At 40.6% G+C, this 58,101-nt stretch overlaps 2 protein-coding genes across 19 annotated transcripts in view; one reads left to right on the top strand and one right to left on the bottom strand.

The window, feature by feature from the left end:
* Nucleotides 1–456: 456 nt before the first annotated feature.
* ECHDC1 (ethylmalonyl-CoA decarboxylase 1) lies at nt 457–50,186 on the top strand. 14 transcript variants are annotated; one of them, XM_054061239.1, is made up of 7 exons: nt 4,925–5,056; nt 5,141–5,262; nt 13,302–13,523; nt 19,237–19,379; nt 25,898–25,950; nt 27,428–27,508; nt 45,862–50,175. In XM_054061239.1, the coding sequence occupies exons 2-7, from the start codon at nt 5,193–5,195 to the stop codon at nt 46,265–46,267; spliced, it is 975 nt and encodes a 324-aa protein (XP_053917214.1). In that variant the 5' UTR covers nt 4,925–5,056; nt 5,141–5,192; the 3' UTR covers nt 46,268–50,175. The 14 variants fall into 14 exon arrangements, with proteins under 14 accessions (XP_053917219.1, XP_053917220.1, XP_053917218.1 ...); XM_054061238.1 differs by having other exon boundaries at nt 5,141–5,267; nt 13,291–13,523; XM_054061235.1 differs by having other exon boundaries at nt 5,141–5,300; nt 13,291–13,523.
* An 861-nt stretch (nt 50,187–51,047) lies between these two features.
* The window catches only part of RNF146 (ring finger protein 146), an 11,135-nt gene continuing 4,081 nt past the window's right edge, over nt 51,048–58,101 (bottom strand). For 3 of the 5 annotated variants that reach the window (XM_054061249.1, XM_054061251.1, XM_054061247.1), the window contains exon 2: nt 51,048–52,811. In XM_054061249.1, the coding sequence (XP_053917224.1) occupies nt 51,752–52,810 (1,059 nt within the window). In that variant the 5' untranslated portion in view covers nt 52,811 and the 3' untranslated portion in view covers nt 51,048–51,751. Of the gene's footprint in view, nt 52,812–56,381; nt 56,534–58,101 lie in introns of all 5 variants that reach the window. The other 2 variants (XM_054061248.1, XM_054061250.1) reach the window with 1 other exon arrangement.

Here is a 58,101-nt window from a genome sequence, read left to right as displayed (position 1 = left end):
GTATGGAGCAGCCTGGGAAGAGCTGAGCCATTTGTAGGCATGTCCAATGACCGAATCTTGTGTGGGAAATAATGCCAGTTTCACATGCTGGCAGTTTTGATTCGTGAGACAGACGGGCTGACATATGCGTGCCTGATAAGGAAGCAGTCCTGAGGTACGTACGGTGACTGTCCAGTCCCCAGCCAGCCCCTGACTGACAAAATCAACCCAAATTTAACTTGGCATGTGGGGCTGAATTTAGAAAGCTGTGGCAGCTCAGGGGTATTCCAGATATCTGTTGCAGGGCCAGGAGAGACAGCTGGGGTGGTAGCCTTGTTAGCTAGCCTGATATAAATTGCCTCTTCCCGTGAATCACAGCTGCCAGGCATCAACAGGATTTGGGAGCCTCTAAGGTTTGGCAATGGGGAGAAATTGAATATCAGGATTTTGGAACCAGAAATCTAACTTTTAGAAATATTTCAGAAATTTAGAAATAGAATGTAAGTATCCATGTATTTTTTGTGGATCTAGTCTTTGGAGTATGCATTAGGCTATCCTTTTAGCTTGTTATGCTTCCACACAGAGTTGATGACATTTGCCTCCTAAAAATTACAGTCAAGGGACGTTTTATGAACTCACTGCGGGGTTATGTGAGTAATAGGTTAGTATCCAATAATTCCTGAGATTTAAGCCCGAATCTGTCATCATTTTGTTACACGGCTCTGAAAGGAGTTAGCAAAAATAGCACCAGGAAGCTCTGTATCTATTGGAATTCAATATTTCTGTCTGGTAGCCTTGCATGCAAGAGTGAGGCTTTGCTCTTTTAACCAGTACAATGTCACTAGCTTCTGGGTCAATGGTGGGTAATGGGAACATACTAAATAATTCAGATAGTGACCTGACTCTTCTAGGGCAGTACCGCTTTAGCAATGCAAGGAGAAAATCCTGTAGAAAACAGTGAGATTATTTGCAAAAATAAGAATGAGAAGCTTTGTGGGGTTGTGCATGTGTTTGGGGTTTTTTTTTGTTTGTTTCCCCCCCCCCCCCCCTTCTTATTGTATTGTCAAACATGCAGTGTCTAGTGTCACCATCTTTTTAGGGAAGTTACAACCCACATGGGGTCTTCAGTGTCTGTTTTCAAAGAGGATTCCACTCCTCTGTTCATTTTCCTATAGTCCTCATTCTGCATTCTTAGTATTGCCTATTCTAATCGTCATGACATATAGGATAAAATGCAATAAAAGCAGAAGTGAGGCAAACTTGTTTATGGAACTAGAAGTCAGGTTTGTGCTACTTTCGCTAAGTGCTGCTAGGTGGCAATATGTTACTTAGAAAACTACAAGCTTCGGACAACCATCACTATTCTCTGCTTCCGACCTTGCTAGGATGTGTCTGGGCATTGCTTCACTTCAAAGCAGACAAGGCCTGAGAGCAGGACCTGGTGAGAGATGCTTCACTCACAGAGATTTCTGATGCAGTACTGTGGTTTTCCAGAAACAAATGCAAGACTGAAAGCTACTGGAAACCACTGTTAACCCAAGAGAAAAAATAAGAGACAAGCCCACCTGTTGCAATATTTCTTTTTATACTTGGAGCATTGTAGTAAGGGAATGAGTTCTTCTGTTGTATAAAGATATTGCCACCTGGAACTAGACTATTTCATATTCTCACAGAATTCTCTTAACAATAGAAAACTGAAAATAACTGTTCAGAGTGCAAAGCTTTTGTTTCTCCAAATGTACGGTTAGTTGAAATCCTCTACGTGTTCAATCATAATACTTAACCAACTAGACCAACTTCAGGACATTTGTATTGGCAGTTAGGTTGAAAAACATCTTTAATATAGGCGGAGTGAACGTATTTCCAAATATAATACATCTTTCAGCCATGCTACAAATACTTAAAAGTGAGTCTTCTTATGTATGTGTGTTAGCAAGGACTTAGTAATAAATACTCTCTTGTATTTGCACACTGCTTTGAATACACAGAACAATCTGCATTGAAAGAGGCATTTATTTCCCTTGATGTGGCTTTCGGTGTGTCAGCATGTGTTCTTCCAGGAGGGGAAACCAACGGCCAGGGGAAGGGCAGAGAGGGTGGGGCTGTGTGTGATGATGCCATTTTATGCTAGCTGTACACTTATGCAAAATTACAGTTTAAAGATTACTCCCTTTTGATGCAGGGATGGTTTGAAGCTGGCTTGGCACTTTGGCCAAGCTGCCAGAGCACAGGTGCAGCCAAATGGCACCTGAAGCTGAGGAGGCAGTAGCCAGGAGCACACCTGCCTGAAAAAGGACTCATACTTGGGCTGGCAGCTAAAACAGATACATGTGAACAGGGGGAACCTCTCTTGTGGCAGCATGGATAGGGCATTAATGCTTCTCCTTCTGATAGTGCAGCACTGGGAAGAGCAAGTGTGACAGGAGGGCAGTGGGCAGCAATTCAGCTTCAGGCTGAATCCTCCTGGCAGTGGTGCATATGTGAACTTCGGCAACCTGAGGTGAGATATTGTTCTGGAATGGTGCAGAAAAGACTGTCTTTAATTAGAGTACTTTGGGTAGAAATGCTGGGCTTGGATTTGAGTGATGTAGGCTTCAGAGCAGGAAGCAGAAAAAATGACCTGCGTATATGCCATGGAGCAACCTTGGAGCTAACAAGCATCTTCTACAGCAAAACTGCTTAAATTTAGGCTGGGTTTTAGGTGCCTGGGGCCACCCACAAGTGGATGTAGAACTGAGCAAAGGACGCCGCTTCCCCACTGTGGCTCAGGCTGCCCAGCTGCTGGGTTCGTAGGGGCTCAATATTCTCTTTAACCACCTTTGCTCTGTCCCAGAGGCTCCCCATGGTGAGGCTGCAGCCCCAGCCTCCCTGCGGTGTGGAGCCAGGCCCCACCATCTTGTCAAATCAAGACACTGAGGTGCTGGAGTGTGTCCAGAGAAGAGCAACGAAGCTGGTGAAGGGGCTGGAGAACAAGTCTTTCGAGGAGCAGCTGAGGGAACTGGGGTTGTTTAGCCTGGAGAAAAGGAGGCTGAGGTGGCACCTTATCGCTGTCTAGAACTGCCTGAAAGGAGGTTGTAGTGAGGTGGGTGTTGGTCTTTTGTTCCAAGTGATAGGTGATAGTGTCACTGAAATTGGGAAAAGAAACTTGTTAACACTGGGGTCTTGAGAAGCAGGCATTTTTTTAATTTAGTACCGGATATATGGAGGGACTGATCCTCCTACCGATGACTGCAAGTAGCAAGTTTTTTATACACTGAATTTACACATGTATTATAGTTCTTGTAAAAATCATGCATATTAATCACATTTCCCAATACTAATTATAATAGGAGGCCCCCTCTTGTGCATGCTCCCCACAGTCCTTTATTGAGTCAGAGGTCTGCAAAGCAGCCCTCTACCCTATTTCATTGGCATCTGGCCCCCTTTGAAGCTTCCATATAATGTCCAAAATAAGAGTTGTCTTGACCTCCCATCTTTTTTGGCTTTTGAAGTTCTGGACAGATGCTGGTCTTCTGCAGTCTTCATTGCTCTTATTCCTCAAATATCACAAAAGCAGAGGACTGTACTCTTTATTAACTTCCATGACTAGATTAGGAATCAGTGCGGACACTGTATACTACATAGCAGCTCATATTGGTTTGATCAGCAGTACAATAGGACGAGGGGGAACAGCCTCAAGTTGTGTCAGGGGACGTTCAGATTGAACATCAGGAAAAAATTTTTCACTTAAAGGGTCATCAGGCACTCGAACTTCCCAGGGAGGTGATGGAGTCACAACCCCTAGAGGGATTTGAAAGATGAGTGGATGAGGTACTTAAGGATATGGTTTAGTGGCAGATAGGAATGGTTGGACTGGATGATCTCAGAGTGATCCTATGAAAGGGTTATGGGGCACAGGCAGAGGCCGCCCAGAGAGGTGGTTGAGTCACCATCCCTGAAGGGATTTAAAAGATGGATGCATGAGGCGCTCAGGGACATGGTTTAGTGATGGACAGGTATAGTTGGACTCGATGACCATAGAATCATAGAATAGTGTGGGTTGGAAGGGAACTTAAAGATCATCTAGTTCCAACCACCCTGCCATGGGCAGGGACACCTCCCACTAGATCAAGGCTGCCCAAGGCCCCATCCAACCTGGCCTTGAACACCTCCAGGAATGGGGCATCCACAGCTTCCCTGGGCAACCTGTGCCATGGCCTCACCACTCTCATGGTGAAGAAATTCTTCCTTATGTCTAGTCTAAATCTGCCCTTCTCCAGTTTATACCCATTGACCCTCGTCCTATCACTATAAGCCTTTGTAAACAGTCCCTCCCCAGCTTTCCTGTAGCCCCTTCAGGTACTGGAAGGTCACTATAAGGTCTCCTCAGAGCCTTCTGTTCTCCAGCCTGAACAAGTCCCTGTAGGGAAGGTGTTCCAGCCCTCCGATCATCTTTGCAGCCCTCCTCTGGACCCATTCCAACAGCTCCATATCCTTCTTATGTTGAGGATTCCAAAACTGGACACAGTACTCCAGATGAGGTCTCACAAGAGAGGAATAGAGGGGCAGAATCCCCTCCCTCGACCTGCTGACCACGCTTCTTTTGATGCAGCCCAGGATACGATTGGCCTTCTGGGCTGCGAGCACACATTGCCACCTCATGTTGAGCTTCTCATTGACCAGCACCCCAAGTCCTTCTCTGCAGGGCTGCTCTCAAGCACGTCATCCTCCAATGTGTACTGAAAATGGAGATTGCTCCGACCCAGGTGCAGGGCCTTACACTTGGCCTCGTTGACCCTCATGAGGTCCACACAGCCCCACTTCTCCAGGTCCCTCTGGATAACATCCCACCCCAAAGACCTTTCCCAACGGAACGACTCCCCGCGGCAGCGGTTCCCGGCGGGAAGGCTTTTCGTGGCGCACCGCGCAGTGCCGGAGGGGGAAGGTCAGTCAGTGCCCGCGGCCCCGGGCCGGGCTGTGCGCTGCCTGGCGTGGCGGCTCGGGGGCCTGCGGAGGGGAAGGGCCGGGTCTGCAGCGGGGTCTGGTGCGAGAAGCGGTTCCTATTGCAAGAAGTGGAATATTTTTGATTTAAGCTAAAGTAGAGTGAAGTTTCATCTAAGTAATTTCGTTCTGTGAAAGTTAGACAGAATGTCGCTCTGACAGCGTGTTTTCTGTCAGACAGGGTTTTTCCAGACGCTGTTGATTCTTTGGAGTTGATAACGTCTTGTGTGAATATGATCTATGCTGCACAGATGTCTCTTCTTCTGCAGTCACCTCTGTTTGCTGCCTTTCTCCGTCTCAAAGGCAAGGTCAGGCAGAGCTGGCTCCAAAGCGCCAAATTAGTAAGAGTTTTGGCTGTTGATACTGTTCCCTGTTTGGCTCTTAATACTGTTCATAACAGTATTAAAATGAGTCTTGGAAAGTAATAGAATATGCATAAGATTTTTTTGGAAAATTTATCCATATGCATGTAAGTAGGAAATATATTCTGTTCCCTGCTCTTGTGTCGCTGCATACGTTTGATGGAGATTGCTCCCTCATGTTGCCCAGGCCTGATAAAGGATGCTTGCTTTCTAAAACTAGTCTTGGAGAGCGACTTTCCAATACTTGAAGGGGCTACAATAAAACTGGGGAGGGACTGTTTACAAAGGCTTGTAGTGATAGGACTAGGGGCAATGAGTATAAACTGAAGAGGGGCAGATTTAGACTAGACATAAGGAAGAATTTCTTCACCATGAGAGTGGTGAGGCCGTGGCACAGGTTGCCCAGGGAAGCTGTGGATGCCCCATCCCTGGAGGTGTTCAAGGCCAGGTTGGATGGGGCCTTGGGCAGCCTGATCTAGTGGGAGGTGTCCCTGCCCATGGCAGGGGAGTGGGAACTGAATGATCTTTAAGGTCCCTTCCAGCCCCAAGTATTCTATAATTCTGTTTGCTGGCATTTCCAGTATTAGGTCCCCGTGGGGCCTCTGGGACAAAGGCAAGGCAGCCTTGCTGGTGTCAGAGTGGCTGGTGGTGTCCCTGCTGAAAATGTTTTGCATTTGCTCAGCTTCAGCCCAGAGACCTTGGGTCTTATTTGGAAGCAGCTAGTGACTGCCACCTTCAGCCCTGCTAGACACAGAGGCCCTCCATTGCCTATTGATTTGAAATACAAAAGTAAATAAAAAGTAGTCCATGGCAGGAAAGCTTGCCTAGGTCAGACCAAGTGCTACAGTGTACTTGGCGGGATTTTGGCCTTGCACAAGGTCAGAAACATGAAACCTCTGCTGGGGACAGAGCTTCCCCACCACTCCCTCTTGAGTTGTAGCTTCCTTCCCAGGGTTATGCCATGCGTGATGCCATTGGTTCTCGAAATTCAGTGTATAGAGCCAAGGACCCACACTGTCTTGGTGTTCCTCTGCTAGTTCCCAGCGCCTTGACAGGTGAGCAGGAGATACACCCCTGAGAGTTGTGCCGTGTGACCCGTTCTGACATCAGAATGCTGTGTTGCTGTCAGCAAGGGCATTTGCTGATGGTGGTGGTGGTGGTAAGGAGAGCGATAATGAATGTACTGAGATTCAAAGCACTGCTTGACTACAAAACTTTTTACAGTTTTTAAGGTGTATTAATCCTTGGAAAAGCATCAGTATTTGCAGTTGCAGATAAATGATTTCATCCATACACTTTTTATAGTTTACTATTTGGTGACTGAAAAGCGAATGGTGAGTTGGTTGTGGTCATTTCTATTCCTACATCTGTTTGTTTTAAAGGCATCTAAAATACATCTAGCGGACAGTGAGCTTTATGTGAAATCAGAAGTGTTTTCTGCCACTGTTATAGTCTTCTGCTGACAGAGGCAAAGAGAACCTCTTTAGATCAAAGCATTAGAAAATAAAGGGCCTGTGTGCTTATTGCAGAAGGTAATGGATTATTGCTCTCACCTTCTGCTGTGAAACTCAAGATCTTGTACTTGCCATGTGACCAAACCCAAGTGTTTCCAGGTAATTTCATGTATATTTATGGAAAGACTTCTTTTGTCAGCTGTTTTGCATCCTTGAATGCTATTATTTTTCACTGGACATAGATATGTCTCTTTGTGATTTGTTTACTAGGTCTTCAAAATAATTAAAATGTGATTAAAAGAGTGTATAATTGGTTAGGAACAGAGAGATAATTCACATCTAAACCTTAGCCTGCAGGGACCACTAAAAATACAAAAATAAACAAAGAACAAATAATTTGGAAAACACATAGCTTGCTATCCCTGGATCTGAGCTGCTCAGAAACAATGAAAAAAAAAATAAAAGAAAAAAGAGAAGTAAAAGAAAAAAAGAGCTGTAAAGGGCAGTCCAGCTTAAAACTGAAACCACAGACAGAGGGGATTTTTCCATTTTTTTTTTTAATTATAATTTTACATGTGCATTATTTTAAGCCTTGTCAGTTAGTTAATTTGGACATCTTCTTGTGTCTTGTTCTCTCAGCTTCTGGACAGGTAAACGTTGTTTCTAATGCTGACATCTAGAAACTCCAAACTTTTTGTTCTCTTCCCAACCGTGTTATAGGGGCTTAAAAACCTGTGCTTTTTAATACCAGTTAATTCTACAGCCTGTTTTTAGAGGAGTCGCAAAGCTCTTTATCTTTACAGTGAACTGGAGGGACTTGATGCCACCCAATTTGTCTACAGTGCAGGTACTGGAGACAATGTGCTGAATATTTGAACAGGGCTGAGCAAGTTTGAGAGCCGTGGAATCTTGAGAAACGCTTGAGCTTGAGGTGGCTTCTGTTGGAACTTGGTAGGAGTTCTGCTTTGTGTAGAGATGCCATAAAGAGAGAAATTTTCCTTTTTGGGGAAGCAGAATTTCTCAAGCTTTGTTTAGTTTTCTATATTTGTAAATTACATTTTGTCAGTAGGTGTTCTGCTGCCAGTCCCTTAGCTGAAGACATGCTCCTGGCTTTCTCCCAGCTGAATGAAAGCCAGCTGGAGAGGTGGCTGCCCTCAGCTTGCCTGAGATGGTAATTATGAGAGTGGGACGAACCTGTCAGGCAAGGTGTTTAAGTTAACCTAACCCACACATTACTGAAGGAAAGAAGAGACATACATAAGTAGATGAGGTAGATGGAGTGCTCTGTAACCGTCAGGTGATGAGTGGTGACAAAGTAGCTGGCAACAGTGGCCTGTTGAGCCACTGTCGGGGAGGAATCTTGCAGGTGAGACATCACCGCTGCAACTTTCTTGCGTCTGAAGGCAGGGGTATGAGACCTGTGCTCTTGTTTTGATTTGCATCCAGGCTGTCACCCTTTGATCTTGCTGTTCCTGAATTCCTTTTCTCTGCCCAACACTGGAATTTATTTCCAGTCTCACCCCTGCCTCTGCTCCAATCACATGCCAGAGTCCCCCTGTCCCAAGTTCCAGTCAGTTGGTGTTAATGATTTTCAGCTGTTTTCAACCTACTTTTTTTTTTTTTGTGTACAGGTGGACTGTTTTCACTCTTTGATTATAATTTCCCTTTCACTCTCTGCCCTGTCATCTGCTTTCACATTATAGGGTCAGTTCTGCCAGTCCTCGGCACTGGGTCACCACTTGCAGTCAGTCACTGCAGGAACCTGGTGAAGCATCCAGCAGTCATGGGCGCTGCTCTCTAGTACAGATGAATGCCTTCCACAGTGACTGCTAAGACACGCCTAGGGTTGATCTATGAATCATGTCATCATCATCTTCAGTTCACATCATCTGTCCTTTTCTCCATGTCCTGTCTTAGCAATTCTATGCTTGTCACTGAAACTGCAGCTGCTTAAGGTCTTCATGAAGTCAGGTTCTCCTGTGCTTCTTGAGCTGTCAGCTGCCTTTGATGCCTTTGGCAATGTCACAGAAGTGCCTCTTTATAATTGTTTTTTTGTTATGTCATTTGAACATTTTCTCCTCCCTCAGACTTCTTTTCTGGATTTTTTTGAGTGTTGGATCCCTTTATTTCTGCTACCCTTTATCTCAGAATACCTTTATCCAGAACCAGAAATTCATCTCGTGTTTTTTTGCAGGTGACTCACAAGACTGTATCTGCACACCACGCCTGTCACTTCCCGCCCCTCTTTGAAAGGGCATGCTTATTTCCCTGATGGATTGAATACACACATTCTTGCATCTCTTCTCCCCATTTTCTTTTTCTCTGACTTGGGTCAGTAATTCAGGTGCTATCTTTGAGTGGGAATTTTTCCAGCTTGTGTGCTTGCTGATTATTTCTGTATAGCTGCTTTGTAGTGCAGCCTTTCTTGTTTGTGCGTGCAGCCCAAATGCACGTTTGGGCTCCTAACAGCCAGTTCTCTGGTTTGTCTTAGTTACTCTGCCCAGATGGGAGATTGCTACATATATCCCTTACCCATTTTTCTGGCATATCTTTATGTGCTGTAGCAATTGCAGCTGGCAATACTGCCTGAAGCTTGATGCAATGTGTTTTAAGAGAGAAAATGGAGTTGCAACAGAGTAGTTGTGCATGGCAAAGGCAAATATGCCTGTTCAGGAGTTGAGGTTTATGAGTTTCCTAAAGAATCTGAGCAATTAGAGAAGGAATATTGATTATTGCTGGTGTTTTCCCTGTTTTTTTTTAATTTTTTAGGGTTTGGTGTTTTTTTTCAATTAACATTGTGAGCTGAATTTTAAGCAGACAGTTGCCAGAGGCTTTCAGAAGTCCTCTGTTACATGTATTGTATGTGAGTGTCTGCTTGTAGATACATATATTGCTCTTGCACAATGTGTATCATTCCTTTGATACTGAAGTGTTGACATTCCATAGGTGTTCATATTAACCCACAGTCTGCTAGCCCATAGGCAAGGGTGTTATGAAATTACTTGAGTGCAAATGGGATTTAAACTGTTTTATGTAAGAGGTACAATAACTGGTTACGGATATATCTGTGGAATGAGCAGCTTTTGATATCCCTACTATTGGCTTATCTCTTAGTTGTCACCAGTGATATGTAAAGATGTAGCACTTCTTAAAGCATTTGAAAGACGCTAATTACCCACACGGTTTGTTATTCCTTTTTTTCACTATAAAAACTGTACATAAACTGTGTGTGCTACAGATGTGAATGGGTATAGCATATCTGACTTCTTAAAATTAGACTAAGACTTAATTTCTGTGTTTCTAAATAGACGTAATTGTATTAAACTGAAAGTCTGAATGTTGTAGTGACCTCTTGACCTGCCCAGCAGCATTTTGCAGGTTGCTGCAACATCTCTGCCCTGCACTGCTTTCACTTGCAGTAGAAAAAAATCAGTCTCAGTCTTGTGTGGATTGTGAGTGCTCCACACTGATTAAAATTTTGGATTATGTTTTTCAGAGATCAGCAGAAATCCCTTTAGTTTGAGAGTGCTGTAGTTTAAATATCGTACTTTTCCAGAGTGGTTAGCTTTCTCAGGCTGAGCTGTTAAAATAATCTCATTTGTACTAAAAAAGTACTGGGTACTGACTGGTACTGTAAGAGGTGGTTTTAAAGAAAATAATTCCATGATAATACTTTGCATGAGTCATTAATCATGAGTCATGATCAGCAGGCAGTGGTGTCCAATTTGTTTTCTAATCCTGCACTTGTGGATGCTCTTTATTACCATAGTGATAATATTAAAGAGCTGTTAATGCATATAACCACGCAGCTGAAAATGACAGAATCTTTTCCTGGTGGAATAAAATTTCCATATCTTAAGTATGTTTTGCTCTGTACACTTTTTGATATGAGAAATTTAGGTAGTATAAAGGTGATCAAACAATTATAATTTGGCAGGGAGTTAGGTTAACAGAATACTAGATATAAAAAAGAAATGTTTTACTGTGAGGGTGGTGAGGCACTGGCACAAGTTGCCCAGAGAAGTCATGGGAGCTCTATCCCTGGACGTGTTCAAGGACAGGCTGGATGAGGCTTTGGGCAACCTGATGTAGTGGGAGGGTCCCTGCCCGTAGCAGGGGGATTGGAACTGGATGATCTTTGAGGTCCCTTCCAACCCAAGCCAATCAATGCTTCTATGATAATAGACTTTTTTTATTTTCCTCCTTTGCTTGCAAGTCAATCATTATGGCTTCCTAGAAAATTAAGTCTAGTCTGTCGATTTGGGAAGTTTTATATTCGTTAAAAACTGGGTTCTAATTGTTTAAGCTACAGTTTGCAACAAGAACCTGCATTATCCATGTTTTAGTGTTTGTTCCCTCCTGGGCAAAAACTAGTAGCTGGGTGGAAAGTTTTATTGCATGAAAGTATGTTGGGGAATGACTACTGAAGTTTTAGGGAAAATGGAAGGCTGTTTCTCTTCTGAGAGCCTGAACATAAAAATAGTCACTTAGCTGAGAAATGAGCTTTGGAAACCTGTTTCTGCTCTTAAATAAAATTTTACCAAGTGAAGCCATTTCAAAAGCTCTGAAATGCAATGGCTGAAATGTTGCAGACAATATTAGAATGTGCATAGATGGAAAGTGTTGACGTTCAGCAGCAGTTGGATGATGTTATATATGAAGTAATAAATCATGTCTTCAATCAGATTTTAACTTGATTAAATTTTAATTAGTTTTATTAGTTTACACTTGAATGTAGAAAAGTTGTTTGTAACAGATTAAAACTTTGGATTTAGTAAGGAACTTGGAAGACCCTTTGAAGTGTCTCACCAGATGTTAAAAAAAAATGACCCCTTTGTCTGCTCCAGTGGACATGACCTTGTAATGCATAGATTCACATGGGTCTTACTAGTTACAAGTGTTGAACTTGTGAACTAGTGCTGTATTGGCGCATGTAATGCGGCAGGACAGGTATAAATCTACTGGCATAGGCAGTTCTCTTTGAAAATGCCTGGCACCTTGTCTACTCCTTCGTGTGCCATAACATGGTTGCTGTGCAAACTCTGCCTCTGTTTCACTGAGGATTATACCTGTCCCAACAGAAGCATTTTCTGCTTCAGTGTGGGGTGGTGCAGCTAGAGGCAAGGTAAGTGTGCACCTATCGGGATTGTTTTCTTCTTTCATGAGAAACTAATTGTGTGTGTTTTTTCAATGTGTGTTTGCTTGTTCACGTGGATATAATAAATGTTTTAAAAATTTTGAGTCTGGAAGCTCAGATGTCCTGAACACAACATAAAATATAGCTCTTGCCAAATTCTGTCTCAGTGAATATGTTTGTGTTCTGAGTTCACCTTAGAAAAACTTTCCAGGAGAGTCTTGCCAATTTTGAAAGAATATTGTTTCTGCCAAATATGGTTAAGAAACAAAAATGGTCTTTTCCCAGTTCTCCAAAAAGTGAGCATCTACCATGTCTTCTGAACATCTGTATCTATTGAAAAGGGGGTTTTGTCAAAGCTAGGACTAATCTAGCAAAATGCAAGATTTAAATATAGCAAAACTTTGTTGATTCTCTTGATTCCCACTCTGAGTGGCTTCTAAGATGACGACTTTTTCAGATGTCTAGTTCCAGTTCAGACTTTAGCCAATTTCTTTCAAATCACTTGTCAACCCCTTTCTCCAGTAGACCTTTTTCCAAAGTAAATAAAATCAAGCAGAGCCACAGACCAAGAATAATATTTGATAATGACTTCCTTGTTATTTCCTGCTATACATGCATACAGTGTAAAGTGGAAATAGCAGAGGAATAAGCCATTGGTGTACTGCACAGTTTCTGGTGCTCTGTGTCCAAGCAAGATAAATTCAAAGTGGAATAAGAGCTACTGGAACAATGAGGGGAAAAAACATCTAGCTATCTGAGGCTAGGAAGTCTAAATAGTGTTAAGATGGAGTGTGATAAATGTGTTAATGGAATTAGGCGACAGGGAACAGACCTCAATATAGGAATGACCTTAGGTTCTTAATTTTTGTGTTCCTTGAGTATTTCTCTTGGAAAGATCTTGCAGTGTAATAATTGCTTATAGAAAAGCAGGTGATCTAGATCCTGAAAACTAGGGCTTTGATTTCTCCTCCAACACAAGTATGGGGGTTTTGTGTTTTTTTGGGGGTGGTGAGGTATTTTGGTGGATGGGAGAGAATTTGGAAGATCTTCCAGTGTACAGAGTAAGTTGGTCTAATGGAATATATAAGTGTCTTACTACAGTTTTTGAGCCTGTTTGATGTTCTGCACCCAAATATTTTTGGGTCATTTCTGGACAAAAAGATTTTAAAATATGCTAATTTGTGGTTTAGCTACTAAAATCACGTCATAAAATTTCCTTCTATTAACTTTGTCGGAGCAGATTCAAACTGAGAATTTTGTAGACACAGTCTGCAGTGATTTTCTGCATCACCTTTGTATTAGTTTCTTCTGTCCAGCTTCCCTCTCTGTCAGGACTGAGGTAGATCTCAAAGGAAGTTTACTGATGTTTTTTTCTCAGTTTCTTTCCAGAAATGGCAGCTTCTCTGTGGAATAACTTAATTCAGACTACAAAGGAGAGAATACTACAACAGCAAAGGGCACCACTATATAACAGTGCCCATGGTTATGAGGAAGAAGTGGTAAAGAAGAAACTTCAGCAGTTTGCTGGTGGATCCATCAGCCTCTCCAAAGAAGACAATGGCATCGGGCTACTTACTTTGAACAACCCGAAGCTACTGAATGCCTTTACAGGTATTAATTAGTTAATGGGATTGCTAGGGTTTTGAGGTTTTTTTCTCCTTCAGTTACCCATTTGAGCATTTTGCCTAAACAAAGAGTTGTGCCTTACTGTTCTTTTGTTAAAAGAAGTAATGTTTAAACGTTATTCAGATGTGCAGAAAATGCCCACTGCTCTGCTTAGTAGCTTTGGCATAAACATCATGAGAATATAAAAAAATTCTCAATGACACAGGGACTGTCTGGCAGAAGATGCCTTTTTTCCCCCTTTTTTTCAGTCAGCACAATTCTGCTACTGTGCTCTTTCCTGTATCTTGCTTTGTCTCTGCTGCTCTGGAGACATATGGGATACTTCTATGGGGGTAAGAAGATACTCTCTTTGTTTTGTAGGTGGTGTAGAAAGAGTGAGTTTACTACTTTGTTCTTTATCTAAAGAATTTCCTGTAGATTAGATGAGCTGAATATTCTCAGCTGCTGCAGATTAGGAACCTATTTCATATGCTTTTATACTGGACAATACTTAGCTACCAAAGTCAAGAGTCCTATGTTAATCTTGCGTTGTGGAGGCTTTTGATATCTAAGATAGGTATATTTGCTGTCTCTCCTTAACTATCTAGAACATTCCAATTTATGCCATTCTCTTCAGGCAGAAGTGGCTCAGAATCAGGGTCTGCATCTGCCTGAGCTTGAGCTATGCATAAGCTTTCACTGCAAGAATGCTTTTGTCTCTTAATATTTTGAAATGGATACATTGGTGTCATCTTGTTAATTTCTTTTTTTGCTGTTCTATTTTCCTGCTCAGTTCTCACTGTTCCTTTGCTGTCAGCAGATATGTTTGCAGCCCACTAGCAAAGCAGAGAATGTCAGTCTAATCCTTCCACTAATAATTTTAAGCTGAAAGGCAGGGAACCCAAAAGAACAACAGAATTAGTGGTAACGCACCTAACTATGTCTGCAGTTTCTCTTTTGTTTCGCTTCAAAAATGCGTGTATAAAATCATTGCTTAACTTTAGAAGTTGTAGCTAAAAAGTGGTAGCATGGAGACTGTTTAATAATATGTATGCTAAGAGGGAGTTATTCAGAAGGACAGTCATAATTAAGTTGTTGTTTCCTCTGTTTCTACAGGTTGATTTTTATTTGTGGCTCAAAATAAAGCTGTGCAAGGTACAGCTTGTGGACTATGTGTTCTTAGCTTATCTGTTGTGGAAGTTGAGAGGTGCATGAAAAATTACATGTAATAGCAGAAGCAGAAAGGGCAAGTAAAGCCCAGTCTGCTATGGAAATCAGATGTAACACAAGTTAAATTGCTTAAACTAAACTCTCATAGATACTTACAACTATATTCACCGTTTTTGGGGTGAACTCATTTGTCAAAGTGCTGAGTAGTCACAGCTGATATTTAGGCCACTGGTAGCTGCCCTTCGACTATACAAAGTGCTACGTAGTATACTGAAATCATATTACACATCAGAAGTTGAGTACCCAAAATTGGCAGATATTTTTATCTCTGGCTTAGTTAGTGGTCTGTAAAATAATCTCCTCTCCTTCTAGAACTGCTGTGTAAATAAATTAGTGTGTGTGAATTAGATGCTCTTATAGCAAAGAGGAACAACAAAAACTTTTTTGCTACAAAAACATTTTGCTAGGTAATAGTCACAAAAATTTGCTCTGAAAAATCTTACTTTGGCAGTTCAAAAGATTACTGCTTCTTTCTGCTCTACACCTCTGCCAGAGATTTCTGTTGTTGCAGGAGGAAAGAGTAGAAGCTAAATCATACTGGCCTCTTGACTAGTGCAGTGGATGGTATGGCATATTTATTTATACTGATCTTTATTTCATTTTAACATTGCTGTCTGTAAACTGTAGTTGCTGAGGAACTAGCAAGCACCTGATCCCTTTCCGTTTGTGGTATATCAAGTAATATCCTTCAGGAGAAGTAGGAAGGAGAGATGGGATTCTCAACTCTTAAATTGCCCCAGCAAGATCTGGTTTACTTTGTCAGCCAGAGCCTGTAGATAACCCCCTTCAAAGAAATTCTGTTGATTATGTGTCTCAAAGCTTCTGGATAGTGGCAGATGTGAATTTATATAAATGTGTACGCTTCCTTTAGAAAGCTGCAAAACATCATTAAACTGTTGAGAGAAATCCTGTTTGCCAGGCATTTACTTTACACAGCAGCTTTTTTATCTCAAAGGAATTATGTTTATTCTAAGCTTGAGCAACTCATGGAACCACAAGCAGAACAAAATTGTTGGCATATTGCTAATGGGCAATGTGGAGGTTGTTATGCCTTTTTTCTCTTCTTAATTGGAATCTGATAGCCACCTGTTTGAAGTAGTCTCTTTGGAAACAAATGCTAATAATGTCACTTCAAGCCTTGTGGAACCAATTTCAGCAGCCTAACCTCTTGCTGAACTAAACCAATTTAATTTAAAAGAGAACGAAGCCATCCTGCAGGAATCGAATAATAATGGTGATAATTTTATTTTCCAGAATATACTTTAAAACATATATTCTCAGATCATAAATAAGATGCAAAGAAATTATTATTCCAAGTAGATTTAGTTATGTGAAGAGCATGAACTCAAATAATGGTATCGTTATTTGGTATCAAATAATGTAGGACCAAGACTGGCAGAACGAGAATTTGCTTTAGTATTGTGTCTTCCTCATTACATCAAGCATCATGGACTACATCTGTCGGTAAAATAGTAATTCAGTGTTGCCAGTAATGGAAGGGATACTCTTTCAGGAGGATGGGAGAGGCTCTGGCCAGTGTGTCTTGTCCCCTGCTGTTGCAGCTAAACTGGCTCATATGTTTCCTTTTTCTAAACACTGTATTTTTGGCTCATAATACCCTATGGAAAGAGTCTTCAGTACCTTAGTGGTTTGACTATTAAAAGCACCACAAACATTGATTGTGCATCTTGACTGGTAAAGCTTGGATGCCAGCCCAAATACCTTTCTCATAAGGAAACTTGGTAAATATGCAAAAAGTGAAATCAATGAGGTTGATGCAAAGATATTTAAACAGCAGCATTTGCAGTTGTTGAGTGTACTGTCAGTCTGGGAAAACATTTCAAGTGAAGACCCACAAAACTGTAATCTAGACCTAGTTCTGCTCAATATTTTCATTTATGGCTGGGATGAGGGAATAGAAGGTGAACTGCTGAAATTGTCAGGTGACCCCCAAATTGGGAAAGCTTGCAAGAAGATTATTATTTGGAGCGTAGGAGTGCAATTCAAACTGATCTTGATTAACTGGTACAAAGAGCTCAAGATCAACAAAGTGAAATTCAGTGAAAGCAAATGTAATGTGCAACACACAAAAAGCATGACCAAATCATAAATACAGAAGGGAAAGGAGCTAGTAAAAGTGCTGCGGAGGGGCTTGTTAGAGGATCATAGTCTGGACCTAACAGTGGGGAAACCAAACAACCCGATGTAATTCTGGTATATAATATTTAATGCCCCCTGAATTATTGCTCTGCTTGGGAACATTATCAAAATGTGCTATTTCAGTGGCTCTGAACTGGTGCTGGGAAGCTTACTTCATACGGAACTGCAAGAAAAGCAGGAAGAAAAAAAGTAGTCTCCTGCATATGGATGGCTGCTAAAGGGCAATTTCAGAACAGGTTGAGTTTTGCACATGCAAGTGTTGGGTCAAAAAACCAACACTCTTAGCAGAAAAAGAAATAGTCCTTTGAAGGCGTTAATCTAAAATGCATTTCTCTCTGAAGAAGTAGGCCTTTCTACCTAAACACTTGTTAGAGGAGGGGAAAGCTGAGTGTATCATCAGCCTATACACAGGCTGCTTTCTGAAATTAGTTTCTGTAAGTGTTTTCTCTTAAAACTGTGACTGAACGAATGTCCTAGGCATTCAGAGGTGAAGAGCTTTAAGTTAATGCTGGGTAAGCACTGTTGGTGTGGAAGAGGCTGCAGTCTAGGACAAGCTCTAGAAATGGGAGATTGTAAAATTCTACATCAGGAAGGGTAGTCATGTGAACATATGAGAATACTATGTTTGAGCTAGGAGTAGAAAGCTACTACTGTACAATCCATACATTTGGAGCCTAGGATATACTTTGTAAGGAGAGCCTTTCTAGAAGGACACAAGGGATGGAATCAAAGATGTTTTAGAATGATCTTTTTTTTTTTTTTTTCATTGTCCTCTTAAAAGATAAAAAGCGTTTTGCTCCTGTTTTCAAATATATTTATATTTTCTTTTGCATGAACACTTGGATCATTGGCCTCCAACATAGTTTGCTCTTCGGCCGTTTTTAGGAATCTTTATTAACATCATCTGCTTGTACTTCGAACACAGCTTACACATGACTCTTTTCTGTACTCTGCCAGCATTTTGGGCAGAGTGAAATGACAGTAACATCAAAATGACTAGGTAGACAGATCTGCATAGATATATGTCTAAGTTCATGTGTCCTGAATGTATGCAAACAAGAATAATCAGGTAGAGTTTATGTTTGCCTCCTTGCCTTTTTTTTTTTTTTTGTTGTTGGGTTTTTTTATGAGTATAAGACAGAATCAGAGTATCATTTAGGTTGGAAAAAACCTTTAAGACCATCAAGTCCAACCATAGACTTGACACTGCCAAGTTCACCACTAAGCCATGTACCTAAGCGCCACATCCACAGGTCTTTTAAATACCTCCAGGGATGGTGAATCAACTGCTGCGCTGGGATGCTTGTTCCAATTGTTGACAACCCTTTTGGTGAAGTAATATTTCCTAATATCTAGTTTAAACCTCCTCTGGCACAATTTGAGGCCATTTCTCTCATCAAGTGATAACTTGCTACTTGGGAGAAGAGACTAGCACTCGCTTCAACGCAATTTTCTTTCAGGTAGTTGTAGAGAGCAATTAAGGTCTCCCCTTAGCCTCCTTTTCTCTAGACTAAACAACCCAAATTCCCTCATAAGACTTGTGGTCCAGACTTTTCACCAGCTTTGTTGCCCTTCCTTACACACGCTTCAGCACCTCAATGTCTTCCTTATAGTGAGGGCCCCACTACATATACCTAGTATTCAAGGTGTGGCCTCACTGGTGCCGAGTACAGGGGCACGATCATTTCCCTAGTCCTGCTGGCCACATTGTTTCTGATACAAGCCAGGATGCTGTTGGTCTTCTTGACCACCTGGGTGTAGCGCCAGCTCATATTCAGCTGTTGTCGACCAACACTGCAGGTCCTTTTCTGCCAGGCAGCTTTCCAGCCGTTCATCTCTAAACCTGTAGCATTACATGCGGTTGTTGTGGCCCAGGTGCAGAACCTGACACTGAGCCTTGTTGAACCCTATACAATTGACCCTGGCCCATTTTTCCAGCCTGTCCAGATCCCTCTGTAGAGCCTGCCTTCCCTCCAGTGGATCAACAAGGGTGAACCACCCCATCTTCACAGATACTCCCTTCTCATGTGGTTTTTGTGTAAGATGGGTTTTGTATTATTTTTCCATTTTGGGTGCTGGTCTCATACTCTGACACACCATAACAAATACAAATTGTGGAACAAACTTCAGAATTTCAAGAAGTGCATCGTTGAGGAAAAAAACATATGTTAGTGCTTATGTGTGGGATTTAAGGTGATGCTTTCCACTGTGTTTTTAAGCCCATCGCTTATTAATGATAACTTGATTTTGATGGTGAAAAATATAATGTAAAACTTAAGGATGATAATAAATTCCTGTTAAAAATTTTTCTTCTCCCATCTTGTCACAGGCACTATGATGCTAGAGCTCCAGGAGAGAGTAACTGAACTGGAAAACTGGAAGGATGGCAAAGGCCTTATCATCTATGGTGCAGGAAACACCTTTTGCTCGGGATCAGATTTGAATACTGTCAAAGCAATATCCAACTCCCAGGCAAGTAGTGATGCAAATTAAGTTTTTGAAGAAAAGATCAGCTTTTATGAGATCTTTTTCAGAGAGAGGTGTTGCACTATACCTCAGCTGCAGTTTTTACATGCAAGTCACAGAATGGCGCTTTTAATAGTTAAAAAAAGAACTGGCAGACCCTTTAAGCCATGGCTTAAGTGTTAACCATAATTCATTCATAACACTAAATTCCTACATTACATATTCTTTTTAGCCTTTTCTTTTAAAAATGTCATTACTCAGAGCAGTAGATGGTGAATTTACACATCAAATAACATGTGCTTCAATAGTTTGACCTTTAAAAGCAGATACAAGTAATCATTTCTCATGTATTATAAAGTCAAAACCAGATTTAAGCTGATGGCTGCTATTACAGAAAGGTGTCAATTTTGTCAAAACGATGCTTGAACCTGCATAAAATGGAAGGAAGGATGCAATTTTTGTGTTTCAAAGCTTTGCCATTGATCTTGTAGTCCAGTCAGGTGAGTCACGTAAGTAGCGGTGGGGCTGAAGAGATCAAGGTTTGATGGCAGTTTTTCATTCATGCCAGCCTGTCTTGACAACTTTCACATATGCTGTCATTCTTTTTATGAGTTAATATGTGGTTCTTGACAGTGTATGAAATACAACTTTGTCAGCTGCAGGGGAAGGGAGCCTTTCTGTGCTGCTCTTGTGTTCTGGTAACTGTCATCCTGGGGCTTTGTTATGTCCATTTCAAGTTTCAGGATTTATGTATACAAATTAATTAAAAAAAGAAAAATAATGGTGTCTATACCCTGGTATCTGTTGGAGGTACAACACAGCAGGGCATAAGCAATCCAGGGGGTTACTGGAATGCAGTGGTGATAACTACTTTCTCCAAGTGATAGAGGAGCCAATGGGGAGAGGTGCTATGCTGGACCTTGTTCTCACAAACAAGGAGCAGCTGGTGGGGAATATGAAGCTCAACAGCAGCCTTGATTGCAGTGACCATAAGATCGTGGAGTTCAAGATCCTTCAGGCAGCGAGGAGAACACACGACAAGCTCACTACCCTGGACTTCAAGAAAGTTGGCTTTGGCCTCTTCAGGAATCTACTTTGTAGAGTACCATGGGATAAAGCCCTGGAGGGAAGAGGAGCCCAAGAAGGTTGGTTACTATTCAAGGATCCTCCAAGTTCAGCAGCCATGCATCCTAACAAAGAGGAAGTTAGGCAAAGATGTCAGAAGGCTTGCGTGGATGAACAAGGAACTCTTGGACAAACAAACTCAAAAAAAGAAGCTTACAGAGGGTCAAAGCAAGGACAAGTAGCCTGGGAGGAATACAGAGAAATTGTCCAAGCACCCAGGGGTCAGGTTAGGAAAGCTGAAGCCCTAATAGAATTAAATCGGGCCAGGGATATTAGGGGCAACAAGACAAACTTCTATAGATACATTGGTGATAAAAGGAAGACTAGGCAGAAGGTGGGCCCTCTTTGGAAGGAAACGGAGACCTGGTTACACAGGATGTGGAGAAGGCTGAGGTACTCATCAACTTATTTGCCACATTCTTCACCAGCAAGTGCTCTAGCCACTGCCCAAGGTGCAGAAGGCAAAGGCAGAGGTTGGGAGAATGAAGAACTGCCCACTATTGGAGATCAGGTTTGAGACCATCTAAGGGATCTGAAGGTCCACAAGTCCATGGGACTTGATGAGAAGCATCAGCAGGTCCTGAGGGGACTGGCAGATGGAGTTGCTCAGTCATTATCCATCATATTTGAGAAGTTGTGGCAATTCAGTGAAGTTCCCACTGACAGGAAAGGAGGAAATATAACTCCCATTTGTAAAAAGGGGAAAAAAAATGGAAGAGCCTGGGAACGACAGGTTGGTCAGTTTCAACTCTTGTGCTTGGCACAATCATGAAGTAGATCCTCGTGGAAGCTCTGCTGAGGCACATGGAAAATAAAGAGGTGACTGGTGACAACAAGGCAAATTATGCCTGATGAATTTGACGTCCTTCTATGATGGGGTTACAGCATTGGTGGATAAGGGAAGAGCAGACATCATCTCTCTGGACTTGTGCAAAGCATTCAACACTATCCTGCATGACATCCTTGTCTCTAAACTAGAGAGACATGGATTTCATAGATTAACCACTCAGTGGATAAGTAATTGGCTGGATGATTGCACTCAGAGTTGTAGTCAGTGACAAGTGGCATTCCTTAGAGTGTTGACAGAGTGGGACTGGTGGTGTTTAACATCTTTGTCGGAGACATGGACGGTGGCATTGAGTGCATCCTCTGCAAGTTTGCTGATGGCACGAAGCTTGCATGGTGATGCAGTCGACTTGCTGGAGGGCAGGGATGCCATCCAGAGGGACCTGGACGGGCTTCAGAGTCTGGGCCCATGCCTCATGAAGTTCAACAAGGCCAAGTGCAAGGCCCTGCATCTGGGTCAGGGCAACCCCTAGTATCTATGCAGAGTGGAGAATGAAGGAACTAAGAGCAACCCTACTGAGAAGGACTTGAGGGTACGGGTGGATGAAAAGCTGGACATGTGCCCCTTTGCTCTGGTGAGATCCCACCAAAGTGCTGCATCTGGCTCCTGTTGGAGCAAATTCGGAGGAGGGCCGTGAAGATCATCAGAGGGCTGGAGCACCTCTGCTATGAAAAATGACTGAGAATCGGGATTGCTCAGCCTGGAGAAGGCTCCAGGATGACCTTATAGCAGCTTTCTAGTTTCTTAAGGGGGCCTACAGGAAACCTGGAGAGGGACTTTGTAGCAGGGCCTATAGTGACAGAAAAGGGATCATGGCTTTAAACTGAAAAAAGGTAGATTTAGGTCAGACATGATGAAAAAATTCTTTACTGTTAGAGTGGTGAGGCACTGGAAGAGGTTGCCCAGAGAAGTTTAGGATACCTCATCCCTGGTAATGTGTTCAAGGCCAGGTTGAATGAGGCTTTGAGCAGCTTTGTCTAGTGGAAGGTGTCCCTGCCCATGTCTGGGGAGTTTCAACTGGGTAGTCTTTGAGGTTTCTTCCAACACAAACTATTTTATGATTCTATGAGTAAAATGAATTTTAATTAGACGTTCTAGTAAGAACACCAACTCAAAAACTAATTTATCTGATGTAATTATTTGTTTCTGTTGATGAAACTAAGTGTCATAAAAACCACAATGTCTAAGTATTTCTGGCCTGAAAAAACAAATAGGGTGGTCCGCTTCTCAAAAGGTACAGGAGACTGTTTCCTTTGTGGAACATCCTGAAGGGTATGCTTTTCTTAATATGGAGACGCCATACTTTAAAGTTATAAATGTTCTTTGGAGAATTTATGTGGATGCTTTAAGCACTAGTCGTTTGATTGTCTGTGATTTCTGAGGTTTGTTTTTTGTTGCAGCTAAACATTATTACTGTCTGTTTCCTTGGGAGAATTCAAACTGTTCATTCAGAACTGGGGTGTTTTTCAATAGCCACTCAAACCCCATTTGTTTGATGGAATTTGATAGTCTTTATTAAATAAAACTTTAATAGAATAAGGAATCGGATTTGCTGTTCTTTAGTCTTGCAGAACTCTGCTCTCTAACTCACTGCAGATGAGATAGTTTTGTCTCATTTCAGGTTAAGAGCATTTGTTTAAGTTTTCTGTCCACATGCATCCTCAAGGCAAAAAAATGTTTTCCTTTTAAATTTTTTTAAAGCATCTTTAGCCCCTAGCTTTCAGCAGTTACAGAAAACACTTATTTTATTCAGTTTGTTGGGGAGATTGTATTTTTTTGTGATCTACAATATCGTTTGCCTTTCCCTGTGGTGCAGGAAAGGCAGAATAATGGCCAAGAATGGTGAAGGATTTTCTTGCCCCCTAGTGGCTCCTCCTCCTCCTCTTCCTCTTTGTCCTCCTTCTATGTTCAGTTGTTCCTAACCCGGAAACAGTCTTCTGCCTGTTCTTTGGTAAGTGCTAATGGTGTATGACCAAATCACAGAAGGCAAATTAATAGTGGAATTTCAAGAAAATGGATTTTTTCTGTCATTATAAGGCTGGTTCCCACGAGCAATAACCTCATTCTGGAGTAAGACTTGAAAAGCTGGCTAGGTGAAAAGGAGAAGCTCTACAAAGGACAGCTAAGAGGAAGGAGCTATGAAGGAGAATTTTCACTTTCCTCAGTCCCTGTCTAGAAACCCTAGGACAGAGGTTCCTGAGGAGTAAGCTGCAGGGGGGGTCACTCGCTTGCAATTGGAGATGGTCTGGAAATACTACTCTATCTGTAGTAGAAGTGGACTCTAAGCTCTTGCAGTAAAAAGAGCCAGAGGTACAATTTTCTTCTTTATGAAGATGACTTTTGTCTTCCCTGCCTCCCCTAGTCCACCATGAACTATTAGTCGTTTTCTTCCATATGTAGTTCATACTGTATTTTACCTCACTTTCTACTTGTTAGTTTTCTACTTACTCCAAGGACAGTATTAGAGCTGAAAATGCGATTGTTCCACTAGACTCCAGCAAACAACCCTCTTATTCAGAGAAGAAAAATAAGGCTACTAGTCAGAGCATTTATCAGGAAGGTTTGAGGGGGAAGCTGGCCAAGACTCAAGTAATTGTGATTTTTTTTTTTTTTCAGGGTGTTTTCTGTGCAGGCATTTTTTCCACATGTTATCCAATAAGCTCTCTACCACCTGAGAATATGAAGACTTTTTTTTTTTTTTTTTGTCTGCTCAGTCCTAACTGAGTTTATCAAACTGGCCTGTTCTGGCATTAATCTTTAATTCCATATTTGTATGAATTCAGACCACCAGTTTGAATGCAGGGACTGTGATGAAGTGAAAAATGACTTTCTCTGAAGAGCGTTTTTGCAGCTCCGTCTTTATGGTTGTAGTATGGGAATAGTGCAAGTCCATGTCTGAGAACCGGCACCTTGTATGTTTGTGTATTTTGAACTTTTCTTCCTGATTAAAAGTGCTGAAATGGCTATCATGGAGGATTTGATTGTTCTTTAATTTGGAATTGAAATGTTGCTGCTGATCCTAATGGATGTAGGAGGTTGCTGCAGTGGTAAATAAAAGCCTCGTTGTAAATTACTGTGTGCTGAAATTTTCAACTAGACCTTTAATATAAACTGAATTCATTGGTTCCTGTGTAGCAATTGTTGTGGCAATTTATATCTGTGAGTGATCTGTCCCTAAACACTATAGTGCTGGTTGGCATTGGGCAGAGTAGGTGTTGGGAATGCATGAATAAATGGACAATAAATCAACTGAAGTTGACCTACTATTATTTCAAGGTCCTATTCCAAGATGTACTGTAGACTTGCTGCATATCTTTTCTTTCCCTGAGGTGTGAGTCAGAAGGTTTTAATTAAGGCAGATTCTTTAACTTGCAAACTGCTGTAAAACTGTTTTAGAAATTAGTAAACGCCAGTAAGGAGATGTATGTTTGTTCTTTTTCTTCCTACCACTTGTTTTTTTGTTTTGTTGTTTTGTTGCTTTGTTTGGAAAGACGCTGAAATTGTTACCAACTGCTTTTTACTTATATGGTGGCCAAACGTTTTATTTTTTTTTAAGTCTCGATTAAATGGAATATGTGTGGTTAGTGTATGCAGTTCAGTACGTATATCAACACGGTCATACTGGGTCATTTAACCCAGCCATTTGTCAAGTTCCTGGTCAATACTAGGTGCCTGAGAAAGAATATAAAAACAGGGAAGGCAGATAGGTAATGATTTTACTTCAGAACATTCTCTTAGTCCCCAGCAACTCATGGCTAAGGCTTCTCCAGCTTGAGGTGTTACCTTGTGTTTCATAACCTTTTGTGGGTTTTTCTGTCATGAGTTTATCTAGTTGTTCTTAAATTCATGTAGTCTTTTAGAGGTTGCAGTGCCCTGCAAAAGGTGTTCCAGAGTGTTGAGTACATGTTGTAGGAAGAAATACATAGTTTGAATCTAGTAACATCTGATTTTATTTAGAGCCCCTTAGTTCTTGTACTGAAAGAACAATTGTACTTTATTCACTATTGTTTGCCAGCTGATATAAAACAAAGGAAGGGAGAAATAAGAAGAATCCTCTTTCGGTGTTTGATGGAGTTCTTCTTCCTGAAATTCTTTTGGCCCAAATGAAAAAAAAATGTAGTTGGTAAATTGTATCTTGTCTAAAACTTTATGGATTTGGAACAGTAAAAAGTGTGCCACACTTTATGGTCCTATACAAGCTTTTAAACTTTGCTTTATGAGTGTTTAACTGGAATCAAAAAGAAGTAGCTAAGAAGAAAAGATACAAAACTTCACATCATGGAAATTCAGTATTGCGATTACCTTAACAGTGCCTTAATTATAACTGAAATTCATGTAAATTGATTGAGTTCTGATTTATTTTTTTTTTAAACCTGATTAATACTAGGTTTCTACTTATGCATAGTAGAGTTGTGCTGGAATTTGGGCAAGATTAACCAGAGAAAAAACCCAACTAGCATAAATATAATGAATATTCCTGTTTACTCCATCTGTGTTTAATTGCTTCACATTAGGATCACTTAACATTTTTTTAATTTCCTATTCTTTGTAGGATGGGATGAATATGTGCATGTTTATGCAAAGCACCTTAACCAGACTTATGAGGTAATGTATTTTATTTACTCTTCTTTATGAAGTAATTATAAGGATTGGCATATGTTTTGGTTAACTCCGTAACAAGATATTTAAAGTTAAATACTAGTTTTAAGTGTAATTTTCAATCTCAGACCTTATATTTGTGCATCTTAATCAGATAGATATTTATGGATTTAAATTAGACCATGATGTTTTGCAACTATTAGACTTGCCAGAGACTGGAACTGGAAAAAAAAAAAACCCTATAGGTTTATATGTGGCAGGTCAGAAGATACCTAGAGTTGAAATACAGGCCTTCAGAGTTACTGACTTCTTTAACTTAGTGGAAATTGGTAGCTCTTAAAAAACAAGCAGGGCCAGCTTATGCAGCCTACACGGGTAACATTTATTTAATATATTTATTTAATCTTCCCACTTCATGAGAGGGACGTGTTCAGTTCTACCATCTGGTACTTCTGAAAAACATTTTTTTCCTTTCCTTTAGATTTAGCTTCCCTTAAGAAATCGCATTTCTATTAAATCTGTGTGTGGTAGAGTATATCTTTTTTTATGCTCAGAGCTCTTTGAAGATAAATATTCTTTGTTGTCAAATAATCTATATGAGAAAGTGTTATGAGTTAACACGACTCTAAAACTGCCCAGGAGACTGGAAGCTTATTGGTAGTAGGAGTACTGTAAGAAACCATCAGGATTGGAATTGGAATCCATTTGTGTAAGTTGGTCTCTGTAAAATCAAAATTGATGGGGCAAAGCAAAGAGGAGGAAGGTCTGTGAAGATTAAGCCCCTCACTTCAGGGGTAATGTTGAAACTGTATGTTTCAACACTATGAGTATGTTGAAACTGTAGTTCGGGGGAGCCCTGTAGTGCTGTCTGAGGAACATCTATTGTAGATGGGATCAATACCTCTCAGAGAGAGATTAGACCTTGAGCATGATTAAATACACTGCCATCAAAGGTAACAGATTTTTGCTATCCTCAAAGGATGGTTTTGTCCTCAAAAAAAAGTTTTGTTGATGAGCAAGATGGTAGCACTCTGGAGAAGCTGCTGAAGGTATCGTGCTGAACCTCATTATTTTTAGATAGCGTAGCCATGTAGCTTGTCATGGCCCTTCCTACTGCCTTCTGTGTTGTACTGGCTTAGTGTAAGGTCTTGTGTCACTGTTCTGGTGCTCCTTCTTGCAGATAGTTTTTTTTAGATATAATCTATAGCATGTGTTTTTCATAACATAGCACGAGATGTTCCATTTGATTCCATTTGATATATCTGTCTTGCTCTTTCATTTTAGGATACCATATTGATTATGGAATGATCATTTTACCATATGTTGACTTGGTATTGAGCTACTTAGCTGTAAAGGTGTAGTTATTTGAGTTGAAACAGTGGATTTTTCTGGTCTTTTACTATAGAGATGGTTTTCTTGAATCCTTTTGTAATTTCTAGACAACTAAAAGCATGAATTTTGGTTGCAAAACTCTCTTTTGTAGATTGCCTTTGATCAGTGTTGCACTAGTCCAAGGAAAAGCTTTTGGAGGAGGAGCAGAACTTACCACAGCATGTGACTTCAGGTAAGATCAACAATTTGAGTAGCTGTCACGTTGGGTCAGTGGTTTAATGACTGAGCCTGTGAAATGTGGAAAGCTTGAGGTACCACTTTTACCAAGAGTCAGATTCCTGGATTCCATGGCACTGGGAACTGGACTTTGCTAGCAGACTTCACAGGAAAAAAAAGTCTGGGTTTCCTGGTAGTACAGAGGAAAGGTTGTTTGCTGTCAGGTTGTACAGTCAGATCCTTGTGTAAAACAAGAGCAGTGAGGAGCTTTAGCAACCAACTATGTCATAGACCAAGGAGGTCCAACTTTTCACCCCTGAGTGAGAGGTAGGAGGAGTGCAAAATCGTATATCCCCTTGCATCTCTTTATGTGGCTGACATAGGTGAAAATAAATAAATAAAGCTCTCCATTAGTCTAGTATTTTGTGTTCTGGATTTATTATTTATAGCATAACTTTGTGCTCTGTGATTTCTGAAAAAGGAGTTTAAGATGCAGAGGAAAGCCAGCGAGGTTCTTTCCGTTTTTTTCCATGCAGGTGCAGGTATTTGTCAGCATGAAACAACTAGGAAGAAACAGAGGGCTTTAATGAAAGAGGCTGAATACAGAACAGGAACTGGGAGAAACTAAAATAATAAAATGTCACTTTATTTAAACAGTTGCTAATGTGCACACAGCCTGTGTATGTAACAGGGTAAGCACTCCACACAGCCTCTCTGAAAATGAGGTTTTAGTGAAGTTTTTATCTACAAGAAGGAAATGTGCTTTTTAAGAGAGCCTCACTGCCTCAAGTGGGAAAGAAATTGTTCAGAACAAGCTGGAAGTGCTTATATTCAGAAGTAATACTAAGCAGAATATCACACTGCTGTTCCAGGTATCCGGAACAGGCTTTGAATAGGGGAGATGGTATCTGTATTGTTGAAGCCCCTTGGAAGCAGTCCTCCTTTGCTTTGAAACTGAATGTGACCGGAACTGTCTGCATATCTGCACAGCAGCCAGTGAACTGGAACTGCAGCTCTGATTGTGGACTCTGAGTACTGGCTGTATTATAAATTCTTAGTAAACATGCAGAGAGGTACTATGCTTGATAGCAGCAGCACTGACAGGAGACCTAGACCTTTCCCTGTCTGTGATTCCATTGACAGAAAGTGAATCCTGTTATGCCTAAATAGGAGTTTAGGGAATGTGAACATAATGAAATAGAAATCCTTTTGCTTTCTAAAATACGTACTCTCTACTTTTACTCCTATGTTGTTTGACATACTGTGTAATTATAGGCATTGTCAAGTAGCTCTTATTTGCATGAGTTGAGCAGCTGTGATTCCTCTGATGTGCTGCCATAATTTTCGTAGTAACTACAGTTGTTGATCCATCTTCCATTACTTTCTAACACACCCATCCTGTGCAACTGAATAATAGCAATTCAGGAGAAGCAAATGGAACTTAATAACAAGAAGATAGGAGCAGCACAGAGTATGTTTCTCTAAATTTGAGAATTCTAATATGGCAGAGGAGTGGGACAAAATAAGGGGTTTTTTTTGAGGACTGTGAGTAGGTATTAGTGGAATGGGTATTTTGTCCTGAGTTGTTCAATGCCAAAAGAGGAACCTGAGAACAGAAAGCAGACAGGTTCATTTTCTTCCTTGAATAAATGGTTTGAACATTTTTATTTTTTTTTAAGAACAGAATGAGTGAGTTGTGGCTGCTTTTAATTCTAAATTCTCAAATCAACTTCTTTTTTTTCACAGTTGCCATGTAAACGACTGAAATGCTTGGTATTGACCTGAAATATTTTCTTATTTTTGTCTCTGCCAGTTTGTACTATATTAACTCTACTGATATTGTTAAAGTGATTAAAGACTTGAAATGTGCTCTGGCAGCATGTTGCACATCTCAAGTAGAGATGTGGACAAATTCAATTTTAAAATAGCTGAAGGGGTTTAAACGATCAGTAATATCTTAAACCATCTTCCTATGGCAGTTTTTGTACTAATTGTCTCTTACTGTATTTTAAGCCAGCTCATTTAAAATTGGATTAGGGAAGGTTTGCATGAACTCTGACATTTATTGCTGACGTAAGGACAGTGGTGAAAACTGAAAGCATCTTAGGTCACTCCACCTTTGATCTGGAGGAGGAAGTCTTCTCAAATTACCATGGATTGTTATAGTATGAGTTTCCATAGGAAGCAATATGCTTATAAAGATTGTAAACATGTGATTGGGGAAAAAAAATCCAATCAAGTGCAGGGTAATTAAAATCCTTTCAGACTTTTTCTGATACCAAAGTTGAGGGAAGATAAGGCTTCTGACACTAATTATTTATCTCAGTTATTTCTGTAAAACTGAGTAATGTCAAACTATGTATGAAAGTTGTTTGGACAGCTGTGCTTTTCAGTACAGTTTTAAGAAACCTAGATGTTTTTTGGTGTGCCACAGTTGAATATTCTCTCTGAGCCTGTGAAGATGGCTCGTGGAACGGTTCTGCTGCCAAATGTCAGTGTATGTTGTAGTTCTGCATGAGACTGCAGCTGTTTCAGCGAAGCCCACAAATGACTGTGGCATTGGATTTGGTAATGCAATTTTACAAATAATTGAACTGAAGTATCTGTTTTGACTTCCCTGTGTGCAGAACGTTGAAGTGTGTTTTGTGCTTGCACAATGCATGAAGTCAAGGAGAACTGGTTTGACAAGGGTGGTTAAGGAATTTTGACAAAGGTTGTAGTAGGTTGTTGGGCAACAAGATAAGAGTTATAGATGGGGCAGGTACGGTGTGGTAATGAATCTGTTTGCTCAATTATTGTTAACACAGTAATCTTCGAGCATAGATCTGTGTTACCAGCTGATAGCCAGAATAGCTAACTTTGAATTCTGAGCTGTTGTCTTCTGTTTCATGTTGATGTCTTTGAGAAATCTTGCTGGGGCAGTGTCTGTGTAGGTCTTTTAGACGTGTCTACAACTTTGAAAATTTGGTCCTATGTCACCTGGTGAATGGACTTGCACTGTACTGGGCTGCTTCTGAAAAAAAGTATCTTACCCCCCACCCTTTTTTTCCTGTCCAATGCTACTGCAATCGGAATAGAGGCATCCCATTGCTGTGCGAATCCTATTTAAAAGGTGATGTCTCCAGGCATTCCTACCATTGACCTTGAAGTGGTCTCATGGGTAGAGGCAGTAGTATTCTTTTCTTTTTATAGAAAATAAATTAATCAACTATAACTTCCTCAGCTGTAGTTGATGTTGCACGGCTAAATTGCAAAGGGCCAGTTTCATTACTGTTGTTAGTAATGAGCAGTATCTCTACTTCATAAAAAGCACCATTGATTTAAAGCAGTATTTGTTTTTTTTCAGTAGTCTTCTGCCCTGTATCTGTAGGAATGGCTGAATCAAGCTTTTGACAAGGGAAGAAGCTTATGCTAATAATACTGCGCTGACACCAAATTGGCCTTGCTGCGTTTTAGTTGGATGTTTTCTATATTTTTGTGAGATGTGTTGGCATACTTAGTATTCGTTTTAAGATATTGGGCATATTCCATAAAATGCCCAATGAGAGATACAATGAAATGCAGTGTTACTGAATAGCGTTGAGGTGTGTATTCTTGTGATGATTTGTGTTTATTTACTTTTAGAAGCATATGTTTAATGCATTAAATGTAACTTTTAAGAAATGAAAGGAGCAGACGATAATATAAATGCTACATAGTCATAGTGGGCCTACATCTAACTTTTCAGTTGTTGCTCTTTTAGAAACAGCAGGGGAGGGGGGAAGCTGTAAAGATATCAGTATTCTACAGCAAGCTTTTCCAAGAATAGGTTTTAGAACATCAGAGCACAGCACACTAGCTTCTTTGGAAATATTTTGCTGTATGCAAGGATTTTGGCTTTTAGTTTATCAGGAAGAGCTTTTAGGTACACAAGATGTTGCTGTTTGAAATGACGGTACATAGTAGCTCTTTTCACTGGGCAGAGCATGATATGAATGTAACAGGAGTGGGTTCACATATTTATGAATTCCTGCAAAGTCCAGGCTGACAAAACACTTTTCATTAGATGTGACTCAACGTTGCTGCGCATCAGAAGAATCAGTAGCCAAATTTGAGTTGGTTCTCACAGCTTCAGGTGCTTGCTATATGCCATAGATCATTTTTTTAACTATATAAAACTTTCCTTGCTAGTATATACGTGTGTGTGTGTATGTAAAACCTCCTTCAAATCAGCTGGCAATTTTAGAATTCCATTGCAGTCATGCATCAGTTCACATTTTTAGATCCTGGGAGGTTTGTTAGTACAGTTTTCTGACAAATTTTCAGAGAGATGGATTATGGTTTTAGAAGTTTCACGTTGCCTGCCTGTAAGAAGTTTTTTCATATTTTTGAGGTGGCACATTTGTCGTCTGGTTAAGCAATTGCAGCATAGCTAGAAATGGACTTGGGCCTTGTGTTTATGGACTGGTATTAGTCTTTATTTTCAGTTTTCATTTGAACTTGAATTTCATGTGTTTACAGTTTTCCAGGCAGAGGATTTATTGCATAGTCTACAGTTCAAATTTACCACTGTTTGATTTTACTGGAAATGTAATTAACAGCAACAAAGTACAAATTTGAGCTGAAGTTTTCATTCTGACATTGTCTTTTCATGGGGATTTACTTCATTCTAAGTTTTTTTGATTTTTTTGCTTTGAAAGGCTAAACCATCTTATCCTGTGTGAATGAGATTTTTGCTATCAGCGCATATCTACATTTCAGCCCGTTTTTACCATGCAATCTTACATCCATTCTGTTGAACAATCCTGTCTGCAGCAGACTCGCTGCTACACAATAATAAACAGATATCTCAGATAATGGGAAACTTAAATAAGACGCATTTTAGGAAATGCAGAGCTGGACCCATGTTGATTCTTGCTGGGACTCTGTGCTGTTGGTACACTATAGGGAAGCATTCGAGCTACAAGGAGAATTAGTTTTGGAGGAGTACAAATGCACTGAAATTTTCCATTATGTTTGTGTCTGTGAAATGACTAATCCCCATTTCAGATAAGTCACCTGCAGGTATTTGTGTTTGACACTCCACTGCTGATCTTCACTACCAAAATATACTTTTTTTGCATATATAAAAATGTATGTTCTGATAGCACTGCAAGTTGGTTAATATGAAGTCTAAGAAGCACTTATTTATTCTGTTCAGCTGATTTCAAGGTGAAATTATGTTGAGTTATGGTTTCATGAGGACAGGCTGCCTGAACAGCTCACCTTGAGGTGTGAGAAGGATGCCCCTGCTGCCCATTCCCAGCTCACTGTTTACCTCTGGTTTGCCAAGCACTGGTGGAGGTGCCCATAGGACTCAATTATCTTGTGAAAAAGCAACAGAAAGGCTAGATGTTTCTTGTTCTTACAGCGAGTTAGTGGTTTGTAAAAGGATACAGTAGTGGTTAGAGCCAAGGTCAAGGAGGATCTCAGCCTCTTGGAGAAGGTGACAAATAAGAGAATGGGATGGGAATAGTCTTCTCCTTTTGGCTCTGCAGAGCTGTTAGATAGCCTCAGTTTCCCCTGAAGCCACAGCTTTGAACTGCCAAACTGTGTTGGATCAGCTTCCAGAGAATGTTTGCCAGAGTCCCCGTTATCACATTTTTCAGTCCTGTCATGTGCTGTTGAAGGACTACAGAAAGAACTCTCTGTAACACTCCAGCTAGCAATGTAGTTAACGTTGTAGGTATTTGAACAGTAATTATTCACATCAGAGTTACTGTTCATTGAAATGGCCAACTGTTCCCCAACTGACTCAATTTCCCTGAGTTTTTGCAAGTGTAAGCACTGTTTTGGTGCGTAGATTTCGGCCTACTTTTATTGTAAACATTGCCTTCACAATTGAAACTTCTTCCCCTTCTCCTCCTGTTTGTCATTCTCCATCTAATCCAAAGCAACCAGCATTGCTGGCTGGACCTCTGTGTTCCTGTTCCTTCCACATTTTTCCAAATTGTGTGAAGCAAGAATGTTTGAACCTATAAACCCTGGTGGCTTCAGCTTCCCACTTCTTCCTGGATTATGTAGTTGGTAAGAAACGAATTGCTACTACTGTTACTCAGCAGTCTCAGTGAGAATAAATTGAATTATAAATCCTTATGTTAAAAAAATTCCTATTGTGATACACATCTAGTGTATCCATGTTCTGTTGCTAGGTATTATCCTCCAGTTTTTGTTTTGTTTGCTGATGCTTTCATATTCATAAACAAAAAGCAAATATATGAACTGAGTAAAAACCAATAACTTCTTTGTGAAAGAGGAAGATTGTAAATAAAAAGATACCAAGAAAAAATATACTTCTAGTGATAAGAGAATTGATTGCTCTTAGGTATATTTATGAAGGATCTGTTGTACTTTGCTGAGAGTGTGCCTATTTCTTGTCCAGCTAGTCTGAACACACCATCAGTTAGTGATGTGAAGCTGACTTAAGTTCACCATCAATGTAACTAATGTGCTAAGAGACACAGTAGCTAAGGCACTGTTTTAACGTAGAATTTTAATATTAAATTCTCTCTCCCATTTATGTCTTTTTTTTGTGGGAAGTCATTGTGGGCCTTCTTTCCCTCTGCTCCCCACCCCTCTCTCAAAAAACAAAACAAAACTCAGAAAGCTTTTTTTTTTTTTTTTTTTTTTTTTCAAAAATCGTCTCTCTTATCTGGAAAACTTAAAACTTAAGTACCAAAGACAGTGTTCTTTTAAAACAAAAACAAACAAACCAAAAGGCCAAGAAACCCTAAGCAGTTTTTTGCATGAGATTATTAATCTGAAGAAATGGTGACATTTTATTATAATTTAATCACCAGTGATTTAAAATAAGTCACAGAATCACAGGATGTCCTCATTTGGAAGGGACTCGCAAGGATCATCAAGTCCAGCTCCCGTCCCTGCATAGGACAACCGCAACATCCATACCATGTGTTTGAGGGCGTTGTCCAAATGCTTCTTGAATATTGTTAGGCTTGGTGCCATAACTGCTTCCCTGGGAAGCCTGTTCCAGTGCTCCACCACCCTCTTGGTGAAGAACCTTTTCCTTAATATCCAACCTGAACCTCCCCTGACACATCTTCCTGCCATCCCTTTGGGTCCAATCATTGGTCACCAGAAAGAAGAGATCGCTGCCTGATCGTCCTCCTTCCCTTGTGAGGAAGCAGTAAACTGCTATGAGGTCCCACCTCAGTCTCTTCCAGGCTGAACAGACCGAGTGACTTCAGCCGTCCCTCATACGACTTCACCTCTAGCCCCTTCACCAACTTTGTGTCCCTCCTCTGGACGCTCTCCAGTAGCGTCTTGATATCCTTTTAATACTGAGGCACCCAAAACTGCGCACAATGCTCAAGGTGAAGCTGCACCAGTGCAGAGTAGAGCGGGACAATCACCTCCCTCGGCTGGCTAGCAATGCTGTGCGTGATGCACCCCAGGACACACTGTTGGCTCATGTTTGACTTGTCATTGACTAGAACCCCAAATCCTTTTCCGCAGGGCTGCTCTCGAGCCTCTCACTCTCCAGCCTGTGTGTATCTAGGGCTGCCATGTCCCAGGTGCAAAACCTGGCACTTGCCCTTGTTAAAACTTCATGTGGCTGGCGATTGCCTAGCTCTCCAATTTGTCCAGATCCCTCTGCAGGGCCTCTTTGCCCTCAGGAGTGTCAACAGCAAACTTGGTTAGTAAACCTTCGAGTCCTGTGTCCGAGTCATTTATGAAGACACTAAGGAGTACTGGTCCTAAGATGGGTCCTTGTGGAACCCTGCTAGTGACTGGTCACCAGCCTGATGTAATGCCATTCACTGTGACCCTTTGAGCCCGACTCATCAGCCAGTTGTTCGCCTACTGCATTATGGGTTTATCTAGCTGTATGCTGACATTTTGTTTAGGAGGATGCTGTGAGAAACTATCAAAAGCTTTGCTGAAATACAGAAAGATTACGTCAACTGGTTTTCCTTGGTCAACTAAGTGTGTGATCTCTCTTGGCTTTAGTCAGTATTTGTTGTGTAGGATGTGTAAATGCAGCATCAGTAGCACTGCTTGCGGAGACAGCTGAATTTAAAGTGTGTCTTGTTACCCTAGGTCTTGCAAAGGGTTGTTAGTGTGATTTTTACAATGTAGTTTAAGGCCTTTAATGCTGTGGGTTGCAGAAATATGCTATATCAAATCCATCATAAAGCAGTAGAGCAACTTGAGCTTTGCATCTCTTAGGGCTGATGTCAAGGAATGCTGTTCCTTTCCACTTGGCTGAGATCAGATAACTGAGGTGATCTTTGCCTTTTTGACATTTTAGATGCCAAGCTCTGAGACAGTGTGTTGGGATGCTCCCCCTCCCCTTTCTGTATCAGCAGCAGAGATGAGCAAAGAAGATGACTAAAATGTTCCTGCTTTGAGATGTCTGAATTTGGTCCAGGAGAATGTTCTTCTGTTGTCTTTGGTCTTGATAAACATATATGATAGAAATAAAGGTGTGGGACACTGAGGTTGTAAACATAAGAGTATACACTGCACAAAAATGTGCAAACAATTTTAAAAGAAAATATATTTTCTGTTTGAAAACAAGCTCCAGGGCACTTTTTTGATTTCTAGGTGAATATTGGTATTCAGATTTGACTAAAAAATTCAATTATCAAACACCTTTACCTCCAAGTGGTCTTTTTTTTTTCATCAAAGAATCTGGCAAAATATCACTGGATTTTTTCTAATGGAAATTTTTGCTCTAGCCTAAAAGGCATATCTGTTGTTGAAAATGGTTGCTTGAATGAAATCCAAATAGCTGTAGTTCCTTTTTTGAAAGAAAGACTCATGTAACATTTTAAATTTCCAGCATGAGTGATTTTTGTTTGAGCATTATTTTGGTGTTCGCTTACTTGTTTATTGAGACTTTGGTGGCCTGCAAAGTGTAGCTAAAACCTGCTTCAAGGGTAAGACCTGAGTGCTACACTACTCTAAAAATAATTGTGTATTAACGGAAGTTGTAGTATGCCTGTAACTGGGACCCATTGATATAAATATAGTTTAACAATACATAGTTCAACAAAGGCAAGTGCAGAGTCCTGCACCTCTGGAGGAAAAAACCCATGCACCAGTACAGGTTAGGGGTTGACTGGCTGGAAGGCAGCTCTGTGGAGAAGGACCTGGAAGTCATGGTGGACAACAGGGTAACCATGAGCCAGCAATGTGCCCTTGTGGCCAAGAAGGCCAATGGTATCCTGGGGTGCATCAGGAAGAGTGCAACTAGCAGGCTGAGGGAGGTTATAATCCCCTGCTACTCTGCCCTAGTGAGGCACTATCTGGAGTCTGTGTCCTGTTCTGGGCTCCCCAGCTCAAGAAAGACAAGGAGAGAGTCCAGTTGGACGGCCACAAAGATGGTTAGAGGCCTAGAGCATCTCCTGTGAGGAGAGACTGAGAGACCTGAGTCTGTTTAGCTTGGAGAAGACTGAGAGGGGATCTTACCAATGCTTCTAAATATCTAAAAGTTGGGGTGTCAAGATGATGGGATCAGACTCATTTCAGTGATGCCCTGTGACAGGACAAGGGGCACAAACTGGACCATGGGGAGTTCCACCTGAACATGAGGTAAAACTACTTTACTGTGTGATGCAGCACTGGAAGAAGCTGCTCAGGGAGGCTGTGGTGTCTTTCTGTGGAGATATTCAAAACCCACTTGGTTGCATTCCTGTGCAGCCTGCTGGGAGTGAACCTGCTTCAGCAGGGGGCGTGGACTAGATGATCTCCAGAGGTGCCTTCCAACCCAAACCATTGTGTAAAGTCATAGCTGGGAATTAGAAGAGGAGAGTATTAGTAAGACATCAGTCATTTGCAGGGAGAAATGGAGTGGTAGCCCATGGATTGCTGCTGTACAGCCATGGAGAGAGAGGAGGATCCAGGCACTACATTTTGAGTGATGGGACTTTGGTCCCACTTCATGGCTCTGGTGATTTCAGAGTTTACACTGTGCATTTCAGGGGAATTACAGCTCCCTGGTGTAGCAGACCCTCTGCGCGGTGGTGCCCACCTTCCAGCACCCACAGCCCACCGTGAAGAAGTCTTAACCTGGGAAATAGGGCAAATACACTTTGTAGTTTGACCAAATAATTTTCTTTTCTGTCAGTTTATTGAAAAATGACTGAAAAAAAAGAGGCTCATCTTACTTCCTTTAATATGACTTGTGGAGTTTTAATTAGTCATGCTTTTTTGGACCCCTATTTCTTGCCCTGTGATCTGTCATCTAATTCAGTTTTTCATTTCTGCTACAGAAAAAGTCTTTGTAACTTCCAATATTCAGCTTCATTTATCTCATTTAGAGGAAATGTAGTTTTTTATAGCATTCTTTTCTTTCTCCAACTTCTGTGAAGCCACAGGTGAGAAATTGTCAAGCCTGAAGTAAAAAATTAAATTTAAACCCCCTAATCCAGATCTGCTGGGTGAGCCTTCATCTGCAGTTGACTTCTGGGAGATTCCGATCCAGCAGGAGGTTGGATTGTGTGTATGGCATCACCTCAAGGAGACTTTGGAAGCATCTTACCTACCTTATCTTGTTTGAGGCTGCCTTGCTGCCCTTGCAGTGTATTAGCAATGGCTTCTTTCCCCATATTTTTTTTCTTTCCATAATCCCTCTCTTAAATTGACAGTTTGTCTTGGCCCTTTTAGCCTCTCCTTTGATCAGGGAAGTGCTTAAGAAATAAACCTTTTTTCACTTCTCTAGTCATTCTTATGCAGCTATGTCTGGCCCAGTTTTAGTCTGGGTGTTGCTGGAACACGGAGTGCTCTGCTGCTTTGCCATATTCCTTTTTGCTGCTGATAGGCCTTTCCTTAATTTTCCTTAGCGCAGACTTTGTTATTGATGAGATGCCAAGTTTGGGGGCATGCATGCAGATTTCTGTGTCTGACTATGATAATTTAACTCCCGTTATCCACATCGATCTTTTTCTAGTAAGAAAAAGTTTCTTTTTCCTTCTTCTTTTTTTTCTTCTTCCTTGGGGTAGCTTCTTTTGAAACTGGTAATCTTACAGCCTCTTTGAGCTGGCTCTGTTACTTTTGGAGGCTTATCTTCCATTGAATGTCTGAATATTTGGGTGATAAATGGTGGAGTTATCCGCACCCTAAGCTCTTGCTTACTCTTGGAGACCATATTCCTCCTAAAACAGCTCATGTCTATTTAGCGGTTTCTGCTCTGATATCCTTGTGTTTCATCTTTGCCTCCAACTCTTCTCTTGTTACTCCATCTCACTATTTTTTTGATCTAGGATTCTGCTTTTCAGAATTATAGCATCAACCAAATGTTTTGTGTCTTTAGATTAAAATACGACTTTGTCATTCTTTCTTCTGCATTTCTTTTGACTCTTCTGCATTTCCTTTGACATCAGGGTGATGTGAGAGAGTATGATAGAGTCATATTATAAATGGTTATTTTAAGGTTTCCTTTGAAGAGTGCATCTCTTTATTGTCTAGGTCCATCTGCTCCCCTCTGTGAAATGGCCTGGGGTTTCCCAGCCAGCCTGGATGAATGTTGTGTCATGCTCAAGAAAATACATTTATAATTAGGAGTCTATTTTTTGGATCTGAGTTTGACCCTGATCCTTAGGGTTCCATACAATGCGTTGGAAAATCTGACTGAAGGGCAGCAAAGGTAGGTGGTAAATGCAACATGTGCTAGGGAGACTCAAGATATTTTTCCAGGCTATATTATGTAAAGCTTGATTCTTAGGTTTTGTTGTGAGTGGGGGTAGTGAATGCGCTAAGTGTTACAGAATAATTCAGTAACTATAAATAAAATTCTATATAATCTGTAAGGCAATTTGAAAAGCGCTGTGAGAAAAGTGAGCTCTTGTGATGGTGAGATTTCTTAGGCTGGCATCAAGCCTATTCCTTTGACACTGAGTTTTACAGCGTGCCTAGAACACTCTATACATAGGGGTTTCAGTAAGACTTTTTTTCATTTTGTTTTTTGGGATAATTTTATTTAAGCCTAAGTAAAGAAGGTGTATTGGTTTGTGGCTTTTTTTAATCACTGAAAGGATTTGAGAGGGGTAATTTTCTGATGGGCTTATTAAAATAGTAGCTGGACCTACTTCTTTCCATTGCATTCCTGAAGTAAAGATTCCAGATTAGAGCTCAAAAACAGGAAAGATCGTTAATGTGCACAGCCTTTTATTACCCTATTGAAATTGGGGACTACAGAGCAGCTTTGTGTAATTGTATCAAAAACATGCACAAGGGACATAGTTTCTCCAAACTCTTTTAAACATTTTGTTCTCATTTTTATTTTCTTTTGTGGTTAACATTTAGGCATCTGCCAAGGTGAATATCTGTGACTAAAGGATTTTCAGAAAAAGCAAAGATTTGGAGGTTTGTTTTTATGATGCCAGTCTGCATGAACTATCACCAAAAGTATGCAGGACAAATCCCTAGTTTTGTTTGTTTTACAGTATTTTCATTTTGGAAGTCTCACTTTGTGTTGCCAGAGCTCTGAAGCAGCAGTTGCTGTAATGCCTGGTGGTCGTCTTCTTTCTCTTCATAGGACAGAAACATGAGAAGCTCTATATGAGAGAGAGGATATGGGAGAGGAGCAGAGGGAATTAATATTAGCAAGCTGTGCTGGCAAAGCACAGAGTGGTCATGGCTGGCTGATATTCACTGCATTGTTATTGCTTGATAATCCGCTAAATATAATTAGCAAGGAGTTATTTATTAAATGTATAATTGAGGCTTTTTGATCTTTTAAAACTTGCCAAAATTAATCAAGTAAGATTGAAAGATAAGTGAAATTGTGACTAACTCTTCTCAGGAAGAATCCACTTGTAATATTTTCAGAGAATTGGGGTTTTTTTATAGTAATAGAGGGTGTAGTAAGGTAGCTGAATTTCAGAAAAATCTTTAGCTGTTTTGTCTAAATAATCCATTTACAGAGTGCCTAGGTAATTATTTGATGGTGTAGTCATAAAGAAGCTGACAAGACACTGCACTGGATAGGCAGAGACAGATTAATTAGTCCCCGCTTGCTTTTTGGAGGAGATTGTCTTATTCTTGAGGGTCTAATTCTAACAGCATCTGTCATGAAAATTAAAGTAAGGACTGGAAGCTGTTCATCAGCAGCATTGCTGACTAGCTAAATTATTTTAGCACAGTACTGCATATTTCTTCTGCAGAATATTCTTCCCGCAGTACCTTGCTGCTTCAAAATTAATTTTTTTGCAAAAATGACTGCTTAATGCAGTTGTTTTAAGGTGAATTTCTGTAATAAACATGAAAGGCTTGTGTAATGGAGTATTGAACAAAGCTAGAACTATTTTTTTAATTAAAATTAAAAACTCATACACACTGCAATTAAATACTGATGAAAGTATTCCTAGCCTTTCCAGTAAAATCTATGGTCCTAAGAATATTTTGAGAGATGGAATACTTAGGCAGGACAAGTTGTCACTGCTAGATTGCAATGTTGTCATGTAACTGACTATCAGTATTTAGGTTTCCCATTTAGATCTCCACAAGCATGAACTGCAGCCGTAACTTTACTCAGGACTCATAATTTCAGGCTTTCTGTGGCTTTGTGAAGATATCAAGGTGGTGGTTTGTATTCAGATCTTGTCTTCGAGGCTATGCTTGGAAATTACTTCTGTTGTTAAAAGATATTGGAGAAGGTAGCGATGAATTTTGCAGTAAATTGCCAAGGAGCGTTCATATATCAGACCTCAAGAATTTATATCATAATGCTAATGAAGTACTGTAGTTTCTCACACGTGCATCAACATCTGTCCATGTGTGGTGGGGAGGATAATTTTCAGAAGGGAAGGTATGTGATGTCTGGTGTATCTTTCTCACGGCGAGATTTGGAATGCAGATATCAGAGGTGGATTGAGCACTAGGTACGTGTTAAAACATGCCACCTGCCATGGTGGCAAATGCGGAGAAGACAGCTAGCCTGGAGGTTTCCAAATGGCAGTATGTATTATATGAACCATTCAAGATAGTGTGCAGTTGCAGCGGTGCTGGACTACTTGTGTGGTGGCACTTGCCCAGGCTTCAGGCTAACAGCACCTGGAGTTCCAATCAATTGTTCCTTACAGTCCAGCTTGCAGGACTGCTACTTGCCAGGGCAAAATCCCAGGAGATCCCAGCTATTCAGATCCCATAGTTGTACTGAGCTCTAGATGCTTTTGTCTCCAATGAAAAATACAAGGTGACTTCTTCCTTTTATGGAAATGCTTTTGCATCCAACTACCCACTTCTACCTTATCTCAACAGTTATTGATGTTTCAGCTGTCCACTTTCGTTGTTTTGTTTTGGGTTTTTTCTTTTTGCAAAGCCAGAGAAGTAGACGCTACCCAGAAGTTACTACTTGATTTATGTGGTGCACCGGACCAGCCTGAAGTAAAGGGCTTCTGTTTAATCGCAAATCAGGGCTTTTGTTATACAGATAAAGGAACAAGTAGTTTACTTCTTACACTGACGCTATTGATCTAACAATCACAATTGTCCCTTTCTTTGATTTAGCTTACAGTGACACTGGTTTTGACTAAAACCACCCCATCTGCATGTGTTCAGCAGCACTTTGTTTGTAAAAGCAGCACTTTTATTTTTTTAGTGGGTTTTGCATGCATCAGCAAGATGAAAGGAAGTCAGGAGCTGTGTCCTTATGTGACGCTGGGAGTCAAACGGCCATGGGAACAAAATCCAGGTGGCTGACAATGCATTTAATGTTTTAGGTTTTGGGTTTTTTCCATCATGGGTTTCAGAAGCATAGTGTCAGGAGCTTTTAAAATGCATAAAATAGAGGATAGTGTTCGTCCCTCTCTGGTAAACTTCATTAGTGCCACTGCCGTGTTAGAACGGTCCAGGAAATGGTGAGGGAAGGGCCAACTTTAACTTAATAATCTTAGTTCTGCCCGAGGAGTGATTATACCCATTGGAACAGTTCAGTAACACGAGTATTGTAAAAAGCAGGTATAAAAAAGGGAGAAAATACACTTCTGTTTGCATTTTCAGTTTTCGTTGTATATGACATCAGGTTCAAGTAACTAGAAAGTACTTTAGCAAATGGAATGGAAACATCATTGTTAGCTCCCAGCAAGTGCCACCTTTGAAGAAGCAAGTTATCTGGATTTGTTAGGTTGCATTGTTAATGGCAGACAAGTTTTTCTTCTCGCATGCATTGTTGGCGATGTGTTGTGGCACTTGGTAGTTTATGGGTGCAATGAGATGTCACAGAGTGAAGGAATCCTCTGATAAAGAGTTGAGGGTTTGTAACATTTAGCGCATCTGGGAACATTTTATCATGTACAGCAGGAACACTTGCTATAGCTCTTCTTTGCTTTAGATGACTAACCCAGAATTGGATGTGGCTCGTTGATGGCTGTGCTTTCCTTCTAGGGGTGTTGTAGTGCTTGTGACATGGAAATAAAATGTTCTTAAGGATGGCTTCAGTTGTGCTTTGGTGCTTAATATATTACCTTAACCTCTTATTTCCGATTTAAGTTGTGAGGATTTTGCTACTCTTTATATTTCTGAAGGAAGTTTTTCTGCTTGTAAGGTCTTCAGTTACTTTGTTACATTAGTTACATTTAATATATTTTTCAGTTTTGCCATGCAACAGATTTTCCTGCCCTAAAAAAAGAAGAAAGGCATGTGTCGAGGACCCCAGCGATGTGACCTTCCCTTGGGATACAGGAGACCTAGATTTTAATTCTCTTGACATAGAAGACAAGAACAGGGGTACTGAGGCAAATCAGAGTTCATTTTGTATTCATCTCTTATTCTGTCTCTGGCAGGGACAGTGCTAGGTGAATAAGGTATGAACAGCTCAGGAACAGAATAGTACTTTTGTCTTTTCAGCTTTTTGATGTCTGCCTCTTTGTCTTTAGTAATGTTTGATGTACTTTCCTTACATAAATTAATCTAATGGGAGATCAAATCTGTCATGTCTCAGAAGGCAGACTCAATGCCTTTCATAAAATAAAAAGGGAAATATTTATGTGAGGCTACAGCTGGTGACGTTCAGAGGCTGATCCCAGACTGGCTTAGCAGCGGCACATGCCCCTTCCAATCTGAGCTCAGGTCTCCATTGCTTCCTTGGGCATGGGGACTGGAAGTGAGTGGTGTACCTAACAGAGAGTGTCATGGGTGGTTTCTGTAAGAAATGGCGTGACTTCAGGAGAGGATTCATAGCTGAAAAGTCTGAAAAACCATAGATACATTTCTTAAGCTTGAAGGCAGTCCAAGACTTCAGACCTTCTACTGACCACTGCTTATCTTAGTGTTTTCTGTGGAGCTTGTTCAAAGGAGCATTGAAGGGAGAGGTGAATCCCAATGAGATCTGGGAAGCTGCAGCCTTGCAGTCTTTCTATGCATTTAGCTGTCAGTTGTTTGTTTTCCTTTTGCCATGTTTGGTTCCATTTTCTCAGAGGGAGGTGAAGACTGCACAGAATATCAGAGCCTTTCCCACATACTAAGCATTTTCAGCTTTTTTCTTGTTGGCGCTGATGGATTGGCTGTGCTTCTAATATAAAATCTGACCTCCCTTGCAAACTTCAGACTGCGTTGACCCAGCTTCCCAGATGGGTCCGTATGCCACCCTCGGGATGTTCACTGAAATGCCTGTCCTTAAGGCCTGAACCCGGGTGCCGGGGACAGTCTCAGATTCAACATACAAGCATAGCATTACTAACCTGTGGTGGCTGTCACCTACAGATAGTCTAGCATCAAATTCCCAGCTGCCTACGACCACTTCTTTTTTAATGCTTCATGTTGCTTGTCACAGCTAGAATTAAACACTTAATAATGTTTTCATTGTTGCTTTCCCAATGGGACACTGGATGTCAAAAAATTGCAAAGTAAGCTGAGCCAGTAAAGGAGTTCTGGAATACTTTCAGAGTCTTCCTTGTGGAGAGGAGAGACCTGAGCTCCCTTGGTTTTGCTGCGTTTGAGAAGCACTTGCAAGTGTTAGCTAAAAGCTTTTCCTCCCTGGCAGTATTTTGCTGTCTTCATTTTCTCACACAGCCTTCCTCTGCTATCTCTACAAAAAGGCTTTCATGCAGTCTGGCATGTCAGCTGTTGCCTTTGTGCATTGTGTTTGGTCTGGGACAAAGCATAAGCTCTTCAGCCCTGGTGCTTTATCGTATAGCATGAGTGCTGATGGTGCTCTGGTTAAGAAAAAAGCAACCAAGCAAGCTTACAATTATCAATAACTAACCAGATTTGGGAACTGTGAGTTCCTAGAAGTAGTTGCATTTTTAAAGGTTTCTTTGTCCTTCCCGTTTTAAAGCTGTTCACCTCGGTATTTTCATTATGGAAAACTGCATTGTTAGGAAACCGATTTGTGTGTAGATCTCTGTATTACATGATTTATCCTCTGAAAGCCAATTAGTGCTTGAAGTAGAAGGTAATCTGCTTCACAAGTATAATTTACATCCCTTGTCTTGTAAGCAGCAGCAAGCAACCACATTGCAGAACATCATCTTAAGAAAGAGCAAGTTCTGGTTTGCTCCTGTACATCTTTTCTGTATATTTCTAGAGGCTTTTTCCACTAACCTAATGTGTGTCACTGTGAATACTGTGTGGAGACAGTGCAGTCCACTGCAAGGGAGCTCCTCCAGAGAGATCGCTTAATCAGCCCTACGGTGAGTTCTTAATTAAAGGTTCTGACAGACTGTAGAAAAGAAGCAAAGATGTGAAATCTTTGCAAAGAGGAATGTGACTACCTTCTGGAGGAGAGCAATTCTATTACACACTGTAAGGCATAAATAGAAAGCAATTCTATTATATGTTGTGAGCAGTAAGTAAAGCATCCCTCCTGACTTCCCTTGCTGTAGCAAGCGCTTAGAAAATGAAACTCAGGTGGACCTTCCAAAGTAAGGGAAATAAAATAAAGCTATGCCATAACCAAGCACCATAGTGGTGACAGAACCTGCCTAGCACAGACCAGTACCAAGACCATGATCCATCCTCTTGAGAAAGATGTTTTGTGCACTACTTTGCTTGTTTTTTTTACCTAAAACCCTCTTGTTTCAGGCATGAAACAAACTTGTTCTAGCAAGGCAGCATTAGCACTATGAATAAGTGTAATGTGCCCTCAGTCTTTGCAATTCTGTTTTCAAACACTTTTTAGTACTGCTGCAGGTGTCAGTGTGGGCATGAAGCATCTTTACTTGTGGCAGCCCACGTATCTCATTTTGAGAAGAGCCAAAAGCTGCAGCTTAAGGTACTGGGTGATGTAGAAATTAAGATACATTAGCTCTGGCTGTAGCCAACATGCTGTCAAGTTGCATCAGCCTTTGGAAACAGAGAGGAGGAGAAAATAGATGGAGTGCAGGCGAGCTGAACACAGAAGTCTATGTGTGGATTGACTTTTGCATGTTTGTTCTCCACTGGCAGGTTGATGACACCGGGGAGTGAAATTCGATTTGTCCACAAGCACATGGGTCTGGTGCCAGGCTGGGGAGGAGCTGCCCGGCTGGTCTGGATTGTCGGCAGTGAGGCTGCCCTTCGGCTGCTGAGTGAGGCTACAAAAGTGGACCCTGACAGAGCTTTGCACCTTGGGCTCTCAGAGAAGACATTGTCTTCTTCAGATGAAACCAGAGCATTAGAAGAAGCCCAAGCCTGGCTGAGTCAGTACACCGAGGGTCCAGCCATCGTGATTCAGGCTATGAAGAAGGTGGTGACAGCAGGAAGAGAGCTGCCACTGGAAGCTGCTCTAAGGACAGAGAAGGACGTTTTTGGAACTGTATGGGGTGGACCTGCCAATTTGCAGGCATTGGCTAGAAGACCAAAACATAAATGATGGTCAATGCATAAGAAATGTTCTTGACCTTTTTGCAAACAAAACTTTCACTAAAGCAGGCATTAAACTGAATAATTTAAGGGGTTGTTCGTTTAAACTGGCATTAACATTCCTGTCATTCACGTCAGGCAGACATATTTGGTGTGCAACTACAAAGAAATGCCCAGCAGATTCTTTACTGTCCTAATCACCCACTGAATAAGATTAGTGAAATTAGTATGTAAAGGTAAATACTGTGCTGAGAATAGAACTATTATAATTCTTTTGGAATGAGGCTGAAGATTATTGTCTTTGGGGTTAATTTTGGTTTTCTAACTGGTATAGAAATGAATTGCTTGAAAGATATGAGCTTCATTTATTTGAAGAACAGGTGCATCTCAAGCTGCACAATATGAATTCCCTAACACAATACCAGTGCCTTTAAGCAGCTTTGAGGGGATGATAACTGGTAAGATGACAGTTTTTAGTTTTTCATCTTCAGTTGGTTTTTTGTATGATTGCTGAGAAAGTATCCAGGAATAATTCAATTTTAATGGTGAATTTTACAGAAGATCTAACTTACTGAGGAGTTTATGGCCCTCATTCACTGACACCAATTCAGGTCTTTAAATGCATTTATATGTCTTCTCACTGCTCAAGGAAGCAACTGTATCTACATATGTATCTCCACATTCCCATAGCCTGTACCTGCGCTGCTGAGCAGGCGCAGAACTGCTGACCTGATTCTTTACATAGAATGTAGTTGAAATCATGGAAGGCCATGATGTATCATGTCCCCAAATGGGATGTCCTCGACTGACTGGGTAGTCTGAGTACTTCAGCATTCTGGAAAGACGTGGATCTGTCCACTTCCTCAGATTTTTACTGGCAGAAGATTTGAAATTTGGTCTCTACTTCATGCCAGTGACTGTGGAAGTAATTAGATAACTTAGTGGGGATGCCCTTTAGAAATCAGAAGCTGACATGCAGTCCCTGCTTTGACAGATGCTTCTCAAAATGAAACATCTGTGAGCAAAAACACGCATATCCATGATTGAGTTTCCTCTTGGTTAGGATGCCCTTGTCTCCTAAGTCCAGCAGAGGCCGAGATACGAGCCCAGGACCCAAGTGCTCCAGGGGAGGAGAGCATGTTATGGAGGATACGTGCCATTGACATGCGTTCTCTCTCTGACTGGGCATATCTAACCCTAGATACATTTAATGAGCTCCTTTAGGAGGAGGAGGCAATTCCTCGACAGAAATCCGTGTTACAATTTCTACAGTGTGGCAGAATTCCTGCGTTTTAGACAGCGAGGTAGCTGCACGTGTGTTTGAGGATCTTGGGACAGATAAATGATGGGAATTGGGCCTGGATTGCATGTTAAGATTCTGCAGCTTTCAAGCAGCTGCTGTGCTCTGCTAGGGATCTTTTACTATATGGCTTTCACAGCAGGAAATGTATATGGCCTGAAGCAACCAAAAGAAATGCTGAAGAAACGGATATGTTTTGCGCTGGCACCTCAGGGAGGATAAGGAACTTAGTCTGCCCTGTTGCTCCTGCCTGTTTGCCTTCAAACCTAAAGCTGCTCCTGGAGGAAGATTTCAAATCTCTCTTCCCCAGAAATAAAGTTCAATTTTTACTTCTGGGTTAGAGAGGAGACAGGAATGGGAACATGGGAAAGACACTAGTGATCTGGTTTGTCTCGTGTGTGTCCCATTTTTTATCCAATAGGTCAGTTGTTAGTCCCCATGACTTCTGAATTACAGATGTTTTAATATAGTCAGGCAGTACTTGACTGTTTAGCAGTGAAGCTGTTCTGCTTTTCATGAAGTTCCTCAAGACTCGTGAGGGATTTCAGACTCCCAGCATCACTGAGCCTCCATTACAGGTTCCAGTCTGTACTCATTCAACTTTTTGAAGCAACAGCACATCACGTTGTCGTGAGTCAAAACAGTGTTCTTTAAAGGGCAACTGGTTGTCTTTACTAGTAACAAGAATAAATTTGCCATTACTAATACTGTGATTGTTTCTAAAACGAGTGTGAAAATTGTTTAGAATCTGAGTGAGACCCTTGAATAATTTTTTTATTTTTCAGGTGCCAGGCTGTAAGGCTCGTTAGTGTATCCTGCGCAGGGGATGACAGAAATGTGAAAGGGAGGAAATTATTACAAAAAAGCATTATCTGTTTTACTTGCCATTTTGAACTAGGCCTGCACTGCCAGTAAGTGAAACTCAGTATGTACACCTATTGGGGACCTCTTTCCATTTTGATTTGTAGACAGCGAGGTTGCTTCTTATTTCACAAAATGCATTTCCCCAGCCATCCTCTCTAATTTGTATCAAATGCCAACATTTTCTTCTAAGAACAGCATAAATAATGAACTAGTACTGAGCGAGACACTTTCAGAAAAGGTTACAGAAACTCATTTTGTCCTCTGGTCTGTTGGAATCACAAATTTCCCAAACATAGCTACAGGAGATTCTGAAGATAATTACAAGTGTTGGTTTTGATCAAGGGTTCTGTGAGCAACCTACTATCATATTCTCTGGTTTCTTTTCTGTTGTAAAAGCAAGTACAGCTCTTTGTATGAAAACCAGCCTAACTGAATTACCATGAGTGCTAGGAGAGCTCCAGACTGAGCAAGGTGAAATGTAATCCCATTTTACCTATTTTAAACCTGAATGTGTTATTTCATAGAATACTTTATCATCTTAAAGTGACACTTTTTTCATAACCAGCAGCTGCTAAGTGTTTGTATTTTCTTTATTAAAGACCAAAAGCTTCCTCTGGTTTTGTTCCCCTTGAGAACCACCCTAAAAACAAGCACTAAATGCACAAAATAAATAAGAAATTTCAAAATTGATACTCCCAGTCTCCTAATTAAATGGCATGTGAACATTTTTATTTCCTAGGGGCTAGTTTGCCAGCTCCCTTCTCAACAAATTAGGTTTCCTATTACATTGTCAAATGTCTGTCTTGTTCTCTTGCCTCTGTGTACCGGCACAGCCTAAGTGCTTATGGGGGGTGTGGATTCTGTGCCAGACACTTAGAAAGGTTGGATACTGGAGATCACATTTAGCAATACAGGTACTGTATCATATTTGCTGATGACAGAAATACATTTAGTAAATAAATGGGCTATCTAGGTAAGGGTAGGTGTTCTTGCCGAATGCTTGGTTCACTGTTATTTTTACTGTTACATAGGATTCCTGTATCTGTGGTTATCTGTTTCTTCTGGGAATGAAGAGATGCGGTAGATTTTATGGTATTTTAATTTCCTTTTCCTTCCCATTCTGCTCCACTGTGCATTTCTCTAGCTATGCTGTACAAATTGAAAATCAGTTAATGTATGGAGTTACAAAAAAACCCACATAATGCAGCGTGGCTGTGGGTTAGCTAAAATTGAGAGAGAACACATCTCCTGTGGAAGGCAATGGTTTAAACGTAAGAAGGCACTTGCCAGTTACTTTTTTCCAGCTTGATCTGGGGGAATGCATTTGCCTCTCTGATGACCAATTATGAAGCTCTCTCACCAGTGTTACTTTAACTAATTTTGGTACCTCACAGTTGCAGGCAGCCAGCAGGGACCGAAAGCAGCATCATGGGTGTGCAGCTGAACAGAGGCCTGCCCCTCTACTTTGGTCAAGAACCCCTACAGATAATCACTGATAAAATTATTTGTAGACTGTTTGGACCGAAAATCCTGAAATTAAGTATATAATGAGTAAAGTTCTTTTGTTTTGGCTTTTGCTTTCTTCAACAGTACATACTTGTCATGAAGTAAAGTGCATGCACGCAGCACACGTGTTCTTACTGAAGGCTTTTGCAGCACAAAGTCAGATATTTTAAGTAGAGGCACTGTGTGCTAACTCGAAACAGAGAAACAAGACAGCTGGCAACTAACAGGCAGAAGAAAAAATATCCTCTTTCCTTCTGAAGTCCACGTTACTGTCTTATTTCCATATGGAACTGGAAGGTGAATGTAAAAATCTGTGATTGAGAGCATCCTAGCTGTGAAAGAAGGAAATGATCTTTATTCCATCCTAGTCTCATCTGCACTTGCCTTTGTTCACTGATCCACTGATCTCAGCTGTGGGCAAAGAAAACAAACTGGAGGACTGGCACAGCTTTGCCCAACCTCAGACACCACATTCATTGCTATGATAAGGAAAACATTTAGAATTTTAAATGTACTATTTTTTAAAATATCATTCCTTTATAAGTTCCTTCAACTGGGTCTTTGCCTACAGCAGTTTTTATCTGATGATGCATAGTACTCGTGTATCAGCTACTGTCCCTTTCTGTTCAGGGATAGGTGTACTAAGAATTCGAATTTAATTAGGTTTATTTTGAAGATCAAGTCCAAAATCAACTAATGCTGTTTCTCAACTTGAAAAAAACGTAGAACTGCCACAGAGAGAGAAGACAAACTATGCTTTTCAAGACAGTCATCAACATCAGTGTTTGTTACAGGGTCCGGTTTGATAACTTACGCTCTTATTTCAACATTTCTGCTGTTAAAATAACGTTGCGTGTGATACTTTTGCCTGTTGTTAAGAGTGACGTGAGTTGATCAGCTCCTTCAGATAAGGAGCGTTAAGCCCTCAACTCATCATTTTTCATTAGAAAGACATACTCCTAACAGCGTTGCATTTGAGAGAAACAGTCAAGGGTGCAAGGATTTTGTGATACCACTTGGAGCCAGTCCTCCCTTTTGGCAAAAAGAAGAAGTGGGTTTAGAATAGTTTTCTTTAAAGTTCCTCCAGTGAAGTTCAATTAAACTGGAGACATATCTAAGATTGTTACTGATAAAATGTAGTTTTATTAAATTATAAATTCCGTAACAAAAACAAGACAGATCAAGAAAGACATCAAAAACAAAACTACAAGGACTAGATGGCAAAGCCAGTGAAAATGCCATGAAGAGTGTATAGGTAAGAATTTGCAACAAAAGTTAACAGCATTTTTACATTTCCACTGAAGGAAGGTAAAGGATTGCTCTTGTCTAGTAAAACCACATTTTTACTCCAAACTCACATCTATTTTCTCACATTAAATTAAGCATCCTGCTCACACCCAACATCTTGCCTGCTCCCACATTGCTTTAGTGTTCTTTTCATACATCAATCCATGCAGAAAGTAGTAAGACACTTAATGCAACAGTCAGATAATGAAGACAATTCAAGTTGTACAGTAGATATACATTGGCCAAAAAGGGATTGAGTATCTCCAAGGGAAAAATGTTACAAAATAAACACAAGACAGTTTCAAGAAAACTGGGTATTGCTAAGCAGCTTTCAAACCATTAACAGGACAACCCAGTTTCCAACAGTTAGAGTCTTCCAGCTGAAACATGTTGAAAGACTTAAGTTAAACAAGCCAAATCTGCTTTGCCCTTTCACACCCCTCCCCACCAAACACACTACTAGGTTTGAGTGCAATGCCAATGTGGGCAGAAAATTTACAAATACAGGACTGAGTTTTTAATCGCATGGCTCTGGATTTAAACTTCAGTGACTGTGCACTGTCCATCTGGCCTTCTAGATCTTACACTGGTGTTTACCACCCCACCCCCGGCCACTGGTCTATCTGCTCCTGACTGGCTTGCATTTGCATTCAAGTGTCTCTGCTGGACAGAGGAGGCATGTTGCTGAAGGTGGGCAGGCACATCCTCGCTATCGGAGCTAGCATCCGATTCGGTCTCCTCAACAGAGGTGTCAGGGGCTGGCACCCTACCAGAAGATGATGATTCATGGTCTTCTTCTCCCTCTCCCCTATGACTCCTTTCAGCCATACTGTCTCCATTTATTTGTAAGTTGGCAAAAGAGTTCTCTAGAGAATTGCTTGCATCAGGTGATGGTGTTGAAGGACTCATCAGCTGACCATCTAGTGACAACAGGGGCCTAGCAGAAATGGATGCTAGAGGCTGCGCTGCCGTGGCCCCCGGAGTCAGTGTGCTGTCTGCACCATCAGCGGAGCTCTCTCTCGCCAGGTTGACAGTGTTAGCGTCACAGTCCAGCCTCAGCCCAGCCACTCCCTTCTTTGGTATATCTATTATGTCCCGTTTTATTTTTCTACGGCGTCCGTGCTCATTTCTCCTATACTGAACCATGTTTTCAAGATCTGCTACGTACAAAAACCCAGCAATTAGCATTTCAGTGCTCTTTTTACCCTTGGAAAAAGCATCTTCCAGCTCTCTGCTGGTACGTTCATCATACTGCCACCAACCATTTCTACCTTCATAGTACCAAGCATATTCTCCATTGCCTCTGCTTGCCGCTTTGAGTTCTTCTGGTGACAATAAGGTTGGCTTGTCAAGAAAATCCTCTGGAATCTCCTGCCGGCAGAGTGCACATCTCTTCCCGAGCCAAGAGGCTCCCTTCACACACAGATAGCAGAAAACGTGCTTACAAGGGAGACTTACTGGATGGACACATGTTTGCAGACAGATAGCACATTCAGGGACTGTCAGGGAAGGTGCTGCATTAGCACATGACTCATTTGTCTTCCTGTTTGTGGGAAGCATGTTGATTGAATGATCTACTTCACCACAGCCAGCCATCCTGCAGAGGATCAAAGACAGATTTAAATTAGTTTATTGTGTCAACCTAAGCTGGCACCTTACATCGCCTTTGACTCAACATCCACAGAATAAGATACCTTCCTTAAAATAAGACATAATTTAGGAAGGCCAGCTCAAAGAAACTCGCAGGTTAACATTCTATTTCCTGAGCTTACAGAATAAATTGAGTACTGGGAGAATTTCTTTTGCTAATCACCAATCTTTATCTGTTGCACCAATCTTTATCTGTTGCACTTTCAGCACGCTATTGTGCCAGACAGAAAACAAGTTTTGGAATTTCCTCTGTTCTTTCTCTTAAGTAGTGTTGATTAGTGAACCTCCAGACAGCCAGTTATTTCGGCGCTTCCTCAGGAAGTTTAAAGAAGCTATGATTCTTTCCTCAAGAGGTCACCTAGCTGCAAACATTGAACGTAAAACAACCTCCTTCCACAGCACTAGTAATCATTCGTTTGATTCAAGAATTTCCTGAACAGTACCTCAGAGCAGGCTTCCACAGTACAAAATATGCAGCAGCACCTGGCTGAAATATTTTCTGACTCTGTTTCTTAGTCCTCCTGCACCACAGTATGCCATCTTCAAACGGGGGTCAGAACTACCACAGGGCTGCAGAAAGCCCTGGATTTGAAAACTGAGGTGCATTTTTCAAAAGATACCCCGGATTTCTTCTTCCTAAACATCAAATGAACTCCCCAGTATAGCTGAGTTCTGCTCAAAAGGAATTGTTGCAGCTCAGCAGAAGGACATCACACAAGACGCACAACCAGGATTTGATTGGTTTGTGAAGTCATTGCCTTTACCTTCTCTGGCCATGTTTTACCTGGCATTAAAGATGATTTTTGTAACTAGCTGTAAGAAAACGGGGAATGCAAAACTGTGTCACTTTGGCATTATGTAGGATTTCAGTAGCTGAAAAATTCTAGCCTAAATATGCAAATACCTTCTCAACAACATTTTTGACGTGTCAATCTGATTCATGGTAATTTTCCTTTTATGTTCTTATTTATTAGTACTCAAACCCAAACAGCAGTTATCAAATGAGGGAGAAGAATGAGCTTTGGGGGATGGGGCCTGAAAAGTGCCTTTTTTTCATTTAAATCCCCAAGGAACTTTGAGACATAGTGATGATATATTAAGCAAAACAGCCTCTCGGTGAATCTAGTCTTCGTTGTACAAGCAGCTAGGAGTAGTTATTGCAAAATTATCGCAGACATGTAATTCAAAAGGGTCCTTTAGAGGTCATGTAGTCTGATCTCCTGCTCCTCATGGAAACACTACCAATACTAGATCAGATCAGCCATAGCTTTGCCTAGCTGAGTTGTTTTGAAACTTGCAAGAATAGAGATGCCACAACCTCTCAGGACAGCCTGTTCTAGTGTTATACACATTTCTAGCAGAATTTATTACCTCAAGAGAAAACATTATTGTAAAAGCCTTCACTGCTTTGGCCATCCTATGAATACATGCAGGGACTGGAGAAGAAAAAAAAAAAGCTTCACTATCTGTTTTTATATTTACGGTAATTATTAAGTGCTATTTACTTTAAAATGTATTTCTGTATGCTGAATGCTCCCTTCCATCACTGTAATTTCCTCTTGAAATACCGATGCCTCTTTAATCCATTTTTTATCAAATCATTCTTTTAAAAGCTCCACAGCTCAAATATTTTTTCCTGAAGGAGCACATAATCGTATCCACCTATGTTTCAGTTTCATATCTGAATTTCTCAGACATTAAAGACAAATCTGCATACTCGTTCTTAAATCAGCATGCCAGACACAGACACAGCATTATCCACCACCTGGTAACTGTCTTCTTACTGTACTAAACATCTGCCTGGCAGATCCACACTAACAACATTGTGAAGAAGTTGCTTTCTGGGAGCCTCACACTTTTGGCGTTATATTTTGCAACAGAATTTTACACCAGAACTAGGCGTTTATGATGAGAAACTTATTAGTAAAAAGAGGGAATAAAAGCTATTGAGATTTCAGAATACCCACCAATAGAACCCAGCCAGTATTTCACAACAGAAGAGCTCAAAGAAATCCATATATTGATTAATTTGTGCTAACCATAGCTGAGGTAGAAGATCTGAATTTTCGAGTGCTCCCATAGTGACACACTACTATGCAAAAAGGCTGCTTCTCCCTTTATAAGGTTATCCTTTTCAAAGTCTAAGAAAGATTAAAACAACTTGTAGATAAGTAATTTCTACACAAGTCATGTATCATCATGAAGATTTTGGACACTGCTGGGAATAACAATGCAATTCATTTTGACAAAATTCTGATACCATGAGTGAACTTATTAGTAAACTACAAGCAGAGTGTCAGTTCTCACCTGTTCACTAAAAGCACAAAAATGCTAACGCTCAAGAGGTCACCCATTAATTTGAGCGTTCTTTTGACTCCTTACTAGAGCAAGACAATAATGCAGGACATGAAAAGAAAGGAGTGAATGCCTTATCTTGAAATGGGATTTTTAATGACTCAGAGGAAAATGTTACATGTAAAATGAATACTGCTGGAGGAATAAACCCTTATCTCTAAGCAAGCACTACCCAGAAACATAAAACTCCTAAAAGATAAGCACAACTGCAGTTGCATGTGCTCAGAATGCGGGACAATTACACGCTTGAAGATTCATATCCACTAAACTGATGCTGTATCACTTTTTTGTTTTCTAAAGAAAGATCCTCATTAATCTTTTTTTTTTTAAAAAACCTTTTCAAATATCAAATCTAGGTCACAGACTTTGTTTATAAGCTGGTATGAAAACGTACATGTGGATTTTTATTGAAGAGGTAATCCTTCAGAAAGGAGGAAAAACACCTAGGACAGTTATTCTGCTATATTATGGCTGTGGAAGCACCTTCACTGAAACTTCACAGTATTAGGAACTAAACAAAATTGACTACAGAATATTTTTTCTGTAATTTACAGTCATATTCTATAATAAGGTGCAATCAAAAGAGACTTCATATTAGAACTGTTATCAAACAGTAAACCTCTGGATTTTGGAGGGCTGGGTTCACTTAAGCCACTTCTGGCAACAAGGAAAATTAAGTTATTGAATAGTGAAGCTAAAAATGAACCCAACTCAAGAACAAGTTCTGAAAATAATTTTATTGGAAGTATTTAGATCCTCAATTCAGGTTATACATAAAGAAACAAGCATCTGAACACTGCATTTTAACATACAGTCTAAAGCCAACTGAGGAGTTCGTCCACAGTCTTGTCAGATGCCACTTCTCTCCTTTTGTGGGTTTTTAGATTTTTAGTACTAAAACATACTTAGTCTGCAAGCTTAGGGTACACAGCCTAGAGTGCCTTTCTCAAGACATGACGTATGGAAGAGGTGATGTATACAAACTATATGAAAAAGACCCTGGGCCTTCTAGGTATCTACTGGAAGGAAAAGTAAATTCCCACAAAACTACCTCAAAACTGAGTAATTTTTTCAAACTCCAGGTCAAATTTTAACTGCAACTAAGCAGTCTGCCAAAAAGCTGACACTTGAAAGTCCATTACCAAAACAACAGCTTGCTTACTTCTGAATTATTTCTACTGAAGCATGCCACAAGACTAATGTCCTCTCTTCAGATGTCTCCAGCTAGGATGGCAGGTCCTCTTTTCCAAGGCTGGCTCATTCCTTACTTGTCCTGCCCAACGGTACACTACGGTGTTTCAGCTTATCTGCAAACTGATGGAAAGCAAACAGTATCACCATTACGATGTCATACAGAAGTATGAGCAAGCAAAATACAATGCTGCTATGGTCCTGATATAGAAAAGAAATTACTATCCCTTCATTTACCTGATGCAGCTATTTTCAATAAAAATATCATCAGACTTCTACTTTATTTTTTACAATAATAAATTTTGACCCACAGTTTTAATGTCAATTATTTTTATGTCTGACTTAAGCAAATTATCTTTTTCTAAAGTATGATCAAAGGCAATTAGCTTTAACTATAGTAAATCAATGGCTCATTTCCATGAAGTGACGATATACACAAAAGGAGAAGTGACCAGAGTTAGTAGCATGTTCTGTTCATGCAGATTTAACCTCTGATAGAAGACTCCTTATACTCAGAAAGTTTAAAAAGTCACAATGGCTTTCTAAAGCTCTTTAGAGAACTATCCATATCATATAATTCCAAAGGACTGCCTAGGCTTGTATCATGTCTCTTTAACAGGAGCTAGTATCAGATGCTGGAGGAAAAAAGAGTACATGCAAACAGTTGATTTGCCCTAGGTCCACTCCATATTTCAAGCAGTCTGTAGCTCAGAGCCCTGCATCCTTATTCTCTTTTTCACAGATCACTTGCATTCACTTCATGAATGAGCCTCAGAATCCTTCAGAGCGCTTTTTTCCTTCATAAATCTATGCATGTATGTCCTCATACAAACTTACAGACTCTGTGACCTAGATCTGAAACTTAAAGTAAAAAAAAAAAAAAAAAAGAACTAATTACGATATTCCTTTATTTCTTCATAAAGCGCCGAAGAGCTCTAAGGTTCATTCATGGAATTAACGCATGCAATATCTCAAAAGAAGGACAAGGATGCAACTCAGTCTCTACACTTCTGAGGTTAATATACCACTCTCTAGGCTAGCAGGTAACGACAATCATAATACATTTTGAGTATGTTACCAACAGAATCTGAGCTAAGCCATTTCACAAACACATGACCACTGGAAACCAGTAAGCATCTAACAAACACCTAAATAATTCTACCATAGGGAAGCAGAAATCTGCAGACTCGGCGAGAGCAACAGGACCATCAAGATTCTCACACTCTAAGCAGGAAGGTCTTGACTTTAACAGCCAACTTTAGTTACAGAAAGTACTTCGGAATCCCCTATAAAAAGACTGATGAGCCATAGAGTTATATCCTCCTTCTGGGCTGTAGCTTTCAAGACGATTCTTAAGCATTTTGAACCACAATTTCCAATGCCAAACATTATATATAGGAAATATCTGAAGCAGACCCAGGAACATCTCATCTTAGATTTCAATTTGCTCAAGGAAAGAATAATTTCAGTATAAATACAGTGCAAATCAGACACGTACAAAGTCAAGCAAAGTCAAGGAGCAGCAAGACCCTGAAAGTACACAGAACATTTAGTATTATAGTGCTATAGTCCTTCACCAAATGACTGAACATCTATCATTAATAACACCAGAGTGAAACATTCTGATGACTTCAGCATAAGACACATTACTCAAATATGTTACTCTCTTTATAGCTGAGCTCCGTGTAACA

The sequence above is a fragment of the Cuculus canorus genome, chromosome 3, assembly GCF_017976375.1.
Source record: "Cuculus canorus isolate bCucCan1 chromosome 3, bCucCan1.pri, whole genome shotgun sequence".
Taxonomy (NCBI): domain Eukaryota; kingdom Metazoa; phylum Chordata; class Aves; order Cuculiformes; family Cuculidae; genus Cuculus; species Cuculus canorus.
Note: the sequence above shows the minus strand (reverse complement) of the source record. Positions and strands in the feature narration are given on the sequence as shown.

Excerpts from the sequence above, each read along its gene's own strand:
- ECHDC1 (XM_054061233.1), top strand. The coding sequence starts at position 5,193 with ATGATCTATGCTGCACAGATGTCTCTTCTTCTGCAGTCACCTCTGTTT. Across the intron at positions 5,268-11,856 it reads TTCTCCGTCTCAAAGGCAAG|AAGCATTTTCTGCTTCAGTG; the intron begins GTCAGGCAGAGC and ends CTGTCCCAACAG. Across the intron at positions 11,901-13,290 it reads GTGGTGCAGCTAGAGGCAAG|TTTCTTTCCAGAAATGGCAG; the intron begins GTAAGTGTGCAC and ends TTTTTTTCTCAG.